Below are 72,089 nucleotides of genomic sequence, written 5' to 3' on the forward strand. Positions count from 1 at the left end.
TCAGTAGTGGCAGGTTAGCTTCCTAGTTCTAATTTTTGTATTATGCTCACTAGTTTTGGGTACCATGTTGTTCTTTGCATGGTTGCATCTAGAGAGGGATAGACTTGATATGCAGGTTACATGGTTATGTTGTGATGAGAATGTGATACTCTATTGGTAATTTTAAGAGATGAGTTAGATTATTGTGGAAATGACTCATTAATTGACTTGATAGGGTTGGTTATGACTGACTTCGATATGATCCTGGATATGGATATGTTAACCAAGTATGGGGCAATGATATATTTCAAGGAAAGGATGGTAACCCTTGGGTTTGAGGGTGAGAAACCCTTGTATTTGTTGGCACTATGCATGGATCCCGTATGCTTATGACATCAGTACTTAGAGCTAGAGACCTATTGCAGGAGGATGCATAGGACTCTTAGCTAGTGTGGTGGATACCACTCAGGTTGTACCAGTAGGACCAAAATAGACTGGATTAGTCAGTGATTTTCTAGATATGTTCCAGAGGATTTTCCAAGGTTAACTTTACAAAAAGAGATAAAATGGTGATTAGGTTGGTGCCAGGGATGGAACTAGGTCAAGAACACTTGTTGAACGGCTTCACCAGAGCTGTAGTAACTAAAGGTTTAGTTATTGAGTAAAATGCTATTCTCTAAGGTGGATCTTCGATCTGGTTATTACCAGCTAAAGATCAGGAGGAAGGATAAGCAGAAGACTGCCTTTTATATTAGATATGGGCAATAGGAGTGTTGATTTATGTAACGCCCTGGATAGCCAAGACCGTTACACTGTGTGTTTATTAAGTGCCAGACTTGCTAACCAAGTCATTTAAATAAAATCGTGTTATTGAAACTATTAAGGAACTAGGGTTGAAAGAGTTTTGGTTTCAAAAGCCACATTTTCATTTAAAAAAACATTGTTTATTTACACGGGATCCCAAAAATATCAGTTCAAAGGCTGTTTACAAAAGTTACAAGGTTTAAATACATTAACCAGCCATACTAAGGAAAAACGAGCAGTTAGATAGATCCATGTCCCGACTCACTCCTCGACCATGGTGATCGAACAGCTGGCTATGTACATTTCACCTCGGAGCTCTCCACCTCAGGCTTGGTCCAGCTTGCCCTTGCCTTTACCTGCACCACGTAGCACCCATGAGCCAAGGCCCAACAAGAAAACACAACAACAGAGCATGAACAATTAACAAACAAGTCAACATCTCACATTGCATCACATATACTCAGTTGTATCATCAGTCAGTATAATCAAGTATTCCACATACTAGGCATTTCAGTTCATAATATTCACAATTCACAAATGATAACCAGGGCTAGCGCCCTCAAGCCGCTCCCTCCGTTATCCCGTTGTTCCTGGCTCCCAATGGCCAATTCGCGCTCTGTGCGCTAAAATCATGTACGGCACTCTTAGACCGCTTTTACATGTCCCATGGCGTAATACCAACATTGACACGACATATCTTTCGGGAGCACTTAGTCCCATCACAATCATACAACCGGGTGCAGTTATCTTACCTTTCAATTCACTAGTTCCCGATGCCCCGAAGCCGCGAGCACGGTCCTCTACCCCGAGCCTCTCCAAAGACCTAATCACAACACAAATGAAACTTCCTTTGTCACTAATCAATCCAAAACTATTTCCCGGAACCAATCCCACACTCTCGGAACCCCCAAATCCTTAAAACAATGCACCGAAGGCATCCCCCGAACCCCTGGAGCAAAGGCTCAAAATTGCAAATTCCCATGTCCTGAAATTGGCCTAGCACCGCGGCGCAGCCCTATAGGGCCGCGGCGCCCAGCAAGTCAGAGAGCACACACCACCCAGAAACAGCCTTGCGCCACGGCGCGCTAGAACAGCGCCGTGGCGCTCCTTCGCGAGCCCAGAATTCTGGGTTCTTCCCCTGCGTTTTCCCGAACCCAAATCACTCCAAATCACCCCAAACTTATACCAAAGCCCCAAAACCAACTCAAAACCCCAAATAAACCTCTCAACAACCTACAAACATCATAATCTAGCTCAGTTATACTACCATTCACAGAATTCATACTTAAATTTTAGACTCAACACTTAGACCAAAACTTGAGAAAAAGTACAAACCAGACCTCTAAATCCCTAAATCACAACAGCTACGAGATTACAAACATGTTTAATACCCTTACCTCAATCAGAAATTCAACTTGAGCTTCCTCCAATCCAAGCTTTAAACTGAGTTTTTCCTTGACAAACCAGCTGAATTTTTCATGCAAAACAAGCCATGGCTATCTTTCAATTCCTTCCAAAATCAATTCAGAACTTAACAAAACAGGGACCAAATCCTTACCTCAGTATAAACCTTGATATGTGCTTGATTCCACACCCTAAAGCCCTTTACTAGCCTCAAAGAACACAGCTCAACTCCTCTTCCACTTAGCCTTCTAGGTTCTTGATTCTCCCTTTCCTTCTTGATCTTTCTAGCCTTCCAAGTCTTAACTTCAGTTATACTTAGCATAAAAGAATCGTATACATCCTTTTCCCTCAGCCAAAACCACCTATACCACTGCCAAGAGACTACCTTAGCCCTCCACTAATATCCCTTCCTAACTAAACCTCAAGGGCATATTTGTCCTTTTACTAGCTTTACAATTCTACCACTTCTCCAACAAAACCTGTTACTCTCTATGGTTACTAACAGTTACAAAAGTTACCAAATCACCAGTTACCATTATCTAGCTTCCTAGGACCGTCTCGGCACGTGCATCGCGTTGATATCACCACACCCACGTGGTACAATTCGCATAGCATAATTATCACATAACATAATACACATAGTCATATAACATGCTTAAAATCATAATCATGCATCTTAATCATTAAAACCACACATAATTCCCATTATGCCCTCCAGGCACACTAATCAAGGCCCTTAAGCCTTATTAGTGAATTTGGGTCGTTACAATTTATGTTTTGTGGATTTGATTAATGCCGAGTTGTTTTGATGGATTAGATGGACAGAGTATTCAGAGATTATCTTAATTGGATTTGTGATCATCTTGATTGATGATATTGTGGTACACTCTCAATCAGAGATTGGCCAAGGCCAGGGAACGCCTTAGAGGTTAGGGGTTTCCTTGGATGGGCATGATATTAAATGTTCTTTGTGGAAGAGTTTTGAGTCTTCCTACATATCAGAACCAGATTATAGATTATTATGATATCTCATTGACATAAAAGATGATTGCCTAAGCAACATGTTATTTGAAGAATATGACTAGAACTAGAGCATAGTTACTGGTGGGCTAGTTGGCCAACATTATGTTTGAGTTTACTCTTGTAGGGAGGATTAAAGGAAAACAAATGAGAGAACCATATATGAGAATAATTGAGGGGAATGTCTTAGTTGGATTAGCTAAGGATAATGCAGTGCCAGGTATGAGTTTGTTGAGGTATAGGGATCGGACTTGGAATCCAATGGACACTGAGATTAAACGGGAGGTTCTTAATGAATCTCATATCACACCTTATTCTCTTCATCCAGGCACCATCAAGATGTACCAGGATGTGAAAGTTTTATATTGGTGGCCTGGGATGGAGAAGGACGTAATTGAATATGTGGCAAAGTTCCTAACCTGTTAGCAGGTCAAGATAGAGTATCAGAAATCAGTAAGACCAATACAACCTTTGTATATTCCATAGTGTAAGTAACAGGACATCACGATGGATTTCGCAGTGGGGGTGCCCAGGATAGTGGGCCAACATTATTCGGTTCGGGTCATTACAGACCAGTATATAAAGTTAGCTCACTTTTATTAGTAAGGACGAGCAATACAGTTGATCAATATGCAAATCTCTATGTGAGAGAGATAGTATGCTTTCATGGAATTCGAGGTCTATCCTATTTGATTTGCTTTTACTTCCAAGTCTTGGGGAAGAATGCAGAAGGCGATGAGTATACAGTTGGAGTTTAGTACAATTTATTATCCTCAGATTAATGGTAGATTAGAGGGAGTTATCCAGTTATTGGAAGGGAATCTTATCAGATGTTGTATGGTAGGAAATGTATATCGCTCATTCTCTGGGATGAGATGAGTGAGAAGTTATATTTGGATCCTGTGGTGGTTTAGAGGATCATTGAGGCTATTGAAAAGATTAGAGCTCGGATGCTCGCTTCTCAGAGTAAATGGAAAAGTTATGTTGATCTGAAATGAAGGAACATGGAGTTCCAAGTGGAAGACTGTATCTTCCTTAGAGTATCACCATGGAAAAGGGTGGGGAGATAAGGGCAAGTTGAACCCTAGATTTGTGTGACCGTTTCAGATCCTGGAGGGGATCGGTCAGGTGGCCTATAAGTTGGCCTTATCTTTGGCACTGTCAGACATATACAATGTAGTTCATATTTCCATGTTAAGGAAACATGTATTAGATGAAAATCATGTGTTGAGTTATGAGGTTCTGGAATTGGAGGCTAAGTTGTCCTGCGAGGAATGAACAGCTCATATATAAGATAGAAAGAACAGAGTTCTGAGGAACAAAACTGTACCTTTGGTTAAGGTGTCATACAGAAACAGTAAGGTCGAGGGAGTGACCTGGGAACTGGAATCAGTTATGCAGGATTGATATTCCAGGCTGTTCAGATAAAAATTCGAGGACGAAATTTCTGTAAGGAGGGGATAGTTGTAACATCCCGAATTTCCTAATAAGGTTTAGGGCCTTAATTAGGGGGCCGAGATGGAAAATTATGGAATTATGTGACTGTGGATGCTCAAAATTCCACGCTTGTGATAGGTCCAAAACACGTGCTAAGGTCCCAAAAATGTGTAATTATATACCTGTGCCTACGCCCCTAGGTGTGTATTGATAAACCTTGCTGAATGTAGCCCCAGCAAGTGTGCCACACGGGACCCTCGTCCCGTGTCTTGCGAGCCCAGTAAGTGCGCCACGCGAGGTCCTCATGCACCTCCGCGGGATCGTCACCTCCACGCCTTCGTGAGACCGATATTCCCTCACCATGCCTCATGTATCCAGCCACCTTGAAGGTTACACGACCCCTTTTACGCATTTGGGTCGCTGCCACGGAAAGTGTAATGCCCTGAATTCTCCGATGTGGTTTAATGGCGGGATTAGTAGGCCGGGAGGGCCATACTTGCTTAATTATGCCATTAATTGATAGAATGCATGTATATGTGAATTATATTATAATATGATGTTATATGCATGCATGTGGGTCCATATTTTAACTACAGGGGTGTGATGGTAATTTGGCCCGTTGAGGGTATAGTTGTATAATTGTATGCATGTCGGTGATATATTTTTGAGACCACATTATAATGTGGGTTTGTTCGAGCTATTCGGCATGAGACGATCAAGGAATATTAATTAGCGGTCTAGTCATAACAGGTTTAAGTTCAGGGCTCGGGAGGAGTCTCGGGGTGACTTTAATGATTAGAGCGTTACCAGAAATAAAAGGATAACGGAATATGAATTATTGGTGTTTGAGGTTATCGAGAATAGCGGGAATTGGAGAGCGTTAATTATGATTAACGAGATAGGTGGGGAATACCAATTTTGCCCTTGGGAGCCTTTAGAAACTTTTAATTGACCTAGGGGTATAATGGTCTTTTTACCCCTAGGATAGATATAAACTATTTTGGGCTGTGAAAGAAGAGGAAAAACAGAGTAAGATCAAGAGCCTTCCCGTATCTTCTTTCTTCAGTTTTCCTTTGGGATTTTTGAACCATTCTTGAGGATTCAAGCTTGGGAAGTAAGCCTTGGGAGTTTGGGAGTGTGTTCCTCCATTGAAGAGCATCATAAGCTGAACTTTGGGTAAGTTTCTAGCCATTGAATTCCCTGGTTTGCCCTGTTTTAGTTCTGTTTTACAGCTAAGATTTCTAGGTTGAATACTTGGTTTTGTTGGGAGTTTTGGCTATGGTTCTTATGGTTGTGATGTTTGGGGTGTGTTAGGATGGTTTTTGGGTTCATTTGGCACCAAAAATGGGATTTGGAAGCATTGTAATTAGGTTAGAATCGAAGGAGATGAAGAAGGAGGTTTCAGGGGGCATCTGGTCTGAAGGTAGCACTATAGCGCCCACCCTAGGGCGCTACAGTGCTACACAGGGGTCTTTTGGGCGTGTTGGGGGTTCTGAGAATAGCGCTGGGGCGCTAGGGAGCAGCGCTGTAGCGCTACTCTGTTCCTTCAAAGTCCCATTTTGGGTGTTTTTAAGGGTTTTTTACTTGGGGTTTCAATCCTTAAGGACCGGGATCGAATCTACTCACCGTGTGGGCATGTTTCGAGGTCCCGAGAGTGGGGTTTAGGTTAAGACACTTTCCATGTTGATTTTCATTAATGGAGGTTATAATTGGTTGTGATTAGGTAACCGCTAAGGAACCAAAAGGTCGATCGTTCTCAGGAGTCGTTCTCATTATATTTCTCGCTCGAACCTGAGGTAAGAAAACTGCACCCCATGTATATGACATGTATGATAGTTGTTGAGGCATGCTGATTGATAAATGTGGACATTGATTGCATATTAAATGCTAGCGAATATTGCTTACTTGTATATGGCATTGACTAGTGAGGGACACTGACCTAAGAGTCAGAAACGGCATAAGTGTCTTGAATGCAGGGCCGAATGAAGATTAGATCTAATCGATAGCAGCGTTGAATGACTCTAAGGCATTAACGCTGGACCGACCCTAAGGTCGATGAATATTATAATTGCTTGGCTAGTCTAAGACTAGTTACTGAGAGCCAGGGCCTAAGGCCCAGGTGACTGCTTGTCACATGGCTAGGGAACGATGTTCCAAGGTTATGACCCTATGGTCATGAGGAAGGTTATGTTGGTGACTAGTCACCATGCACCTATCCTGTTAAAGATAGTGAAAGGTTCACTTATCTGTTAAGCCCCGATGACCCTATCGTCACATGGCTAAAGGGAGTTGTACCCATCTTGGTGACTCTTGCGACTGTCACTTACTTGTTTTGAACTGAAAGTCCTGAATGACTATTATGATCATTGTTGACATTATATCATGCTATATTGTGTTTTCTTGCTGGGCCTTGGGTCATGGGTGCTATGTGGTGCAGGTAAAGGGAAAGAAAAGCTCACCCAGCCTTGAGTGGAGAGCTTAGGTGGTGATGTGTACATATGCGGCCGCTTGACCACCACGGCCAAGGAGTTCTCAGAGGAACTAGGGGGTTTACCCTATTTTTGCCGCTTAGGTCGGCGGGTTTGTAATTTTGAAACAGTAATGACCATTTTAAGTTGTAAATAACTTGCAAACATTCCCGTGGGCACATGAACAGTTTTATGCCTTTAATAAAATATGTTCTATCCTTTTTATTGGTTTTCCACCTTAGCCTGTTAATAACACTTAGAGCACGTTTTTAACCAAAGGACTCGGGTAGCGAGTCAAATTTCTGGTTCACTGTTCACCGTAATTGTTCTGGGGTAACCAGGGTGTTATAGAAAGGGCCTCGCGCAGCTGGGCACACCTTGCCCAGGCCAGCGCCTCGCGCGCCCGTGGCATCCCAATCGACCTTGCCTCGCCTCAGCCGTGTCACCAGGGCCTCGCGAAGGATGGCCCCACCTCGCCTCGACCATGCCACCAGGGCCTCACGAGGGATGGCCTCACCTCACCTCAGCCGTGCCACCAGGGCCTTGTGAGGGATCACTCCGCCTCGCCTCGGTCGTGCCACCAAGGCCTCGTGAGGGATCACTTCGCCTAGTCTCGATCGTGCCACCAGGGCCTCATGAGGGATGGCCTCGCCTCGCCTCGGCCGAGCCACCAGGGCCTCGTGAGGGATCACTCTGTCTCGCCTCGACCGTGCCACCAGGGACTCGCGAGGGATGGCCTCGCCTCGCCTCGACCATGCCACCAGGGCCTCGCTTGGGATGGCCTCGCCTCGACTATGCCACCAGGGCCTCGCGAGGGATCACTCCGCCTCGCCTCGGCCGTGCCACCTGGGCCTCGCGAGGGATGGCCTTGCCTCGCCTCGGCCGTGCCACCTCACGAGGGATCACCCCGCCTCGCCTCGGCCATGCCACCAGGGCCTCTTGAGGGATGGCTTCGCCTCGCCTCGTCCGTGCCACTAGGGCCTCACGAGGGATGGCCTCGCCTCGCCTCGGCCGTGCCACCAGGGCCTCGCAAGGGATGGCCTCGGACGCCCACGAATGTCTCGCGTGCCAACAGGCGCTTCGCTTGGAGTGGCGTCTCGCATGTTTATCACCCGCATCTCATGGGAGGCCTTGAGGTGTTTTGGAGCGTCTCGCAATGAGGGGCCCATCTTATGCCAAGGGCCCAAAAACCCTGTCTTGCGTCGCGACCCATACATGCATCAGGTATCTCACGATCCACACCTCAAGATGGTGTCTCCTATGAGGACCTGCGGAAAATCCAACGTTTAGAGGTAAAAGAACAAGTATAATTTGAAAAGATCGTACAAGTATGGAGCTCATACGGGGTACGACCTGTAAGACCCCGTATGTCTGATCCAAATACTCATGCCAAACAAGTAGTGGGAGTGTCAGAGTCGACACCACCACCAGCACCACTACGGCTGGTGCCACTCCTCTGACATTCGTACAAAATAAGTAGTGGAGACACCCTCACGATATCTGACCACGTACTGGAGCCAACACCACTACCCCTGAGACCACTCTCCTGACAGTGTACTTGCGTACCATCTGGTCTCCTGGACCACAATGTATCAGGGGCCATTAGAGACCATTATAAAAGGAACCCCACTTCCACATGGAAGGGGTTGTTGAAAAAAAAACACTGTAGCATCATACCACGAGAAATACAAGTTCTTTTCACCATTTTCTTTCTGCAGCTATTCTCTAAGTTTCTGTTTAGATTTTTGAAGTTCATTGATAAGCTCTATACTTTGATTTTTCTAAGTTAACTTTGTTGACGAGTTCTCACCATCAACAGTGACTATATGATATTTATGTGTATTATTTTGTGATTATGTGAGTAATATTATAATATGACTTGATATGCATGTGTTAGGTGTATTAAATATGCATATGGGTCCATTTTTGTTTAATTGGGAAATTTTCATAATCTGGCCCGTTTTGGGAATATTTGGCATATATGTGATATATGTGTGTATGAGACCACATTATTATGTGAGTATGTTTGGGTTACTCGACACGAGACGATCCTAGGGAGCAAGCTAGTGGGAAAGTCACAACAAGACCCATACTTGACTCGGAGTGAGTCAAGGGGTATTTAGGATATTTAGCACATTATCGGGATATTGGGTAATGAGAATGATTATTTGATGATATATTGGGAGTTAGTGAGATCAGGAGGGAATTATGGGAATTTTGACTATTTTACCCCGGGGGGCATTTTTGGGACCCCGAGCATTAGGATTTGCTTGAGGTTACTTAGGCTCGAAGTAACCTGTCAAAAACATAAAAGAACGTTCAGTACTTTCTCTCTCTCTCCCGTTCCCTTTTTGTCACCATTCGCATTTTCAAAGGAAACTCAAGTTTTAGGACTCGGATTCCGGCAAGGATCGAGGCATAGGGATTCTAAGGAAGATTAGAAGCTTATTAGCCGGAGGATTTATTTGGGAAATGACTCAATCAGAGGTAATCTGAGTTTTAAGTTTTCAAGTTTTTAAGCTTGAATTGGATTTTATGTTTTGATGAGTTTTTGGATGGTTTGAGATTTGGGTTTTGATTGTCTTGGATCATTGGGATGTTTGGGAACTTTGATTTTGGGATTTGGATATGTTTGGATAGGTTTATGGAAGGTTTTAAATGGGAGAAAACAGAGAAAATGGTTGGGTTCGTGGTCAAGTTGCGACCTTGTTCTAGGAAGTCACGACCTGAGTGAACCCAGAACCAGGAGGAGTTTGCCTGGGGGGGGCGCCACGACTCTAAAGGGGCAAGTCGTGGCCCGCACCTTGAAGCCCAGTCATAGGGCTCAATGTCAAGGAGGCAAGTCGCGACCTGCATGTGTAGTTTTGCCCAGCTTTGATTTTTAGTCGTTGGAACTTAATTCTAAGGGCTTGGGATCGATCCTACTACCCAGCTGGGTAGGATTCGACGTCTCGGAGGCTAGAACTCGGTCTGGAAGTATTTATTTACTCATTTTTTATGAGATTTTATATTATGGTTGTGACTAGGTGATCGCTAGGGGCTTGGAAATAGGATCATGCTTGATGGTCGTTTATTGGTAACCTGGGCTTGGACCAAAGGTAAGAAAACTACACCGAGTATATGATGCATGTGATACATGTGGTTATGGCATGGCATGAATGTTGAATATGAAATTGATCAGAGCTTGAGTCTCTATAATTGTGCATGATTATGATTATGCTTGTGATTATTGATTAAGCATGTGGAATGCCTTATATCTGGATATGTGACATATAATATGTGTTTGTTCACATTACCTCATTGAGGAAGCACTGACTTATTAGTTAAGAAATGGCAATGGTGTTTATTACTGGTTGTGAAGCTCTGACTTATCAGTCATGGTCGATAATAGTACTAAGCGCTGGTCGTATGGAATTGACATATGAGTCAAAAGCAGCATTAGCGTTTTTAACGCATGCCGAAATGATTATATCTAATCAACATGAGCATTAAATGCTTGACCGGCCTATTGGTCGAAGAAAACTAAAGTGCTTGGCTAGCTTAAGGCTAGTTACTCAGAGCCAGGGCTAAAAGGCTCAGGTGACTGGAATGTCACATGGCTTAGGGCGCAGGACCACAGAGAGACTTATTAGTCATCTATTCACGGTGCAGGTCCCCAGAGAGACTTATTAGTCATCTATTCAGGGCGTAGGACCCCAAAGAGACTTATTAGTCATCTATTCAGAGCGTAGGTCCCCTGAGAGACTTACTAATCATCTATTCAGGGCGTAGGACCCCAGAGAGACTTATTAGTCATCTATTCAGGGTGCAAGTCTCCAAAGAGACTTATTAGTCATCTGTTTAGGGCCCAGGTCCCCAGAGAGACGTATTAGCCATCTATTAAGGGCGCAGGATCTCAGAGAGACTTGTCAGTCATCTATTCAGGGCGCAGGACCCCAGAGAGACTTATTAGTCATCTACTCAGGGCATAAGACTCCATAAATATTTATTTGTACTTGCCTGCATGCATGAATATGGTTATTACTGCTAGGCATGCTTATTATGATTTGGTGACATGTTATTGTCTGCTTCTGAGCATGTATGAGTTTTCTTGCTGAGCCTCAGTTCACGGGTGCTATGTGGTGCAGGTAAAGGTTAAAGAAAGCTGGACTATCCTTGAGTTGGAGAGCTTAGGTGACGATGTGTACATATGCGGCTGCTCGACCACCACGGTCGAGGGTTTAAAGAGGAACTAGGGTTAAAACCTATTTTGCCGCTTAGGTCGGCTGGTTGTAACTCTTTTATTATAATTAACCTTTTAAATGTATTTTGGGATCCCAATGTATATAGTAAACATTCTAGTGAAACATTTGTATCCTTGACCAAATTTTTTAACCATAAACTGTTAATCACACTTAGTTACACGATTAAGGCCAAATGACTCGTTTAACGAGTTTAGCACTGTTTAAAATAAACAGTGTAACGGTCCCTGTGTAGTAGGGCGTTACAAGTCCACTGATTAGATTGGGGTCACTCCTCTCCCATTGTAGACCTAAAACACATCCTTTTAAGGATCTACCTTAAATTATTTGATTTATCGAACTTGATCCCTATAAAAGTACTTCCCTTCTCAACCTTCAAAACTTTAACCTCTCATTCCATCTTTGTATTCCATAATCTTCCCCATAAAGTTTTATAGAAATTTTCCACTACACTGTCTCTTAGCAAGGACTCTCCTTACCATAGACAACCTCCCAAAGTCTTGTTAGAAAATATGTTTTTAACACTATTTTAAGTGACATTTTAAGGTAAATTTCATTCAGACACACTTGTAATGAGTCATGTCTTTGAAAATTAGTGTTCTCCTCTTCGAGTGCATAAAAATTAAGTATTAGTTAGTATGCTCAAAATAGTTATGGGGTGAATGGGAAATTGTCACATATAGATGGTAACATGAGAAGAAAAAATAGTGGGATTTTTGGTAGTCCCACATAGAAAAATGAGTATTCTCACAAAGGGACATAAAAGAATTCCATATCATTACCTTTGTAAGTTGATAAGCAATGATACTCTTTCTTGTGTGCTCAGGGGGTGCAAATCATCATGAAGCGAAATGACATGCGGCTCATGTACGCTCACATGTCTAGGCACGAATGCAGGCCAAAAAGCCTAGTATGCGTTGGGCTTCTTTTGCAACCTAGAATATTCTAAAAGCAAATTTGGAAGATTTCATGGAAACTATACACGAAATTTGAAATGGATTTTGAAATTAATGCCGCAATTAAATGCATTATTCTCCCTTGAAAATATAGAGAGCTCCACTTCATTGTTCAACACACCAAAATTTGAAATCCTCTTCTTCTATTCGAATTTATTTTCTTTGATATGCAATATCACATGCATCTTTCCTAACAAGTGTGATACTAGTTCTTCATTGACTTTCCAATTGTAATCCTCAATCATCTTTGGATTGTTGGTTCTTTTCACTATTTCATCCATTTCTTCTTGATTCGTGGATAGCGTTGCCATACATAAAAGAGAAAGAAAATCGCCAGAAAATTGAATAAGGTTACCAAAGAACTAGGGTTACATAAAACCATTTCATGTTACCCAAATGTTATCCCCGTTTCTCCCCAAGTGTACGAATTCAAATTCTGAGTCTATGGGCCGCCCTAAAGGGACTTAAGGCCCAGGTCAGGCCCAATAGACGAAGACGGAACGAACTCTGGCGGTCCAAATCTCAGTAAAGCCCAAAGGGCATCCCGGAATAGAAGCCAGGACCATCGCGTTGGCATGTTGCATATTCCCAGACCCTTCCTCCTATATCCCCTGGGATGCAATGAAGAGGTCGTGATTCCCAAGTCTGAGATTAGACCGGGACGGCGGTGGATGAACTCTGGTCTTGATAAACGAACTGGGACCCTGGTAAATGAAGAGGGATGTTGGTAAACGAACCTGGACCAGGTGACCCGGTTGGGCGTGATAAGGTGTCCCTGATACTGACATCATCCCAAGAAATATGGAGTTGTGTGCCCATAGCTAGCCTGCAGAAGAGGTTACATCAGGAATGTACACCGTCGGTTATGAACTGTACTACCACTACTCTGACAGATGTTGTCCCCCAAATCTCTCTCGAAGCCCACGCGACCCAGATTGAAGCAGCATTATGTCATTAGTCTTATAGTGTGGTTACGCTTGGGCTGGCCCATTAGGCCTTGGTTAGTGCATATTATATATTAAAATCCTTTGTATTAAGCCTTCATCATAGAGCAAATAATGGTTATACCCTTATTGGGCCCAGATTAGTCCGGCCCAAAACCCAATGCACTCACCTGCCTATAAATATGAATAGTGATGGGCTGGAGAAGGGGATGGAATTCTTCTCTGAGAAGCATACACTCTGCTTAAATTCAGAGAGTTCATTACTTGAGCTCCTAAAAAGCTATAATACAATTGACTCGTGGACTAAGGCTCTTTAATGCCCCCACCACGTAAAATTCCTTGTGTGATAATCTTTATTTATTACTTTCTAAGCTCTCTTATCTTTCATAATTCTAGTTTCCAAAAAACTCGTGTCAAAACTAAGACAACAAGTCCTGGACCAAGAGGCCAAGATAGCTGAACAAAAAGAAGCCACTCGACAAATGCAAGAATCCCTCTTGGCCCTGCAAGCTTTCATTGTCGCTGAAGGGTTGGCGGCCAGTCCTCCAGTTGTTCCACCTCCAGGAATACGATCGTCTGCCCCGCAGGCTGGGAATAATGCGCCCGAAAATGCGAGGCCGATCCCTCCTCTAGGACAAGATCCCAAACAAGGCCCGTCTAACCTGGCTCAAGAAGAAGGGAAGGCAAAGCGGCCGACCCCGAGGGAAAAGCAAACCCTCAGAGGAAAACTCCTCCCGTTCAGAAAATAAGGGCCAACCCCCGACCGCTCCCTAGGAGAGAGAAGGTGTGTCCCGTCCCAAGATGGGATCAACCAATCAATCTGCAAGGGAAGCGCCCGCAGGGTACCAGGCCCTGGGCTGCCCCTAGGCAGACTAGACGGGAATAGCTTTTTCGCCCAAGCGCCTCCGTGTATAAAGATCACCGAGGACGCCAGCATGATGACGAGCCAAATGCCCTTAGCTCAGGGGATGACACGTCTCGGATAGACTTGCACGACAGACTGAACACTTGAAAGAAGCGGACCTGCAAGGAAAAGATTTGCCCCTGAGGAGGTGATTTGAGAAATAATCTCAACGACAGGAGGAAAGAGAGGGTTCCCCTAGATGATAGTACGGCCAGACAGTTCATGAAACAACTGGCCGCCTTAAAAAAGGTCACGGATCACCTGGTCCATAAGCAGGATGAAGGAGGTTCCAATTCTGAAGAAGAGGAAAAAGAACCCTGTGCCAAACACATCATGGATGTGGTGCTCCCCAAAGGGTTCAAGATGTTGAATTTTCCCGCCTATACTGAGAGCACCGATCCCAGAGACCATCTATTGCGCTACAATCGATTAATGACCGTAGCCCACATTTGCGACAACAGTAAGTACCTCTGCTTTTCAATTACTTTAGATGGACCTGCGAAGGATTGGTGGAAGAGGCTCAAGCCAGGATCCATCCAGTCCTGGTTCGGACTGCAGTCGACGTTCCGCAAACAAGTTGTGGTCGCCATGAGGATGGATATGAAAATTAGCACCCTCGCTAACATTAAATAGCTCCCCATGGAGACTCTAAGGGCCTATATTCAGCGCTTCATAGAGGAAACCTCAAAAACCAAGGTGGACGTTGGGCAGCACCTGGTGGCCCTGCAATCCGGGATCCTGGCTGGGTCCCCCCTCTGGGACGACATGCAGCGCAGTAAGGCGACCACATTTGAAGAATTCATAAGGAGGGCACACGACTTTATCAATTGAGAGGAGGTCCGAATCCAGGCATTCGGATGGCAGCCGGCTCCCCGGCCTAGTGCCCAAACCTTTTCGAGCTACGGGATGCAATATCTGGCCGCGCAGTATCTAACTCCCCCGATAGTGCCGGGATCGAAGAGTACGCCTAGAATGACTTTCGTCGCATCCACGGTCTACGGTCCTACATCTTCCGGGTACGCCCCAGCCCAGTCTACCCCCTTGCCCAGGTACGGGGTGGCGCCAGTCGGATACAGTGTTGCTCCCAGCAGGGCCCAACCGTCCCAAATTTTAAGAGTACACCAATTTAGTGGATACCAGGGAAAATATATATCTGGCCACAGAGAGGACGATTCATTACCGGAAGCCCGCCCCCATGTTCACAGGGGGAAATAATTCAAGGGATACCAGCAAGAGGTGCGCATACCATAAGAAGGTGGGCCACACGATCGAGGAATGTCGGCAGCTGAAGGACGAAATCGAGAATTTGATCAAGATGGGACATCACCACCAGTGGGTCAGGATGCCCATGGGTGTTCCGAGAATGCCAACAGTTCCCGGATAATCCACGATCCTGGGTGCATCTAGAGCGTATCCGCCTCCCAAGGGAGGATACGCGACGGGCCTGGGAGCATAGGTCCCTCAGGGGGCCCCAACTGTGCAGGCGCCCAAACCCGGAATGCCATATCCTTCCGGAACCACGCCCCCGCGAGTAGATGATCACGTAGCCACCATCTCGGGCAGGCCGCATCTGGGAGGACCATCTCGAAATGATCAAAAGTGCTACCTCAACGAGCTTGACCATGACCAAGAGGTATGCGCCTTGGTCCAAGCATCGGCGCAACGCCCGAAGTTGATGAACCTCCCCATCACTTTCACGGAAGACGACGCCCGCAATGTCCACTTCCCACATCATGATCCTCTGGCCATTGATGCCCAAATAGCTAACAAGATGGTGTCCTGAGAATTAATGGACGATGGAAGCTCCGTCAACATTTTGTTCAAGCCAACCTTCGTCACGATTGGCTTGACTGAGGCGGATCTGGCCTCATGCCCAACCCAGATCTATGGGTTCAATGTAGATTCGATACTCCCAATGGGGAAGATCCAACTACCCGTAACGTTGGGGAACGAGATCCAAGGCTTGTTCAAATTTTGTACGTTCATAGTAGCGGACTACCCCACTGCGTACAACATCATCTTCGATAGGCTCGCACTGGTCAATTTTGATGCTATCACTTCCATCCGCCACCTCTGCATGAAGTTCCCCTGCAACAACGGAGGGGTAGGAACAGTCCGGGGAGACCAAAAAACTGCCCGGAAGTGTTACCACGTATCTTCCCGGCCTATTTATATGGTCCACGAAGAGCCTCTTAAGGAGGAAAACGTCGATCCAGTCCGCCCTCCTCCCTCGGCGAGACGGATGGTCCGGGAAGAAGACGAGCTGGACCCACGGATAGGGGCAGACCGTGCACTGGAGCCCATGGAAGAAATTGAAGAGGTGTGCATCAGAGACACTGACCCGACCAAGGTAATCCAAGTTGGGAAGAACCTGAATGCAAAGGTCCAGGCTGCCATCGTCGCCCGGATGAAAGAGAACCAGGATGTCCTGGCCTGGTCTCATTCAGATATGACCGGTATCAACCGCAATATCCTCTGCTATGCCTTGAATATCGATCAGGGCGCGACCCCGGTCTGACAAAAATGGAGACCCCTGGGGGCAGAAAGGGCAAAAGCTCTCAAACTAGAAGTTGAAAAGTTATACTCGATCAACTTCATCCGAGAAGCTTTATATCCCGTGTGGCTAACCAATCTAGTGATTGTGCCTAAGCTGAATGGGACTTGGAGAACGTGCATCGACTTCACGGATCTCAACAAAGCTTGCCCTAAAGATTGTTTCCCGCTACCCTGGATGAACCAGATGGTTGATGCAACATCCGACTACGAAATCTTGAGCTTCATGGATGCCTACTCAGGCTACAACCAGATCTCTATGCATGTAGCTGACCAGGAACATACCAGCTTCCAAACTGACAAGGGGGTGTATTGCTACATCGTCATGCCTTTCGGACTTAAAAACGCTGGAGCCACGTATCAGCGACTCGTCAACAGAATGTTCCAAGCCCAACTAGGAAGGAACATGGAGGTCTACATTGACGACATGCTGGTCAAATCCAAGACCTCCGGAGGACACGCTGATGACCTGACTAAAGCCTTCCCAATCATTTGAAAGTATGGGATGAAGTTGAATCCCAAAAAATGCACCTTTGGCGTGGGATCCGGGAAGTTCCTGGGCTTCATAGTAAGCTACCGGGGAATAGAGGCCAACCCGAACAAAATTAGAGCACTGATTGACATGCCCTCGCCCAAAAAGCACAAAGTCGTCCAGAGCCTGACAGGGCAGATAGCCGCCTTGAGCCATTTTGTCTCACAGGCCACGGACAAATGCATCCCGTTCTTCAACGTCCTTCGGGGAAGCCAAATGTTCAAATGGTCAGTTGAATACAAAGAGGCTTTCCAAAGATTAAAGGAACATCTGGCCCGATTGCCAATATTAGCAAAATCGATGGAGGGAGAACCGTTGTACCTCTATTTGGCCGTGACTGAACATGCCATCAGTGCCGTGCTAGTACGGGAAGAAGGGAAGGCCCAGCTCCTGGTCTATTACGTAAGCAAAAGGTTATTAGGTGCGGAATCACGATACCCATTGATTGAAAAGTTGACATTTTGCCTACTAATTGCATCCTGGAAGCTTAGGCCTTATTTTTAAGCCCATGCCATAAAAGTACTAACCAACCATCCCCTACGACAAGTGTTGCAAAAACCCAAATCATCGAGAAGGCTCTTGAAGTGGGCCATGGAATTGAGTCAGTTCGACATTGCATATGTCCCTAGAATATCAATCAAGGGGCAGGCCCTGGCTGACTTCATCGGGATAACTGAAGAGAGCGATCCCGTTGATCCCACGATACCCTCGTGGAAGGTTTTCGTAGACGGAGCCTCGAATGAAAATGGAGCAGGAGCCAGAATTATCCTAGTGTCGCCACAAGGACACCAGTTACAAAGCCCCCTGCGATAGTTCAAGTCATCGAACAACGAGGCTGAGCATGAGGCCATGTTGGTCGGATTACGCTTAGCCCAAGAAGTAGGGGCTACAAGCCTGGAGATATATAGCGACTCCCAATTGGTTGTTAGACAAATCTCGAAAGAATACCAAACAAAAGGGGAAAAGATGGCAGCTTATGTGACACGGACGCGGGAGATACTTCAATCTTTCAAGAAGCACTCCATCAACTAGATCCCCAGGGAACAAAACGTTTTTGCAGACACGTTGGCAAAACTGGCCACGGATGCGGAAACAGAACTCTTTGGGCTGGTCCCAATCAACCATCTCCCCGCACCGAGTATTCAAGCCCCCACGATCAACGCTATAGACTACTCTATGTCCTGGATGAGACCCATCATCCAATACCTAACAACCGGGGAGTTGCCCACGGACAGGGCAGCAGCCAGGAAGCTTCAATACCAGGCCCCCAGATATGTCATGATGGAAGAAAAACTCTACTGCACAGGGATATCCATGCCATACCTCCGATGCATATTCGGGACCGAAATGGGTGCAATCATGCACAAGGTTCACGAAGGTTTCTGCAGAGATCATACAATCGGACTCAGCTTGTCCAAGAAAATCCTGCGACATGGATATTTCTGGCCAACCATGAAGAAAGACGGTGTTGATTACGTCCACAACTACGAACAATGCCAAAGGTACGCAAAGATCCCGGGAGCCCCTCCAACTGAAATAACTCTAATGACGAGTCCCTGGCCCTTCGCGGTGTGGGGCATTGACCTAGTGGGATCGCTCCCGACCGGAAAGGGTGGTGTAAAGTATGCTATCGTGGCCATCGCCTACTACACCAAGTGGGTCAAAGTGGAACCCATGAACACCATCATCTCAAAAAAGGCCCTGGACTTCGTCATCAACAACATCATGTGCCGATACGGGCTCCCCTACAAGATCATGTCCAACAACGGGAAGCAATTTGGCAGCGTCCACTTCACTGACTTCTGTGAAAGGCATGGCATCATCAAAAGCTTCTTTGCGGTGGCCAGACCTCAAGAAAATGGGCAAACAGAGGCCTTCAACAAGATCTTGAAGGGAACATTGAAGAAAAAATTTCAAGCCTGCAAAAGCAAGTGGCCGGAGGAGCTGCCCCGCGTACTATGGGCATACTAGACCATCGAACGAACGTCTACCAGACACACTCCTTACTCCATGGTATACGGATGCAAAGCCTTCATCCCAGTGGAAACAGCTGTCCCATCCCACTGGAGGGACACGTATGATCCCGCTCAGAACCACGCCTTACTCCAGGAATCTTTATACCTTATTGAAGAGATCTGAGAAGAATGTACCAAGGCAAGATCGCTCGGCATTTTAACTCAAAAGTTAAGAGCCGAAGGTTTGAACCCGACGATGTAGTCCTAAGAAGAGTCTTCCCAACAACCCAAGATCCGGGAGTGGGGGTTCAGGGCCTAAACTGGGAAGGACCATATGAAATCCAACATGGAGTGTGTTCGGGAACGTATCACTTAAGGCGACTCGACAAAACCGAAGTCCCAAGGGCCTGGAACGTGGACCATCTCCGTAAGTACTATCAATAGTCAGGAGAGCATGTTTCGGCTTTTAATTTTCCTTGTAAACAATGTACGCCCAGGGCAGTTTCTTGAATAATAAAAATGATGTGTACAAAACATCATAAAGAAATATTGTAAAACAATGAAAGTTCCATCCATTTTCATAAACAAGTGATCCAAGACTAGCCTTTGCTCACTTGGGGGGGGGGGGTGCTATATCCATTCATACGAACAAGTCCGAGAACAAAAACAAAACAGGAGGCTAAATGCTCTTAGCTCAGACCGTACAAATAGGTGGCAATAGAAACCCAACTCCTAACAAAAGGAGGCAAGGCTAACGCCTAGTCCCAACCCGGACCGACAGGGTCTGGGGGGTACAAACCCGAAAGGACGCAAGGCTAACATTTATTCCCAACCCAGACCGACAGAGTCTGAGGAATACAAACCCAAAAGGATGCAAGGTTCAAGTTTAGTACCTACTTGGACATTCATAGTCCAGGAGTACAAAGAACGGGATAATCGGTCGACTGAACATGGTCTCGGATGACCAGATACTTGTCCATGTCTCCGCCATAACGGCCCGAAACCGTTAGGATGTGAGTCCTAGGTATGGGCAGATCCAAAGGAAGTTGATCAACTGATCCTTGAAGGCCTAGGTCGTTGGAACCTGAACATCAAAATCAGGACAAATAAACTTGGTAGCAATTGCTAACTCCCTAGTGGCCCAGACCAGTGGAGCCCAAGTAGCATGATTAAAGTAAGTTAAAATAAAAAAATTAATTAAAATCTAGAGTTCTACAATGGTCTTGGATGCACCCGCGTCCATAAAAGTGTTACAAAATAAATAAAAAAAGGAGAGAGAAAGAACAACACAAAGCAAAAGACCCGGGCTTAGGCCTCCCCATGTCCTAATGCCTCCGGGTTGGCCCCGTTTGTCTCTTCCTCAGCCAAGGGTTCTGCGTCAGCTTTCTCCTTGGCCTTAAACTTGGCTCTTTTCGCGGCGGGATCGGGGTAAAGCAGCAGGTTCATGTTTTTGTCCTGGAGGCAGGCCATGTACATGGCTTCGTCGAAGGTGGCCTCCAGCAAGGAGTCTGCTTGCTCTTTCCCTTGACGGGTCTCCCCATGCATCTTCACCTCTAGCTAAAGCAAATCATCTAATGTCTGGAGCCGAGTCTCAAGGGCGGTAATCTTCTCCCGGTCCTGGCGAGACTGGGCTTCGACTACCTCCAGAAGAGCCTTAGACGACACCTCAAAGCCCCGAACACGAAGAAGCTCCGCCTCCAGACTAGCCACTAGTTTTTTATACTCGGCTTCTTTCCAGGATGAAGTCTCTTCAATCTGGAACCGGGCCCGAGCAGCCTCTTCGCGGTCAACTTTGGCCTAGGCCACCTCCTTGGCCAGGGCTTCTTTAGCGGCTTCCTGCTGGTTCACGGCCACCTCTAGCTCCAGCTAGCCTGTCTCCAGTTTCATCGCCATCTCGACCACCAAGTCGGCATTCCGATGGACCAGTAAAGCGTCCTAGAATAAATCGAAGTTAAAAAGAATATGTGGAATTAAAAATACGAAAATAAAAAGGAGATACAAATGGATAACTTACAGCGGTGGCCTGATGACGGATAGCCTGGGAGATGAATAGAGCGTCCTGGGTGGACATGGTGGTGTACCGTTTTAGCTGGAGGTTGGACATAGTAGCCCTAACCTGCTCCAACAGATCCGCGGTGAATGTGGCTGTGTCCTGCGAAACCCAGTCTCAGCAAAAAGTCGATCCACGATCGGCTGGGAAACACTAAAGGCAGCTGGACGCTCGGAGAACTCGACCTTGCGATGGATCGTCAAGGCCCGGTAAACTTCCTCCCTCTATCCCCAGCCGTCTTCCCATGTCTGAGACACCATCTTCGACCGCTCCTCCTGCAAGATCATCTCCCCCTCTTCAGGTAAGGCCGGATTGATGGGAAGCACAAGTGGTTCCGGAAGTTCCCGGGAGGCAAGCTGACTTTCCTCGAAAGAATCCTCAGCCAGGGAAGAATCTTTGGTCTTGGCCCTCTTATCCTCTTTCGCGGACTCACCCGCGGCCGAGTCCCTAGCTCTTTTCTCGGACCCCCAACTCACCAGAGGTAACTGCTCCAGGTCGATTACCGGAGGATAAGCAGGGAGAGGTGGGACAGTTTCGGCATGAACTGTCGTAGTGGGGACCGTAGTTGAGGCCTCCCCGACCGGGTTCGGCTCCGACACCGAACCCCCAAGAATCGCGTCCAACACTTTGTGCTTGGGCATGCCTTTGGCAGCTTTCTTAGCCGATGCCCTGGCCTTGGCAGCCCGGGCCTCAAGGGCCTGATTCATCTTGGCTATCGAGTTAGACATATCGAATTCTTCTGAAATGGATAAATAGAAAGAAAGTTAGCAAAATATACGAGTCAGGAAAAGCGAAAGTAAAAACTAAGCTAAAAGTCCTCTGGGACAAACCCTTTTCTAGAACTCGAACTCGATTCAATTCTCGTAAAGCGAAGGAATGAATTTGGTCTCCCATGTCATCCGAGTCCAAAAAGTGACCATATTGAAGGAACCCGGACGAGTACATGAGAGTCTTCGGGTCTACAGTGATGGGGGATGAAGGTCTCATTTCTCCATCGGCCGCGAACAGGGGGCCTCGACAAACTAGTCTATCTTTAACTAAGTCCCCAAAATGGGGAGCATAAGTCAAAAACAAAAGCGAATTACCTCGCCCTGATACACTAGCCCCGGGAGCTCTCGTGTTCGGTTGAGCCTCGTAAAAAAGGGCTTCCAGCTCGTCGTAGGCGGCCCTCTCCTTTTGGTGAGCCTGTTCCCTCTTCCTTTTTGTCGCATCTGCCCGGACCACGTCTTTCACAGCCTTGATATGTTCGAGGGCCAGTTCCTCCCTCAAAGCTGGATCTTTCTCGCATTGTATCCCCCAGAGGCTAGGGGCCAAAATCGTCTGGTTGGCCGCCAGCATCCCAACCAGTCAGAGGTTGGCAGTGTTAACGTAGCCCCTACATCCAGATCCTCCGCGCTTAGCATGGAATAGAACTTCATTCGTTCAAGGATCGACTGGGTAAGGGGGGTCTAGGCATAGGGTCCTGTCATCCAGGGTGGTAAGTTGAAAGCGGGTAATAAAAAATTGAAAAACGAAGTAAACTAGGAAACAGGAAACTACTTACCCACTCGCTGGAAGTCCAACGTCAGCATGGGGTTCTTATCCAAGAGAAACCCAGATGTCATGAACCAATAGTGTCTGACATCCGGGGGGTATTTCCAGGAACTGGTGGGGGTAGCGTAATTGCCACGAGGCTTCAATCTGTAGAAGCCATCCCGGGTCTTGTCCTTGGCATTAAGCTGCGACTCCAGCTTATAGAAGTACAACACCTCAGCTGGGGTCGGCTCTGGGATTTCCTTCGCCATGTAGAAAATGCGCCATCCCGCAAGCAGTTGGTAAGCTTGAGGCAAGAGCTGAAACGACGCATTCCCCACGAACTTGAGGAATTGCGCGAAGTAGTCGTGAAACGGGAGAGTGGCTCCTGTGCTGATGTGGCCCATGCTCCAAGCCCCAAATTCTCCCACAGTGGTGTGGGCCTTTTCTTCCTTTGTGGCTAGGCGGTTGTAAAATAGTCCGGGAGTCAACTCCATGCCCAAATTTTTCTCCAGGGCATACAACATCCGATAGTTCCGGAACAGGTTCTTCTCCCCATCCATCTCCCATGTGTTGCCACTGGGGGCCTTATGTCCTAACAGAGTGAAAGGGGTCGCTTGGACATGTTCTTCTGGATGGATGGTGACATCGTAACTCATAGCTAATGAATTGAGAGCAAAAGGGAACAAAACAAACAACCAAGCAGTCAACACCAAAACCCAAAAAGGTTTGTTAAGGTACGAGGGCTCTCCTACGAATTGCTTGGAAGAGTCCCCTCCGGATCAGATCTGGGACCACCAAGGATCCGCAAAACCCTGATCAGGAACAAATATGGAGGGTTCTTGTTAAATTTTTCCTAAGCCGACCTATCACCACTTGTCCAGGGACAGCTCGGACCTAAGGGGATCCGGGACAGCCCAGACAATTTTTTCTCCTACTCTAATGCACCCAGAGCCACCTTGAACGGAGGCACATGCTCTAGCAACCTTATAGTTATAAATGCAGTACAACGATATGATAAACACGAGGAAACATAAATAAAAGGTTTGGAAAGCTTACTAGAAAGGTCTAGTCATGAAGAATGGCGTATTTTCGACAACAGTGGCGGCAAAATCACAGTCTTGAACAAGTGAAGGCGGCACAAATGTTCGTCTAGTGGGCAAGTCGAGGTCACCCTTTCAGGTAAGGGTGCGGAGATCAGACTGTAACGTCCCTAAGGTAGGGTACGTCTGCCACATACTCGTAATTCTAGGGTTTACGAGTATGTAAGGCACTTGACCAAAAGAATTAAATAAAATGATACGAAGAAATACAGAAAAATTTAAAACTTTTATATAAACTTATTAGAAGAAATTATTACACGTATGAATACTTTAAATTTAAGGCAGCCATATGAAAACTCTAAACCATTATTGCATTGCTACTGAGTCCGTGCTCCACAAGTTGCTCAACAGCTAAAGCCACACCTGGAAAAATGTTGGAAAATAACATAATGAGCTAACGCTCAGTAAGCAAATCTCATGCATACACATACACATGAATGTCGTGAGTTTGTAGTGCACATATACTAATATGCTGACTTATATACTTATGCATTTCATTTATTGCTCATGCACTTTCAAACTTTACTTTTATGCTCTTTCTTTTAGTTTCACATTTTTATGGGCCCAATATCACTTGTGCACACTGTTTGATTCAGCCAATGCCTGCAGGGCTTGTTACACATATCATATAGAATCCCATGGGTTCTCCTCCGGCTAGCCATCATCTCAGCTAGGCTCAACATAACACTCATTTCATCGTTGCCATAGCTGCCATACTTATTACACATATGGAGGAGAAAGACGGAAACATGGCAAACATATCTGAATGGTCAACTCTGACCTAGCCCACACTAGTGGGCAGCCACTATAAGTCTTATAGACTTCCGTCTTCTTTACTGAACTTACTTGATTGCTTCATCAAAACAGTGGCACCCTTTTTAAACATCTTATTATCACTTTGCTTAAGCCTTGTGTCATTAAAATGTTTAACTTTACATAAGACTTTTCAAGACATTTCATAACTTTTCTCATATTCATATGCATGGTCTTATATCACATAATAATGTATCACATAACTGTACATGCCATGCATACATGCTGATGCTGAAATGCCAATGTTCGTGTTCATGACTGATGTTGATGGTATTCAATCAAGGCATTGTATCACATCTCATATAACTCAAACCATCTTTAGTCATAATACATGAAGCTTTGGGTTGGTGGCGTTGTTATACCTTAACGTAGAGCTATGGCTCAGGTCTAAGGTTTCCAGCCTAAAAACTTAAATGCTTCATATATCATAACATATAACAAATCATGAACATAGAGTAATCCACATATCCATCAACATAAGAACACATACTTGCACATAATTCATATCATTCTTAACCAAGTAAGACATCTTTCACATATCACAGAATTCATCAATTACATATCACACAACACCCTTATGGTGTTCATATAACCATTTTTCACATACTTATCATATGCACCATTATCATACCATACTTAACTCATCAGATGTACACAATCAATGTAGTCATGCATCTTACACTTAAGCACAAAAGGTGAGATTTACTTACCTTAGGTCCTTAGCTTATTTTAAAACGGCTCACCAAGAGTCAATCAATTAAATCCATACAAATCCTATTCAAGACACATAATTTATTAAATTCTATCAAATCCGTAAATATACACTATTGATAGTGTATATTAACAATACCAGAAACTATATAAATGATAATAATAAATTATTATCAACGTAATGCAAATAACTCTTCATATAAAACCATGCTTTAAACCTTGCTCATAAGATAATGTACCCTTATGATAATAATAATAATAATCCCAACAAAAATAATAATTATCGTCTATAATTAAACTTATTTCGATATTAATAACAAAATACTTCAATAGCAATACGTATATGGATGTATATATTCAAATAGTCATTTTATAAAAGAAATCATATTTTTAACATAAAGTTGTAATAATCAATATAATGATAATAATATAAATATAAATATTTATATTATTATTAATTAGTCATAATATCAATTCCAGTGATATAATAAATATACTTTCTCCAAACTTCACTGGTCTTACAAATATCAATAACTGTAGGAAACTAATATTTGATATTATTTTAATATTCAAATATTAATATACAATAATAATGGTTAGATAATAGGTTTACTATAAATCATACTTTTCATATATATATATATATATATATATGAATCTGTATTCTTGATTTACTTAACAAAATAATAACAATAATAATTAAAATTACTTAATCATAATAATTTCCATATTAATATAAAATCAATTAAATATGTATTTTTATACTTGATTTAATATCTAATATTTTCTAGAAAATTAGACAGCACAACGGCTATAAAGTGGACAATTCCAAAATCAAAACCTGTATCAAAAATATATATAATCCCAGACAGCCAGTAAATTACAGAAAATATTCCATATATCAATAATATATAATTATATACTATAAATACACATAATAACAATTACTCTAATCAATCACAATTAAATCACAATATATAGGTTAAAGAAATTATACCAAAATGATCGGGTTCCACAATAAGTCAAACGATGATTTTCTGAGACTCAAAACGTACTTCGGAACCTCGAACACTAAGTTTCGACCGTCGGTCTACGGTGGATCGCGGTGGCTCGTGGTGGGCCCACCACCCAACTATGGTAGATGTAGGAAAAAGTTATTGGGTTTTGAAGCCCACAACACGAGGAGCACGATGGTGGTGACGGATCGGCAAACGGATGCCCGAGGTGGCCGAATCGCAACTTTGAAGTCGCGGGGTGGCCGAACTTAAATCGAGTGGTTGAGGCGTTTAATCGGCGAGTGAGCTCTAGATTCCCGCGTGGGTCGATAGTTCGGAGGCCTCTGAATCCAACGGTCCGGCGCGTGGCTAAAAATGGTGGCCGGAAAGTACTCCTGCGTCGTCGGCAACAGTAATACGCAGAGGAGAGAGAGAGAGAGAGAGAGAGAGGGAGAGAGAGAGAGGTTTTCTGAGGAGAGAGAGAGAGAGGGGGGCTCGGGTAAAATGAAAGGCTGAAGCCTTTTATTTTATTTTATTTTATTTATTTATTTATTTATTTATTTTTAAAAATTACACTTGGACCCAAAATACTAAAATTCTTTTCAAATAAGCCCTTTAGCCAAACTTTCTTAATTTTTATAAAAATCCCCAATTAAAATTATATGACATTTGGGTCCAATACTTGACTACTCAAGTTTCTCTTTCTTTAATCTCATTAAAAACATAAAATCATATTTTAAACACTATTTTTCCATTACTATTTCTTAAATTTGTAAAGTTGTACATTTTATGTATTAAAACTCTGATTTATTATAAATAAATGTATTATGAAAATGTTGGATATTACACAGACACGTTGGGAATAAGCGACAACGACGGCGAAGACGAAGTAACTGACGGTGAATGTTATTGGCAAGCTCGGACATAAAAGGTCCTCTGTGTGGTTTCGTTCGAAGAGTGTAAAGCTTTTGAATGAAAATCTAAGGGTATTTATAAGAACCGAAAAGTTGTTTTTGATCTAACGGTTCAGCACGATCCCACCCATCAGATGGTCCTGGATCGTGTAGGGACATTAATTAGCCTACTCGAGTACCGGGTCACGGTTACCCAAACGTGCGATCTGTGCCGCCTCGATCCAATGACCCACGGGAAGAGTATCTCAAGTATCATCCCATCCAATGATCCTCTTTAACACAGAGATATTAAAAAGGTCGTTCGTGCGGATGGGACGCTTCAGAATTCGCACTGACGTGTGACTGCCAACACGGTACCCAATAGAATGTCTCCTGACCCATCAAATTCGAGTGTTGTCGATGCACCAATTGCAAGGGGACACGTGTGTGCATCATGATGAAGCTGAAAGATCAGGAGGCATCTAAACGGTCCTGAAGTAAATGAACCAGGGCTCTGGTAAACAAACCCGGATCCTAGTAAACGGATCGGGCTTCTGGGACTCGATCAGGGACACTAATAAAAACGCTCACTATACAAGATTTCGGCAAGCAATTCCCCACGACAGCGGACCCGTTGCCTTGGAAGTGAACCAGGATGTATATTGATCCGGGAAGGCAACAACCTTCCACTGTGCAAGCACAGATGAAGGCTTGGGGGTAATTGTTATCCCCGTTTCTCCCCAAGTGTACGGATCCACATTCTGAGTCTATGGGCCGCCCTAAAGGGACTTAAGGCCCAGGTCAGGCCCAGTAGACGAAGACGGAACGAACTCTGGCGGTCCAAATCTCAGTAAAGCCCAAAGGGCATCCCGGAATAGAAGCCAGGACCATCGCGTTGGCATGTTGCATATTCCCAGACCCTTCCTCCTGTATCCCCTGGGATGCAATGAAGAGGTCATGATTCCCAAGTCCGAGATTAGACCGGGACGACGGTGGATGAACCCGGGTCTTGGTAAACGAATCGGGACCCTGGTAAATGAAGAGGGATGTTGGTAAACGGACCTGGACTAGGTGACCTGGTTGGGCGTGATAAGGTGTCCCCGATACTGACATCACCCCAAAAAATGTGGAGTTGTGTCCCCATAGCTAACCTGCAGAAGAGGTTACATCAGGAATGTAAGCCGTCGGTTCAGAACCGTACTGCCACTACTCTGACAGATCCTGTCCCCCGAATCTCCCTTGAAGCCCACGCGACCTAGACTGAAGCAACATTCTGTCGTTAGTCTTATAGTATGGTTACGCTTGGGCTGGCCCAATGGGTCTTGGTTAGTGCATTTTATATATTAAAATCATTTGTATTAAGCCTCCATCAGAGAGAAAATAATGTTTATACCCTTATTGGGCCTGGATTAGTCCGGCCCAAAACTCAGTGTACTCATCTACCTATAAATATGAATAGTGATGCACTGGAGAAGGGGATAGAATTCTTCTCTGAGAAGCATACACTGCTCAAATTCAGAGGCTTAAGCTCCTGAAAAGCTATAATACAATTGACTCGTGGACTAAGACTCTTTAATGCCCCTACCACGTAAAATTCCTTGTGTGATAATCTTTATTTATGACTTTTTAAGCTCTCTTATCTTTCATAATTCTAGTTTCCAATAAACTCGGTAAACACCAATCAAATGAGGGCAATTTATGAAATAAATTTAAAGCATGTGTTGCAATTTTTGTCCAAAAAAAAAATGGTAGAAAGCATAAAGCCATAGTGGTGACCGCAGATTTATGCAAAGAAATCCAATCCAGCCAGAAGTTGTATTTAGTTGAGTGCTGTTGTTGTTGTATTAATCCGTTGGCTCGATGTTTTTTTAGCTATTCATTATCCTTATCCAAAGTAGCTAATGATGCATTATTTTTCAACATCAACATTTGATTAAAATATTTAATCCAAAGTGAATAATCACCCAATTGAGAACTTAAATATTGTTACATGCAATGTAATTTTTAAAAATAGATTTTGAGAGATCCCCATTTATATTATGGTCTTCTCGGCTATCTTAAAACCCGACAAAATCAACTAAATAAAAGAGAAATTGTAATGTGACTGGGATGATATGATAAGAATTAAGCATGATGGAGAGGGCCGCTCCTCTTAATAATAATTAATAAATCAATTGAGAAGAGATATTGGAGTCCCCACTGGATTTCCAAAACCCTTTCGTGACTTTTGACTCTCAATAAGGAAGCAAAAAAGCCCTCCCATGCATCTAATGTCTATCCACTTTAACAAACACAAAGTTGACTTTTGCTTATATTAAGGAGGCTAATTTGATCTTACCTATATTCCTATAAATATATATATATTTTAATTTTCATTCCTTTCATCAACAAGAGCTTAGTTCTCCCTGTCTTTTCACTTTGAATGAACTAGTGGTGTTTATATATATATATATAAATATATATAGGGTAATTTTTTGGTAGGCTCCCTACCCGTAGAATTCTTTTGTGTTTCTCAACTTTTGAACAGTTTTCGGCGCGATTTTTTTTTATGACCGTGTATATTGTAGTTATTTAGAGCATCCTGCAAATTTTCAGAAAATTCTGAATAATTTACAGTGCCGAAAACTAAGTTCAAACATGTTATTTTTCACGGACATAAAAAAATTAGTCACGTATGCAATAATCTGTTTTGGGCACTGTAAATTATTCGGAATTTTCTGAAAATTTGCAGGATGTTCTAAATAACTACAATATACACGGTCATAAAAAAAAAAAAAATCGCGCCGAAAACTGTTAAAAAGTTGAGAAACACAAAAGAGTCCTACGATGAGGCTCTTTTTGAGAACCCTACCAAAAAAAAACCCCTATATATATAAATATATGGAATTTCTACTCTGAGGCCGCAGAAATACCCTTGTATAGATATATGTTTCTCAAACCTCAAATAAAATACTCTAATATGATCAAGTTTCTAAATAATAATAAATAGTTAATTAAGGTACAAGTGTCAAGATATGAAAGGTTTTCTTGTAAGCTTGTTCTTTATAATAATGCTATGTCAGAATTAAACCGTGAAAGAATCTAGAAAATGAGTTTGAGACTGCAAATGGGTATGATTTTGTTCCTTTCTATGTGACTCAGTGAGAATCTAGTCATTTTTGCTTATTAAGGAAAGATGGAAATGGAGAACTGGCCAATGGAAAACCACAATGTAGCCGTCTTGGCATGTTTGCCAGTTACTATGTCGGAATAATTGATTTATAAATTAAGGTGTTCGTTAAGTTTATTATATATATATACCAATTTTTTTTACGGGAGCTTAATTTTAAGTTTTATAAGTATGATTTTCAGTATTTTTTGATTTGTGAATAATTTTTAACACGATTTTTTTATGATCATGTATATTATAACTATTTAGAGTATCTTGCAAATTTCAGAAAATTTCAAATAGTTTACCGTATCGAAAACTAGGTTCAAACACGTTGTTTTCCATGCGTATAAAAAAAATTAGTCACGCGTGCATCAACATGTTTGAACTTAGTTTTTGGTACTTTAAATTATTCTGAATTTTCTAAAAATTTGCAAGATGCTCTAAGTAGCTACAATATACACTGTCATAAAAAAAAATCACGCTGAAAACTATTCACAAATCGAGAACACTGAGAACCCTACTAGTAGAGCTAAAGTGAAGTTTCAAAAAGAAAATTCTCATATTTAGGATATAACTTGAAGATTATGAAACAAAACAAAGAACGTGTAATAGTGATCAGATTATGTGTTCTAGTAATTAGTAGTATAATGCATACACGATTCAAAATAAAACCAACAAGTTATGCATTTTGGAACTATTACTCTACTCAGAAAAGAACTATGATACCAGTTTCTTTCCTTTTTAAATTAAATTTATGGATAAGGTTGAGTGGAACAATTCAGAAAAAGATTAGACCATAATAAATATATGGTTGTTATTAATTTTCTTGTTTGAGTTGATTTTTTATATAACTTTGGTCAAAACTCCAAATCACTTCAGTTCCTGCCTCCTGGTGTCTAAAATTGTGGCTAAAATTCCTCGATGTTTTTTCTACTCAATTATTTGCTTTGAGGGAGTCATTTTCTCTTCATTACTGTAATTTTGTTTGGATTAAATTGATGGAAAATAATAGATTCTGTAGATGAAATGTACTATAATTCAGCCAAAAATTACAATCTAAAATTGCATAGTACATCTGTCACAATCTTTGACTCAAATAATAATCCTCACTTGATTTGCCATATCCCAAAAAAAATTCTACTTTTATATATGTTAGGCTATTATATATGTATTTGGACATGTACCAGAAATTAAGATTCAAATTGATTAATTGGAAAGAAAAGAAAGTTTGGATAAAATCATGGAAAGGAAAGAGAAAATGGATGAGATAATATCAGGTTAGTATGTATACGTAGTGGCCCAATGCCAATGCCACCAATGAATCACATACCCATTTTCACAGCATATATGAAAGCGATAATTTCCCGATGTTTCGGCCTCGAAACATGCTTCCTTCTTAGGAAACCACTCCTTTGACTCCGGAAAAGTCAAACAAAGCGACTCACCTATGTGCCCCACACTCTCATACTTTTACAAGTCTAAAAACTAAACTAAATCATTCTAAGAAAGAAAATGGCAAAACCGGATAATATTATGCTATGGATGACATCTTTAAATTAATTATTTCGTAATTTTCAATGCTGTTCTTGAATGGAAAAAGGATAATCATGTTTTTGAATTTATAGAACATTATAGTAAATAATCCCGGTAATATTTTAATTTTTTTCTTCTGTTTTGAGTTGGTTATGGATTTATGTCATAGTGACATAGTCATTCAATCTGCCATAAACTAATAGTAGAGCTGCCCTAAGCTAGCCATTGCTAGTTGATCTTAAAAGATCTATTTTTGTTTTTTTTATAGAAGAAGAAGTATACCTAAAACCCATATTATTTCTATTGCAAATAATTTACTATTTTTATTTTTTGGTTTAAACATATCACATATATATAGTGCAAGTGATTTGCACACCGTTTTTATTTTAATTACACAAATGCTTCACTTCATGAATCGTCTTATTCTATGTTCTACCTAATAATTAAAGTATGTAAACATTATTTTAAACAAATGTTTATAAAATGGTTATCCATTAAGTTTATTGAAATTAACAAAATTATCCTTACATTAATTTTATTAATCATCATACTATTGAATTTAAAAATAATAACAACTAATTTCTTAGCATTGAATTTATAATATACTTGTTTTTATAGTTTTCTTTTTGAACTTGTCGTAACTTTTAATTTAAACTCGCCATCAATTACCATATATATATATATTTATAATATAAACATATATATATATATAATTATTAAAATTTATAATTAAATTGAATTCTAAAAACGAAAACAGACTTTTTAAAATCGCGAAAATATAAAATAAATCGTGTCAACAGCCCCTTGAATAAACAATCAGTCCTATAGTTTTCTTAAAAATCACTAATACTCCACCAAATGTTTTCAATATGAGTACATAATTATATTTTTACAAATTAATAATAAAACTTGAAAATTATCAGGTTTTTTTTCGTTTGGTTTCATAATTGAGCGGCAATTACACGCGACGCAGAGACAAAATACTGCTCTTCTCGCTAGGCGTGGAAGCCAACTTATCTACTTAACCCTCTACAGTCTAAACGTACGTGACACATGGCGTAATTTAGTGCGTCGTTAGGCACCGCCTCGGGATCCTTATACGTCCACCTGTACACCCGACAGCAAGAGTGGATGAAGTGGGTGGCGCACGTGACCATAACGCCACGTGTCGGTACAGAGGGGCAACTCACATGTTCGAGAACACCACCCGCGTGATTCGTTGGCCAAAAAAGTGTTGCCTAGTTGGAGGCCACTACGTCCGCACAACCAATAAGATATGGACACGTGGATGAAAGAAGCGGTGTAATTGGGTGAAATTTAAGGCGGTGAACGCGGGAGCCGAGTCCAATGTAGGAATAATAATGTCTAATGTCTATCTCCCTTGTGGCCAAGTCCTTTGAACAAGGGTATAATTGGAAATAGACAAAACAGAATCAGAAGGCTAACGACGGAAACATACTAGTAGTACGAGTACCCCTCATTTGAACGCGACCAACGATAAAGAATAACGAAAATTCAACCCTCATTTTATACTTTTCATGGATAGACTATGAAAATTCATCCAGAGATATGGATGAAATGGCTGCTAGATATATAATTATTAAAAAGAAAAACTTGCGGCTACGCATAAATTATTAGTTTATTATTATTGTTTTTTTACTGCTTTGCTTGCTTAATATTTTCATTCCCCCACAAAAGAAAAATGATGATAGTGGAAGGGCTGTAGGTATTTATTCTTATTCATTGAATTGTGGGTCTTGTTTTCAAATCTTACAGTCAGTCAGTCAGAATTGATATAGTTCACATACATTAATATACAGCTATTTTCTTGTTGTTTTTGTTTTTAATTGATTTATATATATATTTTTATTTTATTTGATTGATGAGGAGAACTGGAGCATCTTTGAAAGGATTAAGGGAATTTAGTTCTGATATAATCATACAATGGTATGGCTCAACGAAGAGGCAACTGTCATGTTGACAAATATGATTCAATGTAAATAGATTTGAGATTTATGGTCTTAGTGAAGGCTTACTTTAACATCAACAACTTTGATTACAATTCATTCACTCATTCATTCATGCTTTCTACCCCTAATATTAGTTTGTCAACCACCCTATGTGTGCTTGTCACGTTGATAATATATAGCCATACACATGTATATACATATAAATACCATTTTGTTTCCTAATTAAAATAAATTGCACAAAAAAAATCATTTTTTTAGTTCCATTGAATTGTTTAATATATTGTTTTTAAAAGTGAAAATGTAAACATGCACGCAACAATGGGTTGAGTGTTACAAAAACATATATTTACTAGTGGTGTTCGTAGTGCGTTTTTTCTCTAATATTTTGGACCGCACCATATATGCAGTTTGAACAATTTTTCAAATCGCATAGACCTCAAATTACATAAATCGCACTGCAAAAATACGGTGTGGTAGGACGGTTTATACCTATCGCCAAATAATTTAACAATTAAATATTATAATTAAAAAAGATTCATAATAAATATTATTTTAATTAAGGAGGAATATATTTAGATTGGAGTAAAATATGTGTTAGCATTCTATGAAACATTATATATTTTTGTAGATAATGTGTATATTATATTATACTATATAAATATTTATGCATTAACTTTAAATGTAATAAAATTGAAAAAAATAATATAAAAAAGTTAATATATATAATGATACGGTGCGGTGTGGTGTGATTTGAACCACATTTATCAAATTTAAAACCTAAAATCGCAAACCGCACCGCACCGTGCAGTTTGGCAAAAATACAAACCACAACCGCACCTCAAAGGTTTCTAAACCGCAAATTACGGTGCGGTGTTGTGCAGTGTAGACGGTTTGTGCGGTGTGAGCGGTTTTATGAACACACCTAATATGTACACATATATAAGGTAATATTATTTGGTAGAATGATTGAGATTAATAATAATTTAAGAATTTATATTATTATTTTTATTTAGTTATAAATTATTCCTGACTTTTCCCTTATAAAATGCTATTTTAATTTATTATCTTTTGTTTCTCTAAATTCATCTATACCTATATGTTTTTCCTAGCACTTCATTTGCTTCTATCTCTCTAGTTCTTAAGTCTAAGAAATAAACTTAGGACTTAATTAATTTGTATTTAGTTATTAAAAGGAGATAGTGATTAATTTAGAACCTGACAAATATAGGTTTATGAATCTAATTTCTAAGAAATACCTAAATATTTTTGTAAGACAAAAAGAAAGAAAAAAACCACAAAATAGAAATGGACACTACTTTTCCCCTTGATGACGCCAAGTCAAATTAAAGAGAATATTCTTAGCCTTAGCTGTTGAGCTCAACATTAGGTAGTTTAACAAATTATGAAAGTGAAACATAATCAAAACTTGATTACTTTTATGTCTCTAGAATTGTTGGCAGGGTAATACATTCTCTTTAATACCGTTTTAAAACTCTTAATACTATTTGAGAAGATAAGTTTTTTTTTTGGTTGCTATTTTCAGCATTAAACTTCTATAAAAATTATTTATTGCCACGTCCAGGTTATTCCTGGTTGGCATTTTTATTTTTCCTCATGGTTAATAAATGCATTCAAATCAAATGTGACTTGATGTGAATGTGGGGTACTGGTAACCAATTTTCAGATTAGCTATAGCATAAGATATTTTGGATAACACTTGGAAATACTATTTATAGCTTCCACGTGTTCCGAAAGGCTGAGATGTTATCGCCTAGTACTAGTCGTTTTCTGAAGAAGCAAGGCCAAATTTTCGAGTTAATTTTTTTTCTTGGATCTATATTTTTAATTAAATAAATAGATAAACATCGAAGTCCTCTTAAACCTAGTTATACCGACAAAGGCATTTGTGATTGTATGCGGAAAACGTTGTCACTTTCTTCAAATTTGACCAACCAAATTGACAAAGTGAAGAACACAAGAAGCATCTAGGAAACCCTCAAGCATAATTTTGCCCCATTTTTTTTATATAATTATCATTAAAAAAAAACTAAAGTGATATATCAAGATGAGTTTCTTTATAAACTAAATCTATTAGTATCTAAGGCACTTTTGCAAGGAAATTAGTAGCTACTTTTTCTTCATTTATTAGAGAAATGTGGGAAATTTACTCATTGCTATCTAATTCTGATTAAGACATCTCATCCTAGCTTTTTGATAACTCCAACAAGCAAATCTTTCTCGTGTAACATTGTCTAATTTCCTCACTGATTTCTCCTAAATATAATGGTCACATAATAATTGTTATCGTATTATTATGCATTTAGTTTGAGGGAGATTCTCTCAATTTGAGAATGCAAGAATCATTAAAGGATAAAGTAAAATTTAGTATATATATATTTATAGATAATTGTTATAATTACTTTAATATTAATTATTGAATTAAGATCAATTATTCATATTTATAGTTGTTAATTAATATTTTTTAAAATAAATTTTGATATTTTAAAATTTTTTGAAATGTTACCTGATGAAAAAGATGTATTTATTATGAAAATATAATATTGTTAACTTTTTATTTTTCAAATGCATGTTAATTTCTAAATATAGCTAGTGTCTCTCATTGGTTGGAAACAATAATAATTATGACAAAAAAAAAAAACTAAATTCGAAATTAATATAGAAAAAAATATTTACCAGTTGGTGACTTGCTATGTTGCCACATCATCATACTTGTTAGTACTCATATATGAGTAGTAATATTGAGAAGTCTTCCATATATATAAACATATGGGTGCACTGGTTACTACTCATAGATGGATACTTTAATATTAATCATTGGATTAAGACCAATGATCTATATTTATAGTTCTTAATTAATATTTCTAAAAATAAGTTTTGATTTTTTCAAATTTTTGGAAAGGTTACCTGAAAAACGTGTATTTATTATGAAAATATAATATTGTAAACTTTTCATTTTTCAAATGCATGTCAATTTCTAAATATAGCTAGTGTTTCTCATTGGTTGGAAACACCATTAATTATGGCAAAAAAAAAAAACAAAATTTGAAATTAGTATAAAAAAATATTTACATGTTGGTGACTTGCTATACCAAGTCACTATGTTGCCACATCATCATAATTGTTAGTACTCATCTATGAGTAGCGACATTTGAGAAATCTTCCATATATACACATACAGATATATATGTGTCATCTTTGTTTACCCAAAAATGACTCATGATGATGTGACAAGAATTTATTACATGTGGTAGCGTTAAAGTGAAGGGATGTTGTTCGCCTATCGACCCGATGTTTATTACTTCATCAGATCTCGTGTTTAGATGCGACCAGTCTGGTCGCATTCTTCAATTTATTTCCTTTAACATACACAATCTTGTAATAACTACATTTATTATATTTTCTCTTTATAGCCTTGATACGCTGATATTAAAGATAATTAAGGCCCATTGGCTCGTGTAACCCCCTTGAGCCTATAAATATGAATGAGAGGGCTCAAAGAAGAGACTTTTGAACCTTGAACTTGAATACTCATAGAGAGAGAGAGCATAGTGTGATTATCCACAAAAAGTTGTAATTCTCCTAAGGCTTGTGAAACTGAAGAACCCTAGTTCTTTGATCACGACATTAGGATTCAACATCAATAAGAACACTAAGTGGGCGTAGGTTATTACCATACCACACAGTTGAAGCCGAACCACTATAAATCGCTTGTGTCACTTTCTTCCCATTTGATTCTCTCCTTAATTTCCATTTTATTCTTTGTAGTTATTTTGACTTCGTGTTGTTGGCCAAATCAAATGTCAACAATCTTCATGCACATAAATTAATCAATTGATAAATTACCCTTTGCCAACAACAAAACAATAACAAATGGTTTTTTATATATGTATAAATGCTAGGTAGAAGCAACGTGCAATGCACGTTTGCTTAGTTTTAAAATTGTAAACATTGTCTATAATTTTAATAAAAACTGGTTCACTGTTTTTTTAATATATACATATATATATATAATAGAATGAATTATAATTCTATAGTATATATAAATATTTCTATCAATAATTTATATTTATATGACATCTAAACACAACGTTGACATAGATATATATTTACATGACTACATGACATATATATATAAAATACAATAATATTTACAAAAAATTAATAATAGAAATAAAATAAGAATAAAAAAAGTCATAGTGTAGACAATAATATATATACATCAGCTATTTTTAATTTCTAATGTATCTCGCAATGTCTTTTGGTGAATTTGATGAAGAAAAAAACCTCAAATCACTTGATAAAAAACAAACTATCACACAAATTTATAATATAAAAATATGATATGAATGTCTTTATTATTTTTAAATAAATATGGTTTAATTATTTACATTATTATAAAATATATTAAAAATATCATATTTTAATAAATTAATTAATTTATTTTTGTTATAATTTTTAAATTTAGTAGTGACAACAAAAAATTATATATTATATGTTTAATATAATATTAAGTTTAATTAAATTTTATTTAAGTTATAAAATGTATGATTTTATTATTTTTAAATAATTATCATTGTAAAATATCTCAAAATTATCATATTTTAATTAATTTAATTAATTATTTATTTAAGTTTAAGTCATATTTACAATCTACCATTAAATATAAGAATATTCTGTTAAACATAAGAATATTTCGTTAAAATTAAAAAAAAAAAAAAACCCGTTAAAACCAAGAATTTTCGATATCTACCAATTTTTTTATATAGAATATATAAATATATATATTTATAAGATTTCTCAAATGTTACTACCTCTATATATATATATATATAGTTTTAGCAAATTGTGGCTAAAATATTTAATATTTTTAAAATGTTTATTTTTATATTTAATTTTTTTTTCAGTAAATATACCCAATATTTTTAAAATATTGTACTTTTATACTTATATTTTATTATTTTAAGAAATAATAATAAAGTGAATGAGAAATATAAGTTTTTGAATATTTTTTAAATTTTAAATTATTTTTTATTTTTATTCTTTCTCAACATAACTAATATAAATTAACAATTAATAAATTTTTTATGCAAATTAATAAAAAATAATTTAAAACAATTGAAAACTTATATTTTTATATCAGTTTAAAATATAATTTAAAAAAAATGAAGGAAGAATATAAGTTTTAATTATTTTCATTAATTTTAAATGAATTTTTTTTATTATTTTGAGAAAGAATAAAAATGTGAAAAATAATTTAAATTAAAAATTTGTATTTTTCTTTCAGTTTTCTATTATTTCTCATAATAATATTAAAAAATAAGTATAAATAAAAACAAATATTTTGAAAATATTAGATATACTAACTGAAAAAATTGGTATAAAAATATAATATTTTATGATTAATATTATATTTAAAAAAAAGATTGAACCTAACATATATATATATATATATAACATTTTGAAAATATTAAATATTTTAGTCGAAATTTACTCAATTTCTTAACAAATAACTTTGGTCGTTAGTTGTGCCTTTTTCATAAATGCAAACAGAAACCCGAATTTATAACGATGTGGGTAAATCTATTTGGTACGTTGTTGTTTGTTGTGCGTCTTTTTGCAATTATGGTTAACCCTCCACCAATTTTTTTTGTTTGAAAATTGTATTCAAGAATTACTAGAACATGACATGTGGCATCATGTGGTTTGACTCCATACCGTAACGTGGAAACTAGGCGAACCATTGGATCATTCCATGGCCTTATTAATTATTCCAGAAGAAACAGTGACCAAAGTCCAACTTCCAACAAAGGCAATTTCCTTGTTGGAAGGGTTCTGGCATGAGGACCCCTTCCACGTTTGGTGAAATGGATAAGCTTCATGTTAATGTGAAATATTTAAATCATTCAAATATTAAAATAAACATATAAATTATTAAAAAAAAGGATTATTAAATAAATATAATTTGAAAATTAAATAAACAGACTTATCTCATTCATAACAGTACCGCGTCTTTCAAATTCCTCGTTCAATTTTTTTTCTCTTTTCAGCTGTCGATTCCACACGCCTTTTCTTTTTATTTTCCATTCAAATATCCATACCCCGACTATAAATACCCAACTATCATCTAATACCTTCCTCAAATTCTCAAACAACCGCTAAACCTTCAAACAATTCGATTAAACTGTATATTTTATTTTGTGTGTTCAAATTGGTCCTTAAAGATTTTCTCAGTTAGACAATGGTCGATTTAGACTGGAAAGCAAAGATGGTATCCCCCGATATGTCAAACAAGTCTCCGAAACTCTCTAACAAGCTTCATCTCTCCGTTCCTGTCTCCGCTCGTGCCGTACAAGCCGAAGTGTCGGCGGCTTCTTCTTCGGCGTGTTCGGCCTACGAAAACTATCTCAGGCTCCCTGAGCTCAGGAGGCTATGGAGATGTAAGGAATTCCCTGGATGGAAGAACGAGTCGATTTTAAAACCGGCCTTGCAGGCCTTGGAGATAACGTTTCGGTTCATTTCAACGACGTTGTCCGACCCCCGTCCGTACGCAAACCGGCGGGAGTGGAAGCGGCGGCTTGAGTCTCTCACCAAGAACCAGATCGAGGTTATAGCTATGCTCTGCGAGGACGGCGAGGAAGACGAGGAAACTAGCGGTACGGCTCCGATTTCCGACTTTACCACGACATACGGCATCTTGGCTCGTAACGGCAGTCTCGCTGAGGTTTGGAATATCGTCGGCGAGTCCCCTGCCACGGTGGTGAGTCGGACCAGCGAGGGAAGCCTCCTCCCTCGACTTGTCACGTGGCAGACGTCGGAGGATGTCGCCCAGAACATCCTGTATTCGCTGGAGTGCGAGTTCAGGAGGTGTCCGTTCACTCTCGGATTGGGGGAACCGAATCTAGCCGGGAAACCAACACTTGAGTACGACGAGATTTGCAAGCCGAGCGAGGTTCATTCGCTCAAGAAGAGTCCGTACGATCAGCAATTGGAGAACAACTACGAAAACCAGACGGTGTACACCACGCAACAGGTCCTGGAGTCGTGGATTTACGCGGCGGGGGAGCTCATCCGGCGCGCCACCGACCGAATCGATTCGAAAAGCTTCGAGAAGGCCGCGAGCGACTGCTACATGATCGAACGGATATGGAAGCTTCTAGCGGAGATCGAAGATCTCCACCTTCTGATGGACCCGGAGGATTTCTTGAAGCTAAAGAATCAGCTCAACCTAAAATCAATGGATGATTCGGAACACTTGTGCTTCAGATCAAGACGACTCGTTGAGATCACGAAGCTCTGCAAGGATCTTAGGCACAAGGTTCCTTACATTTTGGACGTGGAGGTGGACCCCAAAGGCGGGCCGAGGATTCAAGAGGCGGTGATGAGGCTGTACTCGGAGAAGTCTGAATCGGAGAAGATTCACCTTCTCCAGGCGTTGCAGGCGATCGAGTCTGCGCTGAAGAGGTTCTTCTACGCGTACAAGCAGGTTCTCATCGTCGTAATGGGAAGTTTAGAGGCCAAAGGGAACCGAGTCGTGGTTTGTCCCGACTCCTGCGACTCGCTGAGTCAGATTTTCCTCGAGCCAACGTACTTTCCGAGTTTGGACGCGGCAAAGACGTTCCTTGGAAATAGTTTCAATCAGGACCATCTCGGCGGGTTGGATAGACGAACTCGGCAGAAGTAGTAAGGTTGACCAGGGTTCACTTTGTCGACTCTTATAATTTTTGGGAAATTTCACACTTGAATTAAAAAAAAAAAATGAAAGAAAGATTGCACTTAATTTTAATCTATTAAAAAAAGCAGAAGATTATATTTATTTAATTAAATTTTATTACATTATTTTTTGTTATATGATCTGATTTATCTTGTAAGATTTCATGTATTCTTGTAGAAATTTTGAGGCATTGATTAATATTAATGCTGCTGTTTTTTTTTTAAATGGTTTTAGTTAGTGGATTTTTTTTAAGAAATAAAATTTTACTGAAAATCAGAGCTGATAATCATTTAATACCTAAAATTGAATACATAAAGGATATAGCAGATATAAACTCAAAGCTACCATAGACTATAAATATCATTCATCTTCACTCCAAAAGATGACAGCAATTCATGACAATTGTACGTTGAAGGCATTACTGACCTTAGAGCAATCAGATTCTATAATTATAGACAAGTATCCCTGGCGAATGCGAAAATGGACTCCCTGAAACAGAATATTGAAGCTTAAACCACATAAAGAGCATAACAAGCATGGACTGATACTACCGAAGAAGTCAAAAAAAGACCAGTTTCATCTAGAGCCACAATGCCCAGCCCCACTTTACTCTTAGCTTCATCAATACCGGCATCCACATCAATTTTAATAATTCCACCTGGAGGAGGTTTCCAAGTAGGAGACCATGTCGAAGTTCCAAGTACCACCGTTGGGGCCTTGAGCTTTGGTTACTGAAATTTTGCAATATAAGTGAGTCCAATTGACCACCACATTAGGATTTCATAAAAGAGTCATGGACCATCTTATTCCTTTTCATCCATATCCTCCAAATCATGATACTGAATTGCTCCAATTCGAATTTAGAAAGCAGACTCAGGAAATCATGCACTACTTCATAAAAAGTCATGTTTGGAGGAAAATCATGAACAGACTCGAAAGGACAATCCCTAAACATGTCTCTAAGCGACACACATCCTAGAACAGTGTGAATAGTGGTTTTCGCCTAGCTATGACAAATAGGACGACAGGGATTAATGTTCATACCATGTTGTCGAAGATCAACATTGGTGAGAATTCAATCAAGAGAAGCTTTCCACAAGAATAACTTCACCTTAGGAGGAATATGAAGGTCCCAAAGAGCCTTCCACCACCAAGACTCCCCATCTCTCGAAGAAGCTTGACCATAGCCCATCGAAAGTACCGCCGCCCAGCAGCCATTTTTTACGATATACGAACTTGAGTCCACAAAATGCCAAATGAGCTTATTACGTCGAGCATGAGTAAACTTCATTCTCAGAGAAAGATTGTCGATCAAAGATTCGTTCCATGCTCTAGTTTGATCCTTTAGATAGCTCATAGTCTCCTCTACATCAAGCACTCGCTTAAAGCTAGAGAGGGCTAAATATTTTTTAGGAATCCATCTATCGAAGTAAATGGAAGTATCTCTGCCGTCACCAATTAATCATCCAATTATAAGAAATTCTTGTCCCCAAATAATACTTCGCCATAAATAGTTAGCACTAAAATTATGTTTGGTCAGCAAAAAGAAAGTCTATGAAAAATAGAGCCCTTTCATAACCTTGTGAGCAAGGAAAGCAAGATTATCATAGATTCGTTGTTGGGAGAGAGTGAGGTTACACCACTACAATAATAATAACCTGCACACAATTATCATTGACAGAGACGAATAAAAGATTGAGATGGAGAATGCAAACCCAAATTTTAGACCAACACTCTTGGATCTTCTTGAAAGCTTCTAACTCTTGTTAGAACACCACATGAAATTTCTTCTTCTTTGACGGAAATCAAAACCAAGGTTTATACACGAGGAGTATCGCTGTCCAAATTCTCTATTTCGTAGCCCTTAATGGATGCTTGAGATTTTCTCTAGAAGAAAATAAGAATTCGGATTGAACAAGCCTTTAAATTCATAAAGACAAGCACTTTCTTTATGAATTTCTTGGACAAAACTTGTGATCTTGAGAGCTAGAGAGAGAGAAATTTGAGAGAGAGAGATCAAATCTATCAAAACTCTGAGAGAACCTTTTTATAGTGTAGGCATCGTCATTATATCTAACCAATAGGATTAGAGCTTTTAAACACACCATTTCGAGCTTAAAACACGTGTTTGTACGAACACGTCAGGCGACGCATCGCCTGCTAGGCGATGCATTGCCTGCTGTGCATTGCCAAAACCCTATGTTTTAGGCGATGCAACGCCTTCAAGGTGGAAATGCAATGTCACCTAGGTAGGTCAAAACTCTCAAACCCAAACTTTTTGGGCATTCTTAGATAGCTCAATGTCTCACTTTGGATCCAAAAACACAATTTTTAAATGCCTACAATAGAAACTCAAATTTTACATCTTCACTATGTGAAACCATTTAGTATTTTACACCGAGCTTATGTAAGAACACTTGACTTTGTATTTTAACCAATCCTAACATTCCCCCACTTGATTAAATACAAAATTCTTCTTCTAGCTCAAAACAATATTGATGCCTAAAATAAAGTGTCTTTTGACTTGAACTTTACCTTAGTGAAAATGCCACAAAATCTTATCGAAATCATTGGTTATTTAAAAGCTTGAAACAAATATTCCTTATGATAAAACCGGTGATACCTCACACACCTCCACTTGGCCATTCATTTTCTAAATTTTCTCGTTTAGCACTTATATGGCCAAGTGCCCATCCTTTCACGAACTTTCCGGTGAGAAACTTCAACTCCCATGAGAGGCTGCACCACCTCTAAGTTTACATAGGTGAAATTCTTACATCATCTTTGCTACCTTTATAGATGCTTGTTGCACTTAACTGAACTTCATTAAAATCCATTGGTTTGACCCTTACTTGGTAGCAACCAATACTAACTATCTTGGATGGAGCTCACATTAACTTTAGTGTTGAAACCATCCACTTATCAATGACTTGTTCTTACCCATTGAACTTTTTTTATTGATATTAACAAGGTTGGATTTGGTTTGCCATCATTCATAAGTCTCTTATTCTATGAGTTTCAGTCCTATCCCTTTTGAAGTGGAAATTACTAACCTTCTCATAAGAGGTTTTGTAAATGGATACGCTAAGTTCTCACTTATCTTAACATATCAAATTGATATGATTCCATCTTGAATCAATTGTCTCACGTATTCATGTCTTAGACTTATAAGTCTAGACTTCCTGTTGGGGTTATGTACCGACCCAAATTTGCTAATAAGGCTTGGAGCCTTGATTAGTGTGCCTGGAGGGCAATAATTATTATACTGTATTAATTTATGTGAATTTAATGAATATATGGTTAGAATGCATGTTTAGGTGATTAAATATGCATGTGGGCCCCATTTGGTTGTTGAGGGCATAAACGTAATATATGTGATATTTTCGATATAATGGTGATATATTTGTGATGCACGTTCTGAGACGGTCCTAGAGAGCTATTTCGCTAAAAGTCACATCGGGATTAAATACCCAGCTCGGGAGGAGCCTAGGGGTATTTTGGGAATATTATAAATTAGTTTGGGAATCTTGAGTAACGGTTAATGGCACTTTGGTAACTTGGGTAACTATAGGTAACCATTGTGGATAGTTACTTTAAGTGAGAAAATGGTATTTTTGTAAGAGGATAGGAAAGGTCTAGGTTGCCCTTGAGGATTAGCTAGAATAAGAGTTAGATGGAAGGGCAAATGGGTCTTCTGGCTTAGATATAGATAACCTTGGTTGAGGGGAAAGGCTGGAACGTTCTCATCCTTGTGTTTATGCAAGAGCTTGGCTTTGGAAGCTCTAGAGAAAACTAGGAAAAAACAGAAAGGAAGGAAAGGAATCTCTGAATTTTTGTGGGATCAAGAAGGGAGTTAAGGCCAGAAAACTTAGAGGATTGTTCTACATATTGAGGTTCAGCTTGAATTTAGTGAATTGAGCTTGGAATTTGATTGTCAAAGCAACTCAAGGTCGAATCTCCACTTGAGATTCTCAGTGAGGCTCGGATTAGAGGACCGTGCTCGAGGGTTCAGTGCTCAAGAAACTCGAGACACAGGTAAGAAAGCTGTTGTAACCATAGAGCAGGGCGAGGCCCCATAGTTGCGTTGCAGGACACGACCATATATGATTATGTGTTGGGTGTAGACCATTGATTATGTTAGTATATGTTTAAGTTATGTTTTAATTATGCTGTGTATGCATATATGTGAATGATCGGCTAGAGCTGGGAACGGCGAAGGCCGGGAACGGCAAGGGGCCGGGAGCAGCGTTTAGCACGCAGAGTGCGAGTTGCCAGGGCAAGACCCTAAAGGATACTTGGGATATCCTTACGGTGTTTACCGCAACCCAGGGCCTGGCAAAGCACTTGGGATGGCTTGGCCGTATATGTTTTGCTTGTTGGCGAATTTGTTATATGCTGAGTGGTTTATATGCATATGTTATATATCTATGTGGAGTTTTTTTGCTGGGCTTCGGCTCACGGGTGCTCTGTGGTGCAGGTAAGGGCAAAGAGAAAGTCAATCGACTGTGAGTATGGAGAGCGTGAGGCAGCGCGTACATGTCTGGTCTGCTCGGCTGCCACGGCCAGGGGTATTTTTTCGAAAGTTATTATTAAAGAACCCTATTTTGTCGTATAATCGACTTAAAGTATATTTTGAGTTGTAAATATTTATAAACAGTATTTTGGGATCCCAAATGTTAAACGTTTTATGATTTTTAATAAATGAAATTATTTTCAAAGTTTATCTCTCTGTTATGATTTAATTACACGTTTGCCTTAAAACCTTGATTAGCGAGTTAAAAGCACATTTTAAACTCACTTAGTAACAACTCTAATGAAGTAGGGAGTTACAGGTTAGGCTATAAATTTTGTGATACAACTCAAGATAAAATATACCGGTAATCAACCTTTAATGATAGTAAAACACAAGTTACATAAACTAATGAGATAAAAGTTTAGAGTAGACATTTCTTGAAGAACAACCCTGATAACATAAATGTAAAGACCCGACTAACTAAAAGACTTTGGACCTTAAAAACTACTACGACATACCACTATCTTTTGGATACATACATAAAATAATAGACTTTATTATAGAAAATCCAAAATACGAGATCCCATTGTTATTACATAAAATCATAAAGAAAACAAAACCTGACGGGTGTCATATGCTGCATCAAATTTAATTATTAATTTTAACCACTTATAACAACTACTTCAGTATAGCGGTAACTAAGGGTTGAACCCACAAGGACTACTATTCAAAAAATAAAAAGTTAAAAAAGAAGGGATTTTTAAAAATAAAAATAAAAATAATTAAAAATAAAGTTAATAGTTAAAATAGTTAAGAGGTCATTATCCAACACTAAATACTCATTCAAGCATTTAATAATAACATTGATCTATATTCCCAATTAAACTATTAACCCCGCAGATAACACTTAAGCAGTCAATTATCTCAATTTCCCTATTATAATTAATTAAAATTCAAGCGCTCTTAATTAACCATTTTTACCAAGCAATAAACCCACTAAGCATGTGATCTATTTAACCTAGGAAAAGCATTACACTTTGTGGAAACAAGTTAATCTAGGCAACAAAGTCATTAAACATGCAATTCATTTAACCTAGGTTCTATTTTTCATCACAACTTAAATACCCGTCACAATACCTTAATTGCAATTTATCACTCTACTTAGAATCCTAAACTATTAGGTGAATAGAAATCCTAAGATGATAGTAGAATAATGAAAAACCCTAATTAGCGGTTGTCTAAACAAGATTTTACAAGATGCATGACATTCAAATAGAAAAATAGAAGCAATTTAATATAAGGAAATAAAAGATCAATGAAAATTATTAAAAACAAGAAATCATATTTAGGGCTTTGAAATCACCCTTAACAATAAGCATAACAATAAATAAAAACTAAAATTACTAAAAGAAAAATAGTAGAAGAGAATGTCTCTCTAAAATAGAGAATAGAGAGCCAATTTTCAAATAAAGACAGACCTCTATTTATAATAGTCTCATACTAATTAAAACTAATCAAAATAAAATTTAAAATTTAAAACTTAAACTAAAACTAATAGATATTAATTATCTTTTAATATTATAATGATATCTCCAATTTTCGAATTTGGAGTAAAAATATCTTCTTGTTGGTTGCAAAATTAGATTTTGAATATGATATTTTCGTATTCATCAAGAAACTGAATTTTCCCACGCAACTAATCGTATTTTGGCCATATCTCCCTCGATATAACTCTGATTTGGACAATTCAATACGTTTTGGAAAACTTAGAAAAATATCTACAACTTCTATTTCTCAAAGAATTTTCAAAATATGCCTGAAATAGTGTAAAAATTGATTGTGAAGTTTTAGCTCCAGCTTTGTGTCAAACTCTAGTTCAGATTTCAATACTTTATTTTCTTCATAAAAATACACAATTTCCTATAAAACCAAATAAAAAAATCAAAATTAAATATTTCCACATAAAAAATATATTTAATTAAAGTCAGAAATATTAATTCAAACTTAATTTATTTTTATATTAATAAATGTGTATTTTTACTCTTAAGATTCTTTTTAAACAAAAAAAATCACAAAATACAAAAAAAAATAAAATTAAAATCATTAAAATAACTAAAAACTAACAATTTCTAAGCCTAAAGAAATTAAAAATATATGATCAAAATTGAATTTATCAAATTTCCCCACACTTAGATTTTGCTAGTCCCTTAGCAAACACAAATACTAAAACTAAACTAAATACAAACAATAAAAATATAAAGCCAGGGTCTTGTAAAAAATAATAATTGTCTAAAAGATTGCATAAATATATAATTCTAAGAAAAATCTAGATTCACAATCCTTAGAATTTCAACTTAAGAGTGATTACCTCTTAAACCCATTTCTTGTATATGTGTGCACAATTAAATTCACTATATCACTTGCACCTAAATCAATTTATACATGCCAAAACTAATTAAAGTGTCTCAAATATATAGATTTATTATTAAGAATATCCACTCCATAGGCTTATTATCAAATCATTCTCCACTAATGTAAGTACACATAATCAAATGATCAATAAGACTTATTAGGCTTATAATGTATGGCTAAGGTTAAAGGTAGATGAGAAAGACAATTTAGGTTCAAATCACACCATAGCATACAATTTCTTCTACTTTCAACTCTTACAAATATTCCATAACAATTTACATTAAGTTTACTATTCTCTTTTACTTTTCAAACTTAAATCTTACTATTTCCCCCACACTTGAATTATTGCAAGTATTTTTTTTTTTCTTTTTTTTCGTTGGCTTTTTTTTTTTCATCTTGAAAACTTTTTTTTTCTAGAATAATAGGAGATTTTACACATTTAAAGAAAAACCCCAATACAAAGCCTTAATCTCAATACTTTCGCTCTTTACAACTCATTCACAACAAATAAACAATCAAACACTATATATATGGTGTTACATGTTTAAATATAAGGATATATTATTATTTTTTCATAAGGCTCGTGTATAAGGGTAAAATAAGAAAAACAAAAGGATATTAATAAAGCTCAAAATTGGTAACTAGGGAATAAATAAATAAGGTAGGTTTGAAAGGCTCAACCGGTCCAAAGAAATTGCCTAAATCATATCCTTAATCATATGTAATTTATAAATTTCGTCTCAAATAATTATCAAATAAGTTCTAGAGTAATGGAGAATAAATAAAAATATTATCTTAGCATGCATAAATCTCTTTAAGTACTAGCAACTTAGTAAATTCAATTATGTACATAAATTCAAAATTAAGAATCAATCCTAGGCGGTAATCAAAACAAAAGTCAAGCACACAGTTCATGTAAAATCTATCATTTTCCAAAAATCATATCAATCACAATAAAAAACTCTTATCATTGATTAATTACTTTCAACTTAACCATGCTTTTTTAAAGCTAATAAAAACAAAAACAAACTAAAAAAAGAAGAAGATAGAATACGACAATTTTTCTCCCCCCACACTTAATATAAGCATTGTCCTCAAGACACAAATTGAATAAAAATCAATGCAAGATAAAAATATAAGGGTAAGAAAAACTCCCTCAAATACTTTGTTTAACGTCATTAGCTCGATTGAGTCTTGCTCATGTGGTCATTATGTTGGGTCATATCTATTTGTTTGTTGTGAGACATTGAATGAATTGATAAACAATTGATAGTCATGAGCTGCTTTCCATGTTCATTTACATGCACCATCTAAATGAAAAGTAATGAGCCTAATGCCCAGTAAGGAAAAACTACTAAAGCATAACATAAAATATAAGACGTAAAGACATAAAACATAAAACATAAAACATAGGACTAAAAATTAATGGCCATTAACTCATTATCGTAGTATGTGTTAGAAGCCATCTAGGTCCTCTTACTAATATTTAGAGGTAGGTTTAAACATAACTATAGTCTACGATAATGATAAAAATCTCGGGATTTGCTTATTTGCTATCTAAGCAACCATATTTCCCAAGCGACTAAAAACATAAAAACAACATAATACATACATAAAGCACATAACATATAAAACATAGCACATAGAATCTAACAAGTTTTCCTTACCGAAAACCGGGGTATTGGAGACAAGTGCGGGATTGAAAACTCTTAAAACCAAACAGTAAAACTATAAGATTCCTAAAGAAAAGAAGATGAAAAGAAGGTCTAAACCATCAAGATAAGAACTTACCGAAAACCTTAAGTTTCAAGAAAATCAAACGCCTAACCTAAAGCCATTATAACAAGTTAGGATTTGAAGAAAAAGAAAAGAATAAGAGGAATTATAATGAACTAAACCCAAGGGTAAAAAGTACCTTAGGTAGCTTAGAACTTTGATCTTACACCTCAATAACAAAATCACACTCTAGCTTACTTCCCAAGTGTTTATAAAAGCTTAGATTTGAAAGCTTTTAACCCCCAAACCCTAGTGTTTCTCTCTAAAATGAATTTAGCAGCTTGGAGGCTTTGATAAGTATTTGAAAGATGATGCAAATGGCTGAGTGAAAAGTCCTATTTATAGAGTTCAAGGAGTGAAACTAAATCCCTTTAAAATGAATAAAAATTGAATTTTATGCTCAACAGATGCTCAGAACAAGGTCAAAATCGTTCAAGAACAAGGTCAAAATCGTTCAAGAGCAAGTCCAAGTTGTTGAGGGCTCTTTCTAGGTCGGATTCCACGGATTTTCGAAAATGGCTGAGGGAGTCAATATATCGTCCCCTATAGGCGATATTTCTCCTACCCCATATTCCAGAGCCTCCGTGGTTTCATTCGTGTGAAGTCGACATGTTTTTTGTATCAATCATATGCGATATATCGACCCCTATAGCTGCGATATATCGGCTTATGCTGATATATTAAACATGTTTTTGCACACTTTTAGCACACTTGAAGTTGTTCAAACCACTTTGACTAAGTAATACGAGCTCCTAACATCTAAGGGAAGGTTCTAGACTTCCTAGGTTTATCCTTGATTAATTTATTCATCTAAAATCCTTAAATCCTTAATAAACATACATGTGACAAATGTCACATTCTTAATTATTCTATCTAAACCTTAGGTTATAATAAATAATATTTCTTAGACCTGCTTCAATAATCAAACCTTATGATAAAAATAATATTTCTAAACTATAGGTTAAACTTATAAAATCCATAACTATCTCTATGAGTTTCCAACTAATTCCCGGCTTGAACCAATAACCACAAAAACTAAAATACTACAGCACAAGCTACTACTATCTAACTAAGCAAAATTCTGAGATGCTACAATTCTCCCTTACTTAAAAGAATTTCATCCCCAAAGTTTACTTACCAAAAAATTCCGGATATCGTGCTCAAATGTCTTCCTCTAATTCCCATGTTGCTTCCCGTTCTGTATTATTACTCCATAAGACCTTGACTATTGGAATACTCTTAGACCGTAATTCCTTTATCCCCTTCTCCAGGATGCGAACTGGTCGTTCCTCATAACTTAGGTCTTTCCGAAGTGATAACGTATCATACTTGAGAACGTGGGATGGGTCCGACACATATCTACGCCGCATCGAGATGTGAAACACATTGTGGCTATCTGTTAGAGCTGGCGATAAGGCTAATCTATATGCTACTGGTCCCACCATGTCCACTATCTCAAAAGGACCTATAAACCAGGGACTAAGTTTGCCTTTCTTCCCAAATTGCTTCACTCCTTTCATAGGAGATATTCTTAAGAAGACTTGTTCTCCGACTTTGAATTCCACATCTCGTCGCTTGGCATCTGCATAACTCTTTTGTCGACTCTGAGCAGCGAGCATACATTTTCTAATTAGTTCCACTGCGTCTTGAGCCTCTCTAATAGCCTCGGGTCCAATAAATTGTATTTCTCCTACCTCGCCCCAATGTAACGGCGACCGAAATTTCCTTCCATAAAGTTGCTCATAGTGTGTCATATCGATAGTTTCCTGGTAGCTATTATTGTAGGAGAATTATATAAGTGGAAAATACTTACTCCATGATCCTCCAAAGTCTAGTACATAAGCGCGCAACATATCTTATAAAATCTGTATGGTACGCTCGGACTGTCCGTTAGTATGAGGATGAAATGCCGTACGGGGACTTAGCTTGGTGCCCATGGCTTGCTGCAAGCTTCCCCAAAATATCGATGTGAACACCGATCCTCTATCGGTACTATGGTCTTAGGGATTCGATGCAGTCGTACAATATCTCGAACATAAATGTCTATGTACTGGTCTATAGTGTACGTAGTCTTGATAGGCAAGAAGTGAGCTGACTTGGTGAGTCTGTCTACCACAACACAAGCTGAGTCATGCTGCTTATTTGGTCGTGGTAATCTTGTCACGAAGTCCATGGCTATGTCTTCCCACTTCCATTCCAGAATACTAAGTGGTTGCAATAAGCCTGCGAGTCGCTGATGTTCTGCCTTTACTTGCTAGCATATTAGGCATTTGGATACATATTCTGCTACGTCTTTCTTCATTCCTGACCACCAATATAGTGCCTTAAGGTCGCGAGTCATCTTCGTAGATCCCGGGTAAACTGAATATGGGATAGAGTGCCTCTCTTCTAAAATCTTCATCTTAAGTACATGGACATTCGACACACATACCCGACCCTTATATCTCAAGAACCCTTGTCCTGATATAGAGAAATCCGTAGTCTTGTCTTCTTTGATTGCAACCATATGTGATAATTATTAGGAAAACTTATACATGATCTTTATTTATTTTCATGTCACTACAACAATTTTGACTTTATATTCCATTGAAAAATGACATTTTTCAAAAAGTGTTAATGTTTAAGATATTCCTATTGTTTATTGGGCTAGTAAGATCTCATATATTGGTTTCTAAGTATGATATTGAGCATTGGGCCTATCACATGTTTTTTTTTTCTTTTGATCTCTTATTCTCACTTCGTCGTAGTCTCTCTCCACCCCGCCTTCTCTCTCACAGATGGTCTCCGTCTCACTTCACGACAGTTTCTCCTCCAATTCTTTGTCCATTCTCCGGCGCCGTCAACAACACTAGCGAAGCTTTTCTCTGCCTGCACCACGTAAGAATTTTGAGATCTCCACTTCTTTAATTGCTCTGATTGTGTTTAGGGTTTTGGTGGAGGACCAAGTGTATTCGATCGGCTTCTGAGGAAGACCAGAGGACTGCAGAACTGAATCTGATACGACGCTACTAATGTTGCCAAAGTAGTAGAAGGCGAAGAGCAGAGTCGAACATTGGCAGTGGTGACTGATTTTATGGGTTCTTCATCAAAATCTTAATACGACATCGAATTCCAATGATTTTCTCTCTCTCGCTCTATTGGGATTCGCAAGCCCGTAGGAGGTATCAATCATCATCTCAGTTGTATTTGTGTGTGTATACATATAATGTAGATATTGATACAGTATGGATTATATATATATACACATATATGTTATGTAATGATCTTTATTTAGGTTGTAATTTTTACTTTGAATTAGATATATTAATGTGATTTAAGCATTATTCTGATTAGATTATTCTGAGGCTGAAAGTTTTTTTCCCTTCTTGTGTACGTTATAACAGATTCTAACCTCTATTTCTAGATTGCAATCATTCCAATTTCAGTAAGTCTTTCAATAAGGTGCTAGCACCAGGTATTTGAATATATTGCAACAATGATAACTTTTAAAATGAGCCTTTGAATATTGTCAGATGCAACTAGTTCTTTTGATTGGCACAAAGCTACAACATATTATTGCGACCCTGGCACTAGAGAATGTTGGTTTAAGAGTTCATGGAGAAAGGATGAGGCCAAGGGATGATCTTTTCTGGTTTAAGAAGCCAGATCTTCCGTTATCAGTGATCCATTTTTGTTCTATTCCAGGTCAGCTATGATCTTTATGAGACTATGATTGCATTCATTGGAATTTTAGATCTTCAATTTTTTGTTACTGCTGATACAAGTTGACCAGTCTGACAAGTTTTAGCCAAATTACTAATAATAAGTGGCTCCATTGGCAATAGGTATGGTTGGAAATTGAAACATGACAATAATAAATGTACTCTAAAAATATGACTGCTAAGTCGTAACTAGTGTTCAAGGGTCTAATTGTCTAACTCTAAATATTAAAACCATAGTAATGGACCTATTGGCATTTAGTACAACTTGAATAATTTTGTTAATCTGTACTAATAGTCACATACAAGTATACAACCATTATGTTTGTTTAATAATCTTAGTTTACTTTTTTTTATGACTCATGCTAACTGACATCAGAGGTGCTCTGGGAATAATGGTGGTCTTTATGGTGAAAAGGGCATTGTCAATGGAAGAAAATGTCCCAAGGGCCTCTATGGCACTTACTGCAGGGTATGTTTCATATTTCCAATGGTACCCAAAATATGTTTTTTTTCCACTTCTGAATCTTTATTGTTACTTGTCTATATGCACACACACAGGCGTCATAGTTTGTAGCTTAATTGTTTTTGTCGAACAGGGAGGCAAAATCATTCTTCTTCCCCTTTATTATTCCTTTATAATCACTAGAAATTAGGGTAGTACAAGTTCCATGAAATATAAAGTAGGGTACCTAGAACTGAGAAGAGATTTTTCAAGTTTTATGTTATTTGAGTGTTGAATTAAAGCGATGAAACTCCCATTTGGTTGTTTTCTTGACTAAGAAAATATTCTTAGTGTTAGCACTTAGTCTACTTATACAAGTTGAATTGTGTTTTACATAAATTTTATTTAGTTGCTATACAATTTTACAGGAATGCCCTATTGGCACATATAAAGATACTGATGGCTCAGATGACAATCTTTGTATTCCTTGTTCACTTGATCTTCTTCCTAGTCGCACTGAGTTCATATATATATATATATGCGAGGTAGCTTTACATGTCCTATTTACTGCTTTGTAGAATTTTTGGTTCCTATAAGTGTATATCTGACAAGTATAGAATGCCAAATTGTTATACTCCTCTTGAAGAGTTGCTTTATACTTTTGGAGGACTTTGGCCTTTCTCAGTTCTGCTATCATGCATTTTGGTTCTTCTGGCTACGTTGTTAAATACTTTAAGGATAAAATTTATTGGTTCAGGTTCTTATAACCGTGCAGGTTCGATTCAACATGACAGTCATCACCATTCCCCATATCTTCTTTCATTATCTGTGGTATGTATATACATATGTAAACATATTTCTTTTTTTACAAGCACTTTCTCGTGTTTTTTTCCTTCCAGAGTTTTGATAAAATTATGCACATTATCTTTCACATTTTTAAAAAAATAATAATTATTATTACTATTTATTGAATAGGTGCAAGGAACCAAATCTGAAGAAGCTCAAAGCCATGTTCACGCGATGTACTTTATGGGTCCTAATACCTTTAGAGAACCATGGCATCTTCCCTACTCTCCTCCTAACGCAATCATTGAAATAGTGTAAGCAAGTAACTTCTAAAATGGCTAATGATGATATATAGGATGTTAGTGTAATGGTTTCATTTGAACCCATAAGTATTTATATTCCAATTTTTAAGTTGAAGATTTATTTTTGGTCTTTCTCTGTGTAAAATAATATTATTTCTACCATAACAATCATTATGAACTGATTTCTGTATAAGACATTGTTTAGTAACACATTTTAGTTAAATGGCCTGTCATGCTCTGAAGCCAGTAAGATGGGAAGCATAATCATGTTAGTATCCCGTTAATCTGTTTATTTTGTCTCACGTTTATGCTACAATCCTTTTTGGGCAGCAAGTATGAAGATGCTTTTAACAAATTTATTGATGAGTTCAACTCTGTTGCTGCTTATGATTGCTGGGAAATGCAACCAGATCCTATTATTCCAATCACTGAGGTGAGTGCTAATGAAATTGCAACTATACTTATTGCAGTTTATATATCCAGAATTTTGTCTTGTATACATAAATGTTAGATTTTGAAGGTGAATGTTGGATTTTGGGCCCATGTGATGCCTTTCATTTTTGCAAATTCTCTTTTGGCCCTAGAATCACTCTCTTCTCCTTAATGTCTCTCTTTGCTAGGGCTCTTTGTAGTTATAATGGAAGTTTTATTAACAGGAATGTCCAAAGCTTTCTCAAATATTTCCACCACTCTTCCAAACCTTTACAGTATTGCTTGGGTGAACTCTTTCTCTCTCTCTCCCGTTCTTTTGATTTTGTTTGGGTAATTTGATTTGTATTATTGATTTCAGTGGTAGAGGGATTTGATTCAATGGCTCTCACTTCACGATCATCACGGGTACTTGCAAAGCTATTCTTATGCTATTCTCCGTTGATGTCGCATTAGATTTTTAAGGTCTATACTACTTTATTCACTCCAATCGCTATGGATTTCGTGGATGACCAAGTGTATCTGATCGACTCCTAAGGATGACCACTAGAGGGACCTCAATACTATAACAGACAATATCGATGTCACCGAAGTCACTGGAGACGAAGAGCAAAGGCGAACGCCATCCATGGCTATTGGTGCTATTGGTTCGTTGTCCGCTTTTTAAGTGAAACATGGAAGTTTTTTTTTAAATTTTAGCAAAACTTTTGAGCTAGAATTTTATTATGATGACTTTGATTCTCTAAATTCTACTTTTTGAAAGTTATTCACTTCTTAAGTGAAACATGTATTTGGACCGTGTTACCTAATATGATGATATTGACATTTTTGTAAATCTATTGTTTTTTTTATTATATTGTTATCAAGGTATCAAAAATAAATTTTATTAAAATATAATATAAATAAATAAATATTTATTTGTAAAAAAATAACAACTATAACAAAAAGTTATCATTAATATAATATAACATGTGCAAAATGTTATAAAAGAATCTATAATAACATTTTTTTATAACACTTAAATAGTATCATTAAATAAGCATAATATTTGAATCTTGAAAAAATATTTATAAGCTTGATAAATAGATATTGTATGTATTTTATAACAAAGAAAAATTGTTATGAAATAGTTAATTATAACACTTGAAAATTATTATAAAAATGTCCAGACTTTAAATAACACGGGCTATGTTAGCATTTGGTAAAATGTTATAAATTGTTTTTTATAGCACTTTTTCAGAGTTATCCATAATATTTTTTCTTGTAGTGTGTATATCTAATATTAAAAAAATTAATATGAGATAGCCTAGAACATGTTTATAAAATTGAATTCAAAGAGAAACAAAGACAAGAATACTTACAGTATACGCAGCGGAATTAAAGAGTCCTTCCTTCAGTTTCCCTAACTCTTGTATCATCTCTGTCGCAGAGTATTATCAAGAAACTGAACCGTTCTTATAATTTCTTCACAGTCTTCCAATGTAACCTTAGAATCACCTAGACTAGTGTGGGAAATTCTCAACATGTGAAATAGATACAAAGAGAGCAAGAGAAATTAATCAAGAGGCTTAGAAAAAAGACTTGTGTTTAGAGAGAATCTAAAACTATCAGACAATCTGACTTGTGACTTATCTGTCGTCTCAGAAATCTTAACTTTTGACTTCTCTCTAAGCACTCCTTTTATAGACTCAATTAGGCCATTTAATTTAATTAAAAAATAAATAAAATAATAGCCATTTTAAAGCCCTAGGTCAAAATTATCATGGGCTTTAGGCCCGCGAAATTTCCCATTTGATTATAAGCCCATTGGACTTAAAATCAAGGCCTGTATTATTTTCTATTGATTTAATTAATTAAATAATCATTTAAATCCTTTATCAAATTAATTATTTATAATTTGAACCTTGATTTAACTTATTTATTAATTTAGATACCAATTTATCTTAATTAATGAATCTGTCATAATTTCTCTTTTTTTCTCAAAATTACATAACTCTGTGAAACTATCCAAAATTGACCTGGTCAACTTTGATAATTTTAATTGATAGTTAAATAAATTAATTGAGACTATCTAGATGATTTTATCCAAGGTACAATGGGGACCATGGGCCTATGAAATCAAGCTCCAATAAGTTATCATAAATCTAACAAATAAATTTACTAACTTATTAATTCCTCGTGACTCCACTATAGACTCGGAATTGCACTCTTGAATTCATAGAACACTCTATAATAAATATAGATACGATATTAATTATCCATTGTTACAACAATAATTGTCACTCAATCCTCTATAGACAATCTACAATGAGATAGGACTAAAATACTGTTTTACCCCTCATTGTATTTTATCCTTAAAACACTTAGTTCCTTGTAAATGATATTTCAGTAAACTAATTTAATTACTGAAATGAGATCTCTACCATTTAACACCTTGAACCAAACTAAAAGGAAACCATCATTTCACTTCTTCATTAGAAGCTATAGATGTTCATATCTATGATTAACACTCCCACTCAATTATACTACCGAGTTCCCATGATGTAAGTATGGGATAGTCCGTAGGGTAAGCTGGTAACGAACAAGTCAAAGAACTCAAATAATACAATCAGTTAGAATACTAACCACTCATAATTGAGATTGAATTGACCTATGGTCAACTATATGATATGACTAGAATAGATAATAACGGTATGTTTACTTATCTTATCAACTGTCAATATCGGTCATGTCCGATGTAACAAATACATCCGATCTTATCTACTTTGCTAATGTTCTAGAAAGAACATAACACTGTGATTTGTAAGTAGATCATATCGTAGATTAGCAAGTCAATGTAAATCCTGTGCACTGACTAATCTTAGGACTAACTTATTTTGAACATATAATCCTATTTATATTCCACTGTGATTACGTCACTATAAATAAGATTAGCTATATGCTCGGGATTTAATAGAAGTTTATATTAAACAAATAATCGTGAAAATAAAATATGTGAGCAAAGTGATTGGCCAAGTCAAAAAATGATTTCTATTCTTTTATTGATAATAAAATTAGATTACAAAGAATTTGAGTTTTAATTAGGGCATAAAACCCCAACAATAATAACGTGTCATCATGCCCTTGCCCGATTTGTATATCATCTAGTAAACTCGATTGAATGGACAAGTTTGCCAGTTGACCCATGACTATTTCTATCCCGACATTAATCAGCTCTTGCTAAAGTGACTTTTCAATTTTGGATAATACTACCAGATTTTCGTAACTCTTCCGGTTTAACGTATCTGCAACTACATTTTCCTTTCCTGGGTGGTATAGGATTTCGTAGTCATAGTCCTTGACTAGTTCCAACCACCTGCACTGCCTCATATTGAGCTCCTTTTGCGTGAAGAAATATTTTAAGCTCTTGTCATCTGTATAAATCTCACATCATTCTCCATAAAGATAGTGGCGCCAAATTTTCAGTGCAAAGACCACTGCCACCAACAACATATCATGTGTTGGATAGCGTTTCTCGTATTCCTTCAGCTGCCTTAAGGCATAGGCTATCACCTTGTCATTTTGCATCAGCACGCAACCTAAACCTTGCGTAGACGCATCACAGTTGTAGAGTCCAAGAACTTTACTTAGCTAGTTAGATAGTAGTAATAGTAATAGCTAGTAGTAGTTATAATATGTTTATTACTGTGGATTTTGGTTCAAGCCGGGACTTAGTTGGACACTCGTAGCAACACTTGTAGATTTTATAAGTTTAACCTATAGTTTAAGAATATTTATTATAACCTAAGGTTTGATTAATTTGACTGATTATGGAGATGATATTTATTATACTATAAGGTTTAGATAGACCCAATAAGATAATAACACTTGTCACAAGTATGTTTAATGGGAAATTAAGTATTTTGGAGGAATAGTTTATTAAGAGTAATATTTGAAAATCCTAGAGTTTGCTAGCAGCTTTGAAATCGTTAAAGGACTTAGTCAAGGCTGTTCACTCAATTCAAATTAGGCTGAAAAACTGTAATTACATGTATAATATTTCAGTGTATGCCGATATATCGCTGCTCTAGGGGGCAATATATCGCCAAACGGGGATACGAAAAACACGTTACTTCGCACGACCACCTCGACGAGCCTCGGGAATATGAGCCTAGGCGATATATTGCCTATGGTAGGCGATATATCGGCTCTAGGGATGCATTTTCAAATGATTTTGAAACCGAGCTCATTTTAATCCTTAACCTCTTGATAAGTCCAGAATCTTTTTGACCGAGTCTTCAGCCTCTGCTGAACGATTATTCAAATGTTTTTCAATTACAAAGCCATTATTTTATTCAAGCTAAATGAAGATCTTTTCATTCTTGAACTCTATAAATAGGACCTAGTACCCAGCCATTTCTTCATTCTTCAAGCTGAGTTCAGAGCCTACAAGCTGCTAGGATTACTTTAGAGTGTTAAACACATGGGTTGGGCTTATAAGCTTTATCATTATAAGCTTATTAAACACTTGGGAAGTAAGGTTCATGGTGTATTTCGGTTTCGAGGAGTAGTTCGGGTATAACAATTTCAAAGGTATCCCTATTCTTAGTTCCTTTCTGTATTGTTTCATTAAGTTCTTATAGTTTTTCTCTACTCAATTCCTAACTCAGTATTCTTTATTCTTGGTTAGGCATCTAAGTTCTTTGAACCTGAGGTTCTTATTGGTACGTATCTACTTGATGGTTTAGTTCATTCTTTTCATCTCTTTTCTTTTAGAATACTCACCTCTCTATTAATGGTTTTTAGGAGTGTTCCAAACTCTCGACTTTGTTCTCTTCATCCTGGTATTTTGGTAAAGAAAATAGGATAGTTCTTATGTGCTATGTTTATATAAAAGTGTTATAGTATGATTTTATGTGTTATGATATATGTATGTTTTGGGGCTTATAGTTGTTATATAACAAACCCTAAAATTTTATGTTTTGGGCTTATAGGTGTTATATAGTAAACCCCAACATTTTTATGTTTTTGGGACTTATAGTTGCTTAACTAGCAAACCTCATTGTAGTTTGAGGATTATAGTTGCTTAGTTAACAAATCCCAATAGTTACCATGTACATGGGTTAGAATTATGATATATGTGTTATAATATATGATATATGTCCATAGTTTATGTGTATGATTATGTTTCATGCTTGTAGTAGATTTTCCTTGTTGGGCATTAGGCTCATTCCTTTATGTTTTATATGTGCAGGAAAATAGTTATGGCGGCGGGAAGGTTCTTGGCAGCTTGGGAATGTGTATTGAGGGAGAATGGAATCGGTGGACTGCGTGAACGATTCGAGGATGAAGTTGTTTCTAGTCATTTAAAATTATGCTTTACATGTATTTTCCGCACTTTGTTTTGTAACGAATTTTAAGATTTAAGGTTATGATTATTTTAATATTTTAAAAAAAATGGGATCCCATATCCTAAATGAATTATCATATATTTAACCTTTGCTTTATAGTTTTAATAAAGTTATGGTTATTTCATATGTATGTTTTTCTTAAGATTAGTGTCTGTGTACAGTAGTTATTAATGGTCCGAGGTCTAGAGTAGTTGGGTCGTTACAGTTGGTATCAGAGCCACGGTTCATTCGCATAAAGTTCTTCTCGATACACACACTCAAAGCTCCGAATCTGACCGCCAAGTAAGTGTTTAAGTTATAGTTATTATGTTTGTATGTATAGCTAACGATTTCAGTCTTTATGTTTTCAGTTAAGAATGAACGGAGCATTAACTTATGAGGATATCCGAACCATTAAGGCATTAAAAAGAATTAGAGAACCGAGAAACACCATAGGAGTGCTAGAAAGAATCACTCGGAGGCTGCTTTTTTTTTTCACAGAGAAATAGGTTACCTCCAAGAATCTAAGAAGATCATGATGAGAGCAACGGAGCAATACATTTTAGTAATTAGACTATTCAGAGATTATCATACTATAATTGCAGCCTTAGAGGAAATATGGGAAACAATGGATGATGAAGATGAATAGCCGGTAGCAATGAGATATTATTTTCTCTTAATTAGGTTCACTTCAAAAATAGAATTTTAGTTTACAAATGAGCAAAAGCATATAATTTTTACGAACCTTCCTCGAGGGAATTTTGAGGCACATGATAATGAGGACTATGAGGAGTTAAATGATGATATGCTAGATGAAGGATCAGATATAGAAGATCCCAATTTTTAGAATAATTAGTTTCATTGTTTGTTTTGATTTATTATTTGTTTTCATTTATGGTTGTAAATAGTGAAAACTTTATTTTCCAAATTAATATCATGGTTATTTTATCATGTCTGAGTTTGATTTTCTTTTGCAATCATAATAAATCATAAATAAAATAAATAATGACTAATTTCGGTGTGGGTGGATACAAATCAATGAATCAAGTTTCTATATTGAGAGTTAGGGGGCCATAGTAGTGGAACGATTTTACTGATCCAACACCTCCCTCAATATGGTTAACTTTGGAACAAAGATGAGTTTCGAGCCTGAGAATTAAGTCATATAGGATGATTAGAAAATAATAAAGATGGCTTATTTTTCTAAGTATAGAAATCCACTCTAATAATAAAGAAGACTTATATAATTTTCATAAGAAGTCATAATTAATAGGTCCGAGTTATGTTTGTTTAGATTAAGTTTTTGCCTTAGAGCCTATTAGGGTAAAAGTTCTAGCATGTTTCTCTCAATTGTAAGAACTCTCCTGTGATGTCACTCCGAAGATCTGCTCGCACCAACGGAAACGCCTCCAACGCTGCTCCGGTGAACAATGAAGCCCCTCCAGTTCGCAGAAGGGGAGCGCGTGCTACTGCCAACTGCAACGCGCCGCCGCCGCCAGCTGAAAACATTGCGGAGACCACCAAACTGCGACAACAAGTCGAGGAACTATTGCAGCAACAATGACAATAGGATCATCCCCAGACTCAGCCTCTGCCTCCACCGCAGCCACAGCCACAACAAATGGCCTCAACACCCTAACAAGTTGGTCCATATGGGGGATGGCCAGTGGCGAATTATTCGTCGTATCTTGTACAGCACATGGAGCTAGTTTACGAGCGGTTCCATAAGCAACATGCTACAAAATTTGAAGGGGCTACAGACCCCTTCGAGGCAGAGGAGTGGCTAAGAAATGTGGAGCCAATCCTAACGCACATGAACCTCAGCAACGCAGACCGCATATCCTGTGTTTCGTCCTTTCTTAAGAAAGATGCCAGGATATGGTGGGACTTAGTCCAGCAGACGCATGATGTTTCCACCATGACTTGGACTCAATTTGTGGAGCTGTTCCACAAAAAGTACTATAATTCGGCTGTACTTGCTTCAAGAGTTGAGGTGTTCGCTGGCCTGAAGAAAGGAAGTTTCTCAGTGGCAGAGTATGCTCGGCAGTTTGACCGATTAGCTAAGTTCGCACTGGAAATGGTTCCAATTGACTATCTGAGGGTGTCTAAGTTCGTCAGAGGACTTCGACCGAAGGTTGAGCTAGGGGTTAAGCTAGCAAACCCAGGAAATACTACTTATGTTGACGTTCTAGAGACGGCAATAGAAGTAGAAAGGGTGCAGACTAATGTTAGTAAAGAAGAAGTCAGTAAGCCTGAGCCTAGACAGCAGGGTCAATCTCAGAAAAGTCGGAATAACATTCAGTCCAGCAACAACAACAACAACGGTCAGAAAAGAAGGCATCCTGACAATAAGCATTCCGACAGCAATAAAAGAGCATGGACAAATAATGGAGGCAGTAGGCCGGGTTATGTATAATACCCGCCATGTGCTAAGTGCCAAAGGAAACATCCTGGGGAATGCCAGGAAAACACCAAAGGATGTTACAACTGTGGTCAAGAGGGACACCGAAAGTAAGAATGTCCTCAGCTTAAGTCAGAGGGGAAAAAGGAAGATAAGATGGTTCCTGCCAGGGTTTTTTCCCTAACCCCAGGAGAGGCTGATGCTAGCAATAAGGTGGTCACAGGTCAGGTTTCTGTCCTCAATAATATATGTTCTGTATTATTTTATTCGGGAGCCACTCATTCGTATATCTCATTAGGAATGATAGAAAAACTAGACAAACCTTGTGAAAGATTTAGAACTAGGTTTATAACCGAGTTACCTTCGGGAAAAGTAGTTCTATCATCACGGATAGTATGAGGCGTACCGATCAAGATTGAGGACGTAGAACTAGAAGGAGACCTAATAGAACTGGAGATCAAGGACTTCGACGTGATACTAGGCATGGACTGGCTAGCACAGCATGGCGCAACCATCGACTGCAAACGCAAGAAGGTGATGTTCGAGACTCCTGATGGCCAGAAATTATGCTTCATGGGACAAGTTTCCAGACTACGTACACCGCTAATATCATCTCTCAAAGCTCAAAGGATGATAGAAAAAGGGTGTCAAGCATTCTTAGCCAGCATCATAGATGTAGTAAAGGAAACACCGCTTAAGGTTGGAGATGTCCGCATTGTAAGAGAATTCCCAAAAGTATTTCCCAATGATTTACCAAGATTGCTGCCGACTTGGGAAATTAACTTCACAATAGAATTAGAACCGGGCACCGAGCCTATCTCCAAGGCACCATATAGGATGGCACCTACGAAACTCAAGGAGTTAAATACGCAGCTGCAAGAACTCCTAGACTTGGGTTTTATTAGGCCAAGCCATTCGCCATGGGGAGCACCGGTTCTATTTGTGAAGAAAAAGGATGGAAGTATGCGGATGTGCATAGACTACCGCGAGCTGAATAAGGTAACGATTAAGAATAAGTACCCGCTACCCCGGATTGACGACTTATTTGATCAACTCCAAGGTGCGATCGTATTTTTAAAGATTGATTTACGGTCTGGGTACCATCAGCTCAAGGTGCGGGGAGAAGATATCCCTAAGACAACTTTTAGAACGCGTTATGGGCATTACGAGTTCTTAGTTATGTCTTTCGGTCTTACCAATGCACCAGCCGCGTTTACTGACTTGATGAATAGGGTCTTCAAGGACTACTTAGATAAATTCATCGTAGTGTTCATCGATGACATCTTAGTATACTCCAAGGATGAAGTCGAGCACGAGGAACATTTGAGGTTGATTTTGTCACGACTAAAGGAGAAAAAACTCTACGCCAAGTTCAAGAAATGCGAGTTTTGGCTTTCTCAACTGGCGTTCCTCGGGCACATTATATCCAAGGATGAAGTTGCAGTAGCCCCATCAAAGGTAGAGGCTGTAAAGGATTGGCCAATACCAAAGAATGCATCCAAAGTAAGGAGCTTTCTGGGATTAGTAGGTTATTATAGGAGGTTTGTAGAGGGCTTTTCTAAGATAGCCACTCCACTCACCGACCTGACCCAGAAACAGCAAAGATTCAACTGGAATGATAGATGTGAAGAAAGCTTTCAGTTTCTTAAGGACAAGCTGTGCTCAGCACTAGTACTCTGTGTACCGACACCCAATGATAAGTTCGTAGTCTACTACGATGCATCGAAGCAAGGGTTAGGTTGCGTGCTAATGCAGAATGACAAGGTAATTGCCTACACCTCACGGCAGCTGAAGCAGTACGAGCAACATTATCCAACACACGATATGGAGTTGGCAACAGTGGTCTTTGCATTGAAAATCTAGTGCCATTATCTTTATGAAGAACGGTGCGAGATTTATACGGACCACAAAAGTTTAAAGTACTTCTTCACTCAGAAGAAGCTCAACATGAGGCAGCGTAGGTGGTTTGAATTAGTAAAGGATTATGACTGCAAAATCTTATACCACCCGGGAAAGGCAAACGTAGTTGCCGATGCGCTAAGTAAGAAGAATTACGGAAGTTTAGCAGCACTAGCCAGAATGGAAAAGCTGCTACAACAGGAGCTGATCAATGCCAGAATTAAGGTAGTTGTCGGAAAATTGGCTAACTTGTCTATCCAGTCAAATCTGCTAGAAGATATACGGATTGGGAAAGGGCATGGCGACACACTAGCGGCACATATGGATGCAGACAGAGAAGGCAAGGCCACAAACTTCTCAATATCTGATCAAGGGTTATTGAGATATAAGGATCGGGTATGCGTGCCAAATGATCGAAGGATTAAGATGACAATTCTAGAAGAAGCGCACAGTACCCTGTACTTAGTTCACCCAGGGTCGACCAAGATGACGCATGACATCAAGGCAATATATTGGTGGCCAGGGATGAAGAAGGACATAGCCGAATTTATGTCTAAGTGTTTAGTATGCCAGCAAGGGAAAGCAGAACATCAGCAGCCCGCAGGCTAATTGCAACTGCTTAGCGTACCAGAATGGAAGTGGGACGATATAGCCATGGATTTTGTGACAGGGTTACCATGAACAAATAGGCAGCATGATTCAGCTTGGGTAGTAATAGTTAGACTAACCAAGTCCGCTCATTTCCTGCCTGTTAAAACTTCATACACAGCAGATCAGTACCCAGACATCTATGTCCAAGAGATAGTAAGGTTGCATGGAATTCCAAAAACAATAGTGTCGGATAGAGGATCGGTGTTTACATTGAGATTTTGGGGAAGTTTACAGCGAGCCATGGGAACTAAGTTAAGTCTTAGTACAACTTTTCATCCTCAGATAGACGGTCAGTCCGAGCGTACGATACGAATTTTAGAGGATATGTTACGCGCTTGTGTACTTGATTTTGGAGGATCATGGAATAAGTACTTGCCGCTGATAGAGTTCTCTTACAATAATAGCTACCAGTCAACGATCGGGATGGCACCTTATGAGTTACTTTATGGAAGAAGGTGTCGATCACCGTTGCACTGGGACTAGGTAGGAGAAAGGCAGCTTCTCAGTCCCAAAGCTGTTCGAAAAGCTCAAGAAGCAGTAGTGCTAATTAGATAGCGTATGCTTACTGCTCAAAGCCGTCAGAAAAGCTATACGGATGCCAAGCGACGCGATGTGGAATTCAAAGTCGGAGATCAAGTCTTCCTGAGTATATCTCCTATGAAAGGTGTGAAGCGGTTTGGGAAGAAAGGCAAGCTTAGTCCCCGATTCATAGGTCCTTTTGAGATATTGGACAAAGTGGGAGCAGTTGCATATAGATTAGCCCTACCGCCAGCCCTAGTAGATAGTCACAATGTGTTCGACATCTCAATGCTACGCAAGTATGTGTCAGACCCATCTCACGTCCTCATGTACGATACGATAGCACTCCAGAAAGACTTGAGTTACGAGTAGCGACCGGTTAGCATCCTACATAGAGGGATGAAGCAGTTACGGTCCAAGAGTATTCCAATAGTCAAAGTCCTATGGAGTAATAGTTCTGAATAGGAGGCAATGTGGGAGTTGGAGGAGGACATGCAAGGCCGGTATCCAGAATTATCTGGTAAGTAAATTTCGAGGACGAAATTAAATTTAGTAGGGGAGAATTGTAGAGTCTAAGAACTTTACTTAGCTAGCACTACAAGAAAAAATGCTTTTAATAACACCAAAAATGTGTTATCAAAACATACGATAACACTTTCTGATATGTTAAGATCGACTATGTTATCGTAGGTCAAGGTACTTTACATAACACTTTATCAGTGTTATAGAGATGTGTTATTGTACTGTCAACGATAACACAATTTCTATGTTATTTTAATATATAGATAAGTGTTTAATTATGTTATTTATAGTTGATTATATAACACATTTTTTGTGTTATACTACACTTTAGTATAACACATTTTTTGTGTTATATAATGAAGTTTGCATAACATAATTCTTTGCATAAAAAGTGTTATTGTAATAGATATTATAACTCAATTTTCGTATTATTGCTATATTTAGATATGTTTAAATTCTCATTATATATTTTATTTATATAACACTAATTTATTCTATTATATTTTAATTTTTTTTATATAATTAAAATTAACTTTCTAATATATATTAGCATCATCAAATGAACTTGATTTTCAAATAACAAAAAGTAAGAACATTCAACATTGAATTTACAATCCACAATTTAGTTTAAAACATTCAACACTGTCATCAACAACAAAATATTCTTTAAGTATTCAAGGAGTCTAAAAGTTACTACTTTCAACACAAATAAATAAACAAAGTTACTTTCAAGGAGTCTTAAGTATCCTTTTATACTTCCCTTGTCACATCTGCAAAATAAACAAAGAAATATTTTATTGTTATTATCTAGCATCACAAATTACTTCAAGAAAAATGCTATGGAAATTATATCCAAGAAAGGACACCACATACAAAATAATGGATTCACAACTACACCAAAGCAAACAAAAACCATTCTACTTCGAAACTACTCGGAAAGGAGCCTTTTACTTAAGAGTGTCAAAAACCATAATTTCCAAGTCTCCACATAAGATATAAAGGAAATACTAGCAGTTTTTTCTTTTTTGGTTTCATCAGGTTATGACAGGTGAGCAAAAGAAACAATTAACTGAAGTCGCACAAAATAGATTAGCATTTGCTAGTTTGGTAAAGTTGAGTCCTATTGAATATATGTAGTCTAAGCTAAACCCATGATAATATAATATAATTTCCTCTCAACAATGCAAGAATAAGCAACAAGTTTTGCTATTCTATTGATATGAATCATGATGAGAAATTGATTCTTATTATTGAAAATGAACCAAGTGATGAGTACAATTGGGTTAGCCAATTAGCTTTATTTATAAGCTGGCTAGCCGATCAGGAGAATTCAATCAAGATAAGCTCAAAAACAATTACAGGTCTTACATGAGCTCAAGAACAAGTGAAGAAGCTCCCCTGCCACCGTTGCATATGACACCAACCCCGTACTTTCCCTTTTTATGTCTCAATACCTGCTACAACATTATTCTTATTTCAGAAATTCCAAGTAAAATATATCAGAGAGAGCATAGTTACCAACGTCTCTTTTATTCCACAGCTAAACTCTCAATAGAAATTTAAAAGAATAAATGACAAACACGAGATCACTTCACATGAGTATATGTAGAAAGCATAAGCTTAGATATGACCACGAACTATGACTTTAGATCATTAAGAAAACATGTAAACAAAACCAGAGAACTATATAAATGATATTAGAATGTCAAACTAGGAATGCATTGCAAGAGAAGGGAAGCTTATATTACCCCTAACAATGTGACCAAGATACGAGCTCCACTGCATCCTAATGGGTGTCCCAATGATACAGCCCCACCATGTGTTCATGTATATGTGTGAAAGAGAAAGAGAGGAAGGAAACGATAGAGAAGTTAAACAAAATTTATTTATGTACCATACTATTCCAACCATAAGAGTAATAAAGAGCACTATATATGCTTGTGTGCATATAAACATAACTGCATGATGTAAGATATATATAAGATCCAATGGCCTAGAATCTATATGACACTCATATTATATGTGTGCAAGGCAAACATGTGATTAGGCTTACTAAAAAAGAAGCAATAAAGAGCATAAATGGTTGTGCCAATTCATTAGTCTGAAATAGTTTGAGAGATTAAATAAAGAGCATGACCATGTATTTAGACTAAGTCCAACAAGCCATAATAAACTCATAAAAGAGAAACACAAATAGAACACCACAATAAACTAAGCTACAAAAATCAGCAGCAGAGTGTGCTTTATGATCGAAGCCACTGCCAAAAAACAAAACAGAGAGAGAAAACACAACAAACTAAACTTGGAAGTTTTATTAACCAACAATTCCGGACCAAAATCATTGTCAGAGAAGGATACCTTCTAGTTATGAATCAAATACTATTTTGCAACATCAAGAGATATATTGACAATCCCTTTAACGCAATCCAAACCCAAACACAAATAGAGATATTGACACCTAGAATAAACAACCAAACAAAAAGCTATTATGCAGCATGTTTGTTTTAGTAGCCAGGATAGCTTTTCCCAAAGAATAACTGCTGTCTTTGTAGATAGAATTGTACAGTAATGGACAAATACACAATTGATCAAGGTATTGGGCTTCAAGGGTAGACAAAATTTAATTATTTTATGTCCAAAATGATTTGTAACCACTAACCAGTAAAGTACATATGCTATAAATATAGAGAGTGAATGTATCAGAGAGTAACAATTCCACTACAATGAAGCTTCATATAAAATCATACCCGTATGAGCAATCGATTATTAGCGCGCAAATAGCCTTTAATTGCATCATTATTAGGAAATTATAGTCCATCTATAACTTCACAAATACAAGTATGGGATCTTTCTAAAACTAATAACAAATATATTAAATATCTCCCTGTCATGTACCTCAGCACTCTGTCTTTCATTCTCAGAGTTTCTTAGCAACAATATTCAGAGATATTTTTTATATCCAAAGAAACAGATAGCTAATATGATGTAAAAGTGACTTTTAAGATAGCTTTTTCAAACCCCAAAGGAAGTAGGGAAAGAGAGGGGGCATGTAAGTTTACAATAAGGAAATCAAGAGAAAAAAGGTACGCGCAGAAATACATTAAGTAAGAAAATTGGAATGCATCATTGCGGAGTAGAAATAATCTGAGAGTAGATTAAAAAGAACAAAAAATTGTACCTGTGACAACATATAGGCACATAAAAAGCTTGGAAATCAAGAGAGTGATCCTGTAAAGAAAGAAAGATAGGATCAGAAAGAGTACACAGTCGTTACTCCTTAGGAACTAGAAAGTTACATCTAACATGTGAGAAATAATCATAGCAAAATTGGAGTGTATAAATATCATATGAATGAAAATACATATAGCTTATTATCTTTTATGTTTAGACATTTAGTTGACGCACTGGCATGAGAAACTGAGGTTCAATTCAAGAAAAAAACAAAGCAAACAAAATGCACTTAGAATTGACAGTAAAAAGATGGAGAGACAAAATAAAACTATATTCATTAATGGTTCAAACTTAACATAAAGAAACATATTCCAACTCAAATGTCCAAAAAAATCATCATTTTCATGTGACTGAAATTAATTGTATAGTTTCATGATTCCATCCTTGAAACAAAGAGTAATAAATATAAAATATGTAGACTTCAGTAATTGATGATTTCAGATTTTTATAATCTTTAAGAACAGTAGACTTTTTTCTTTCTTCTTCTTTTCTTATTTGGTCTTATTGAATAAATGTAAAGTATAGACTTGGAAATTTTTATCACATTAAATAGAAATAAAAAAGTGGAAAAATCAATAAAAATGCGTGTTGCATATCTAAAACCAGAAAACGAAATTGAATTGAACTTACTTTCTACTGCTTCTGCAATTCTTCTCACGAACTCAGAGTTTACAACACTAATGTACATTTCCTGGCCTAGATACCACGAGTTTAGATTGTCTATTCGAAGGTTCCACATGCCACTATTGTCTAGAGAAATCAAAATTGCTGTCCAAGCTCTGGGAAAGACCTGTAACCAGTTGAAAAATCATTCTGTTAACAGGACATGATTCACTTCTGACATAATATGGCTCTTGATTAAGGGAACTCTGGTGCAACAACTCAAGAAAATATGATCTAAATATTAAGCTAACTAAATGAAATGCTACAGAGCACACACCACCAAAAAATAATAAAGAAACAAAATAGAAACCTGCTGGCCATTGTCTCCTTCTCTGTGGATTAGAATTTTCCCAATCTTGATTCCTTTACAACATGCTCTCAGAGCATTCTCCATACTCTCACCGCTGTAATGACAAGAATAAGTGTGCAATGAGAATATATCGAATTAGTACATTGTGAAAAATTACAGCTTTGAATCTTATTTTTTGGCCCAAGAATAGAAATCCTCTAGAGTTTGCTTCCAAATATAAAATTTATATGAAAAACTGAAAAAAAACACATGCCACAATTGCTTTGCGAAATTACCTCCTGATTATAGACACACCACATAATCTCTTACAGAAATCTACACCAGTATACACGGGCTCTGCGAAAGACAGGAGATGTAAATTAGCTATCAGCAATTACAGTTTCAAGAAATTGGACTCTCTTAGCGAAATCAAAATTAGAAAAAGAAAACAAAATAATGAAGGTATCATCTATACAGCATAAACTAACTTTAGTCTTTGAACATCAAACATGCATATGAAGCAT

General features: G+C 38.1%; 1 protein-coding gene and 1 long non-coding RNA gene across 2 annotated transcripts; one reads left to right on the top strand and one right to left on the bottom strand.

Annotated features, from left to right (window-relative positions):
* Positions 1–917: 917 nt before the first annotated feature.
* On the bottom strand, positions 918–26,896 carry LOC133794000 (uncharacterized). The gene is made up of 4 exons (XR_009875070.1): positions 26,384–26,896; positions 25,386–25,449; positions 23,819–24,225; positions 918–1,139 (listed from the first exon to the last, which is right to left on the bottom strand). It is a non-coding gene; the product is annotated as an uncharacterized LOC133794000 (long non-coding RNA).
* Positions 26,897–40,052: 13,156 nt separating this feature from the next.
* On the top strand, positions 40,053–41,878 carry LOC133798299 (nematode resistance protein-like HSPRO2). The gene has a single exon (XM_062236540.1). It carries the CDS (start codon positions 40,188–40,190, stop codon positions 41,628–41,630), a length of 1,443 nt encoding a protein of 480 aa, XP_062092524.1. The 5' UTR covers positions 40,053–40,187; the 3' UTR covers positions 41,631–41,878.
* The last annotated feature ends 30,211 nt before the right edge of the window (positions 41,879–72,089 follow it).

This window comes from Humulus lupulus, chromosome 8 (assembly GCF_963169125.1).
Source record: "Humulus lupulus chromosome 8, drHumLupu1.1, whole genome shotgun sequence".
Classification (NCBI taxonomy): Eukaryota; Viridiplantae; Streptophyta; class Magnoliopsida; order Rosales; family Cannabaceae; genus Humulus; species Humulus lupulus.

Bases quoted from the DNA above. Each gene is read 5' to 3' on its own strand.
- LOC133798299 (XM_062236540.1), top strand. From the start codon at position 40,188: ATGGTCGATTTAGACTGGAAAGCAAAGATGGTATCCCCCGATATGTCA.